The following is a 60,948-nucleotide window of genomic DNA, read 5'->3' as shown; positions in this document are numbered from 1 at the left end:
TATTTTTCTCTCAGAATGAAATAATGTTTATTTTGGCTGTAAGAACAGCATTCATTTTAGCCTAGAAGAAAACAATAACACAGTATCACATACTCCCCCTCATTCTCTGTGTATATTGAGGGCTTCAGAGATAACAGCTTCCAGATGTTCCACATTCTCATTCTTTCATTGCCTTGCTTTACTTCAAGCTGCCAAAGAAGTGAATTGTTGTCGTTAAGACAGTTTCTTTCTGTCAGTATGTTTAGCTAACTCACAGGACTGTAAGGAGGCAGAAACATTTTATCACACACATACACAACGCAAGAGTTTATAGGAAATGGTTAATTCACTTGCTCTTTTAATGAGTTTTAAACATCTCTTGGCATGCAGTCTGAGCATTTCTGACCAAAATATTAATTTCTTGTTTCTTCTGTAAGATAAAGGTATGTGTGGGCTGCTGCTGCAATTATTTAGTAGCCTACTGTTTATACACCATGTTTAATTCTAGAACAAACTTGATTTAACTTCTTCACTAACAAAAATAGCTTATTCATTCAATACTTTTAACTATTGAAATCTGATGGCTCAGTGAGCCTTCATGGGGAGCACTGACATTTCCTCTCTCAAGATCCATAAAGGTACTAAAAACATATTTAAATCAGTTCATGTGAGTACAGTGGTTCAATATTAATATTATAAAGCGACGAGAATATTTTTGGTGCGCCAAAATAACCCCCAAAATAACGACTTATTTAGTGATGGCCGATTTCAAAACAATGCTTCAGGAAACATCGAAGTATAATGAATGAGTGTATCGAATCTACTGTTCGGAATGCCCAAGTCACGTGATTTCAGCCGTTGGCAATTTGACGCAATCTGAATCATGATTCTACACACTGATTCATTTGGGCTCCGATGCTTCATGAAGCAGTGTTTTGAAATCGGCCATCACTAAATAAGTCGGGTTTTTTTTTGGCGCACCAAAACTATTCTTGTCGCTTTATAATATTAATATTGAGCCACTGTACTCACACGAACCAATTTAGATATGTTGTAGTACCTTTATGGATGTTGAGAGAGGAAATGTCATTGCTCCCTATGAAGGCCTCATTGAGCCATCGGATTTCAACAAAAATATCTTAATTTGTGTTCCAAGGATCAACGAAGGCTTTACGGGTGTGGAACGGCATGAGGGTAAGTAATAAATGACAGCATTTTCATTTTTGGGTAAACTAACCCTTTAAGGCCTTTAAAAACGCTTACCTTATGCTGTCTTCATGTGCTCTCGGAATACGAGTTTCCTAGGTAAAAATTGCGCATCAACGCTCTTCCATTTCGAAACTTGAATGCGATGAGCTCACAATCACGACTTAAGAAGTGGGAATTATCAAATTTCCTATAGCACGTGAAGGCAGCATTAACTCCTTCCATGAAGACGTCATAAGCTTCTCGGGAGTTCAAATTCAGGGGATTCTCAGATTCACACGGTGATTTCAGCGAAAATCACTTTGGTGTGGGTGTGGAAACCAAAAGCGTTCAACATAACAAATGTTATGTTCATACCAAGGTGTTATTATTTTTTGGACATCTTCCATTTTAGAGGCCTTTCATGGTGTGTAATTATTATTATTATTTTTTTTTTTTTCAGTATGCCTAAATAACCTCTTACATTAATGTTGTCAAACTACCCAACTATGATTTAGTCTCTTACTGACATCTATTGGTCAAATAAAGAATGACAACCATTCCAAGTCTTCAAATGTTTGACAGATTCTGTTTATACACATTCTAAATTCTATACTGTATGTTTTATTGTGAAACTTCATTCATTCATTAATTTATTCATTCACTACACGTACTAAACAGTGGCACATGTTGATAATTAAATATTAACAAATAAGTCAGAAAGTCCAGTTTTAAAGTTAGTTTCTACCTAAAAATGTATACCGTTTATATAACGCAAATCTTAAAATAGTTAAAGGTCAGTCATGTCTAGAGTGCAAGCCTCGATTTTGTATTTCCTTCAGTGTGATTCAGCAAGATTAGACAAGTCCAACAACACAGCCAAGGCACACCCATATGAACATAATGAACACCACCTGCAATGTGAACACTGACCTGCAATAATGCACCTAAAGTAACACCTGCAGGAATACACAGGAAGTCATGGATTTACAGAAATATGCCAATTCCATTTTAGTCTGAAATTAGAAAATAATATCAGACAGTGGCATTTATTTTAAGGAATGATCTAAAGTAGCCTACACTTTTCAAGCAAAACATTTCCCAAAATAAGTTTGTGTAAGACAGCAACACATACTGTTCAAAATTGAGTATATGGACACTTTCTGGTTGTCAAAGGTTAATATAACATTCTCATAATTAATGTAATGAACAACAGCTGGTGGGTCACCTGTGTGAACTTGAGGGGAAATTACTTCATACATTCACAAAAGAAAAAAAAAAAGATGAATTAGTATTTATTTGCACTTGGTTTGATGTTTTGTAACCAATGAAATAGCATTCAGAGATTTTACAAGATTATCATGGCACCACTTGCAATGGAACATACATGTTTTGGTACTTTTAAGTGCTTAGTATGAATATGTAAAACACTCAAAGCCATGCTATAGCCTATAGGCTATCAAAGTACCATGACATTATCATTTTGGTACCATATTACATTTCTTGTAAGGGAAGTCCTTCAAAAACGCTTACGTTACCTTAAACTCCACCCATGAAGACGTCATAACTCTTCTCAGGAGTTTCAGGGGTTTCTCAACTTCAGCTGAGGGTGAAATCACTTGGTGTGGGTGAGTGAAAAAACCAAAAGCGTTCAACATTCAGCGTTCGAGATCCCATTGGAAGGAGGGAGGCAATTCCAGATTCCGTGTTCAGTTTAAAGTACTAGTCTCGGGTTGAATCGCATTCGCACCATGGCTGCTGTGAAGGCGCTTCAACAGTGGTGCAAAATCCAATGTGAAGGATACCGGGACGTGTCGATCACCAACATGACTACATCTTTCCGGGACGGTTTGGCGTTCTGCGCTCTAATTCACAAACACAGACCGGAGTTGATGTAAGTAACATCCCCCACAGAACAAACGCGCGGGTTGGTGTTGCTTTGTGCTCAGAAAGAACAGCTTCTGAAATTTGGACGAGCATTTAAATGCTTAACCTTCAAATGTAGAGTTTGTTTACAGTCCTATCAGACATTAGAACATTTAGAATTGTGGTTCAAAACAGAACTTGGGTCGAGGGCATCACATTTTAGAACGTAGGATGACATCAGTAAAAGTTTCATTCCTTAATATATTTAAATATGTGAACTTTTAGAATTCAAGGTCAAGAAATGTATTGCTTAGGGAAAATTGGACTTCTTAGACCTTAAGTTAGAACTTTAGAACTTGGGAACATAACATGAGTACTATTAGTACCTTAAAATTTAAGATTATTAAATGTTTAGTCCTTCATGACTAAGAAATTAACTTTTTTTCATTTAGAACTTTTAGAACTTGAATTACATTAAATTAGAACTTAGTACAAACATTTTGAAAATGTATAATTTCAAGCTAGATGTTATGATGGGAATGTTGGAACTTTGAAAACCTATTTTAGATATTGGGAAACAGATTATGTGCTTAAAATGCTCAAACTTTGTGTTTATTCACTGTTTACATCTCGTAACATTCTAGTTGTTTAAAGTGGGTATCAGGCACTTGTGTGATGACACTGCACTGGTAGCCTAAATGCTTTATTTGTGTTTGTATTAGTGTCAGATTTACATTGTTAACATTTGGCATGGGAAAATCCCTTTTCTGTTCACTCACTCATGTTTACTTTGCTCTCTTGCAGAGACTTTGACTCTTTGAGCAAGGAAAATATTTACGAGAACAATCAACGGGTAAGATATTATTAATTTGCTTGATATCTTTATCACTTTTTTACCCCTGTAGTTTCCATTACCATACCTAGATTTTTTTGTATCTTTTAACCGTCTCCACAATAGTGAACACTTTTCCTCATATGACTAACAGCCCTTTAAAGTGATTATCAACTATATGAAAAAGATTAACATTTCTTAAAAAAAAGGGGGTTTTGTGCTATAGAAGAACCATTTTTGGTTCCCCAAATAATATTTCAGTTCACAGTTCTTAAAAGAACCATTTTTTTCTTAATTTGAAAACCATTTTTAATAATCTAAATAACCTTTTCCTCAAAGTTCCATGGATGTTAAAGGTTCTTCATTGAACAATTGATTCCAATAAAGAACCTTTATCTTTGTGTTTGAAGTGTCCTTGGATTGACTTTACATTTCTTTCAGTTTTAAAAAATAAGTAGTTTATACATTACAGTTTTAGGTTCTTTAAAGCATCCCCACAAAAAAAATATTTTTCTAAATCAAGAACTAGAGAATAAAAGTTATTTGTGAAATATAAATATGCTCTATTATGGCCTCTGCTGGTAAAAATCTTGCTTTGGTTCTTAATTTGTAAGAGAGCAGATCAACAACTTTAAGTTTTTTGGGAAATGCCTTCATTCCAAAAAGTTATGTTTCCTAGACCTCTCATGGAGCTATTTGACCCATGTGTGGTTGACCAGGGCTATGATGTGTCCGATTGAATGCATACTCCAGGCCTATTCTTGTGGTTTCTTCTGTTTTTGAGGCATTTGAATCACATGTTGTGCTGTCGTAGACCATTATAAATCATCATCTGCACACACTTCCATTCCTGTTTCCACGGAAAAAGGAATGCTGTCCAAAAGGGCATTGTTGTGAAAGAGAATACAAAAGCATAATGAAAGTACAAAAGAAATGCTAATGAATAGCTTTGTGTGCATGTAAGGACGACAGTCTCTTTCCAAACTGAACACGTGTGTGTGTGTGTGAGAGACTGAGAAAGTGAAAGTGTTAAGATAAGGTAATGCATGGTTTACAGGGTGGAGATTCGGGATAAGGTAAATAGAAACCTGGCGCTGACTAATAGTTCAACGTTTTGTCACATGCGCAATAGCGCCAAAGTAATGAAATGTTTTGTCCCCTCTAAGTGCTGTGCTATTTTATAAATAAGGAAAAAAAGGAGAAAATGTATGTATCAAATACACTGTGTGCAAAGTAAATGAGTCTAAACATTCTCAGTTGTTAGCCAACTGTAGCTTTGTTTTGGAAGTGTTAGTAATGATCTGTAGTGATTCCTAGTGTTTACATTTAGATTTGTGGTCTTTGAATCGCATTACCTGTTCTGTGAGTTCTTGAATGACATTTAGATTTAGATTACATTTAGATTTTATCAAGATATTTTTTTTCTCTCTTTTTCATTTCTCTCTGCTTGATCATGTCTGCTCTTGTTTATTTTTGTTTTGTTTTTGTTTTTTTCTCCCAAAGAAATCCAGGCCAAGTTCACATTTTTGTGTGTGCATAATGGCATGGTGGAATTATAGTTCTACCCCAGGATGGAAAATCACCACAAATTACAAACATTTTCCCAACTGTTCATTATTGTAACATTTGTTAACTATTCATAAGCTATGTGTTAAAAGTTGATCTAGTGACATTTGCACCATTGTGAATAGAATAACACTGACCAACTTCCTCAGTTTCAATAGCTAATGTCAATCATTATGTTCTTTGTAAGAGCTGATAGAAGCAGAAATATAGTTGTTTAATTTGTAAAAGAAACTTCAAGGCACAATATGTAAGATTTTTGGATTCAAATATCCAAAAACCACTAGAACAATGATTCTGACTTGTGTATTTACATTAACCCAGATCTTTCCAAGAATGTTTAAATCCAGAGAAATGAGCAATTTAAACTGGACATGGATGTGTCCGTCTGTCCGTGCGTCACCTATAAGTGACCTCACACCCGCTTTACCCTCTATTTTTTTTTTTTTTTTTTTGTAAAAACCGTGGAAACACCAAAAACGCTTTAATATATTATGTATTATTAGACAAGGGAACAACTGTCTGGATACATTTATAGACAAAACTCATAGCTCAACACGTTTACTCTTATTGTTTGAATCTCGTTTTCTTGACTATATTAATCGATCTAGCTTACTGCAGTGCGCAATAAGTATCTTTAACAATAAGTATTTCCACACACTCAAATGTATCTAATATGATCAAAAAGCACTGCGGAAGAAGTGCTTGACCGGAAGAAGCGAAAGCGGCAACTGTGGCATAATAAAAGTTCCACTGCTCTCGAGACGTGTGTTGCACTCGTCTCTCATTAGCAATCGCACCAGCGGCCTTGTTCAGCTCCAACATCGCTCCGTTTCATAATACAGTAGCGTTAATTATCTCATCCATGAATAGATGTCTGCCTGAATCCTGTCAAGATTCTTTTCCACTGGCTATGAGGTAGAAGACGACATCTACCATGACTCCGCACTCAATCTCGGTGTCATCAAGCTACTTCTTTGTTTTGAATAGGCGACCTCTAGCGTGAAAAGTTTCATATTGTGCCTTTAAATGTAATCTAGAACAGACAAGGATAATATTCATCAACAGACTGTATCCGTTATGTTCTTTCCCTTTTGCAGCTTGCAGATATCAAATCATTCCAAATTTTAAGATGTTTTTGCCGGTCTAGCACTTTATAAAAGGAGTATATTCATTTAAAAACGCTTTCAAAAGGAAATCCTCCAATTGTTCTGCCACAGAGATGTTTCCGTGATATTGTACATGCACACATACTGAAACATCCTTAATGGTGAGAGATAAATCTCTCTTGTGTAAATTGTTACCCCCTCTCATTCATTTTTTTTTTTTTTTTTTTAACCAGGCTTTTGAGGTGGCAGAGAAGGAGTTGGGTATACCTGCCCTGCTGGATGCCGAAGACATGGTGGCTCTAAAAGTGCCTGATCGGCTCAGCATTCTGACCTATGTGTCCCAGTACTACAATTATTTCCATGGACGTTCTCCTAGTAAGACATGCGCATACGCACACATAAATTTCAGTACTTTCGCTGCAAAGCTGTTACCCACCCAATTTACAGAAATTATAATTGTTTTCAGATGTACAGATATCCACAGAAGTTACTGTACATTGTTACTGCACCTCTCTTCCCAGTCTGTCAGTAATGCTCTGGGCTGCGTTTCTCAAAAGCATTGTGAGCCAAGTTGATTGTAAAGCGCTATGGTGGTAATATGTTTTCGGAAGCGTGGCCCAGTTTAGTTCCTGTCTTTATGAAGCCCCTCCTTCTGAAAAGTGCAATGTGCTCTGATTGGTCGGCTAGACCAATATGTGTTGTGATTGGACAACACCTTCAAGCGTGTTTGGGGAAATCTCACTCCATTTTCAATCACTTCGAATTTCAACACACTACTAGCCCAACTCAAAAAGGAAGACTACAAAAAGACTACAATCAAGACGTTTCAGGGAGTTCAGAAACAGTGCGCACTGATATAGAGAATAACTCTCTTTGGACTGCCTTTTGTTTTTTTTGCAGACATTTTTCATGCTCAAACAGTAACATTACACACTAAAGTTGAAAATGTAAAAGTAAAAAAAAAAAAAAAGCATAAGAGGTCCTCTTTAAAAACATGTTTACCATGTGGTCATTTTCAGCATTGCTAAAAAATTTCACTCTTTGGATGTGCAGTTGGGGGTATGGCGGGGATTAAAAGACCAGCCGAAGAGTCTAATGAAGCACCATCTGAGAAGAAAAACCAACCTGTCACAGCTAAAGTTTTTGCCTCACCTAAACCAGCCACAGAGAATAAGACACCTAAACCGGCAAATGAAAATAAGGTACAATATGTAACTCATCTGACATCTGTCAATTCATAGAGGAACTTTAAACTGTTTGACAGTTCTGTATTTTTGTGGAGTGTGTGTAACGGGACAGTGCCCTTGTCTTAGGTTACATTATTCTGAGATAACTGATGTCAATATTGCCATAATTATTGATTTCTTGATTTATTGATTGATATATATACATTATACTGAGGTGTTTGCACAGGGGCTAAATTATTTTTTTGTTTGTTTTTGTCATTTCCAGAGAGAAGTTTTGGCTGAACGTGCCAATAAATCAGGATCTCTGAGCAGCAGCTGTAGCATGTGTAACCAACACGTTCACCTTGTTCAGCGCCACCTAGTAGATGGGAAGCTGTACCACAGGAACTGCTTTAAGTAAGTCACTACTTTTTTTTTTTTTTTTTTTTTTTTTTTGAGCCATTGTTCCTTTTATTAACTTATTTTTAACTTTAAGGGTAAAAATAGCACATCTATGCAAATGCATCCACCTCACATGACTAGTGAATCATGCTTGAATTGACATCACAATGATTTCATGTGTGCAGTATAATGTGGGAAACATTTTTGTAATCGCTGCCTGTCCGTAATAGCTTGCTGTTCGTCAGCTAGCATAGTTCATTGTGATTTGTCACCTGATCATTTAGTACAATATGTCGTGGAAATTCTCAATACAAATCTGACTTCACCACTGACAATTCAAACAACCTCCAGTTGTCAATATAATATACATAATACTCAGTACCAATACAGTACTACAGTACCTTCGAGGTAATTCCCATCCCGAATATAATATAATACAATACAATACTACAGTACCACAGTACCTTCGAGGTAATTCCCATCCCGAATGTAATACAATACAATGCTACAGTACCACAGTACTACAGTACCTTCGAGGTAATTCCCGTCTCAAATATAATACAACATAATACTACTGTATCTCGGGGTAATTCCCTTCTCGAATACTTCTAATACATTTCCAATACTTCGAGGTAATTCCCTTCCCAAAGTAAGGTGACTGCGTCCCATCAAGAAGCTACTATCGCTACATCAATCACACATGAGCACATGAGTGAGTCTCAATGAATATAAAGATACATGCACATTTAAGTCTTACAGTTGAGTAAAAATCAATGTCTTCTTCACTGCGATTTGTTCTGGTGATTGGTTTGTAATGCTCTAAGCTAATCATATGACTGGTCTTTGACCTAAGTATCCTTAGTCTGCATTTTCTGTACATTTCATGTTGGCATAAAATATTTCCATCACAAATAGCAGTACAATGTTTTTGCCATGACTAAAAGGGAGTGAATATAGATATCTGTTGGACTAATATACTAGAAATCATTCACCTCCTGATACATGAGATGCACTCACAGAGGCAGAGAAGGTTCAAGGAAGGTGAAAAGCTGATAAAAATAGTTGCGTTTAAATTCGATTTTTAAAAATCAAAATAGAAGGGGCAGTTCTAATATGAATTCGGGAGACTGTTCCAGAGTTTGGGACTGGCAATTGCAAATGCACGGTTTCTTCCGTGTTTAAGTCTGTATTGTTTTGTTCATTTCAACCTCCCTTGTCAACAGATGCAGAGAGTGTTCCACTATTCTTCTCTCTGGCACCTACAAGGCTGGAAAAGAACCAGGCACTTTCATCTGCAAGACGCACACAAGCACAGAGAGGCCTCTAACCACACCAACCACACACATCACAGTGCCTCCACCGAAGACGCAGTCTACCTTTATAACCAAGACTGACCAGAATGCATCAGGTGGAGGTACTGGAAAAGCTGGCTTAACACCTAACGCATCTAAACCGGGTTGGCTGGCCAATAAAACTGACCGTACATCCACCCGTGGGTTAGATGTCACACCTACTCCAGCAGTTCAGCTCACGCCAGCACCAAAAACAACTCCAGCACCAGAGAAAACAACTCTGAAAACCTCTTTCAACCCCAGAACACCCACGGAGCCTCTAAAAGCTGTAAGCAACAGCACACAGAAGAGCCAAGAAGCCAGAAAGAGGTGAATGACTTTTGGTTCAGTATTCTGATATTCTCTTTGTAAAAAAATTTAGATTTTTGGATAAATAGTTTGTGACCAGTACTGACTGACAGTGTAAGAGTGTTTCTCTTGCATTTCGGATCAGTGTTGTTAATGTAAAATAAAACTATTAAAAATCACTTTCATTTGAAATAAATTTATAAATATTAGATTAAAAACGAATGAAAATAGAAATGTTGCCTTGTCAGTTAACTTAAATATGTTTGCTGAAGTATCAAAATGACTAAAACTAAAATAAAAATAAATAAAAGCTATAGAAAATAAAAAAATAGAAAATAAATAGAAAAAACTATAATAAAAACCACTAAATGCATAACAAAATGATGAAAATGTAAGCTAAACCTATTACCTATACCTTAATAGCAATAAATTACATAAAATATGGGTGGTTTAAGAATTTATCATATATGAGATTGAATTGTATTTAGGGATGCATGATATGTGACATCAGTGTCATGTCTACTAATATTACAACTTTTAATTTATTGCTATCGATCAGAATTAAACGTATATTGGCCAGTATTCTCATTTCCCTTTACTGTCATGCAACGCTCATTTTAAAGTTAATCTTTAGAAACTCTAATAATTTAACATTGTAAATCTCAAAATAAATATATTTTTTCATACTGTACATTATAAAATTCTGATGCCTAAACTCATTTAAGCATGTAGGGGGCATTTACACGACAACAGCAATTTGGGGCCTGAAAATGCAAACTTGTGAAAACGTGTTTCAAAGTGCAAGTTTTTTTTAAAACGATACCGTTATTGTCTCCATGTAAACTTAAAAAATTTACATTTGTGAAAACATTAGGCACATAGTGTTTCTTTACAAAGTGATGTCGCCATCTACTGGCCTGGCAAGTGTAATACAGCGTTTTTAATCATTTTAATAATTTTCGTTTAGTCATCTGTGAGAACGGGGATTGTTTTGACAACGTTGTAATCTGTACATGAAACCTTTCAAAAATGCAAAGGAAAACATTTCTGTTTTTAGTACATCGTTGTCCTGTAAACGTACCCTTAAAGGGATAGTTCACCCAAAAATTTAAATTCTGTCATTTACTTACCATCAGGTTGTTCCAAACCTATATGAGTTTATTTGCTCTGCTGAGAACAAAAGAAGATATTTTGAAGAATATTTTTGACCAAACAGTTGTGGGGCACCAATGTCTTCCATAGTATTTGGAATTTAATGGTGCCCCACAACTGTTTGGTTACCAACATTCTAAATATAATTTTTTAATATTAATAAATAGTTTTTGCAGAACAATATTTAATAAATAAATGTTGGGCATTTATCGGTTATAGACCATAACCTGACTAAATGTTCAACTAATTGTACTGACTAGAACCTTAATATTGGTTTTGTTTTCTTGGTTAGATTTTTTGAGTCCAGCAGCAGTCCCAGCAGTTCTGTGCCTGCCAGTAAGAGCACCTCATCGTACACCTCAACTACATCTGTGAGCCCAGCAAGTCTTAAAACTCCATCTGTGAGCCCAGCAAGTCTTAAAACTCCTACACCAGAGAGTACAACGCCTAAAATCACTGCAGGAGCAGGTAAAAACAGAGTTCTGCTACGGGTGGGAGACTGGGCAAAAACACAGGACACAGAAAAAGAGAAGGAGAATGAAAAAGAGAAAGCCAAGGCTATGATCGGAAAGATGGTGGCGGTGGAAAAAAATAACAACTCGTCTCCGAGTTCAGTTGGGCTGAAAGCAAGTGTCAGGTGAGCTACATTCACCTACATAGTTGATCCTTTATCACTTCATAAGGTGGAAGTATACAAGGCCATGATGAAACATTTTTTAAATCCATGTTGAAGTGTTTGTTGATGTGTTAGTGTACAAATACACATCTATTAACACATTCTCCTCTCACTTTGGTTTCCATAGTAACGTTTCCCCTGTGGAATCGGGTGCTAAAGGCACCTTTAGTAGGGTGCGTCTCAAAGCACTGGATACCGATGTGAAACCTACTGCCCACGCTGCTACAGCACCATTCTGGATCAAAGATACAACCTTATCCAGGCCTGTGAGCACGCTGTCATCCAACAGCAAGGGTGAGGAAGACGAACTCACCAATACACTGTCATTTCTAGATTGATAATTTTCAGAGCTTGTTCTTATTGGTTGTTTGCAGAGATGGTTTTGCTTGACGGATTTGATTTTTCTGTACCTTTTGATACGTTATTTAATATAGATGCTTAAAATACTGACTTTACAGTGACTTTAAACTAGGATATGTTCAAAATCAGTATCAAAAGCTTTTGTTGGTTTTTGATCAACACATTCCTGTGAAAGAAAAAAACAAAACAAAAAAAACTCAACCTCAAATGTAAACATGACATTTTATATTATTATAATTTAAAAAAACAAATATAAAAGTGTTTAAAATTATACTAATTAATTATATTAATATACAATTTCATGTCAGGTTTCCATTTGAGGTTTATACGATTTCGAGGTATAAAATAAACTATTGTTAAAAAGTTTGGGTCGGTAAAAATATGTATGTAAACTTTATAAGCTGTTTAGCTATAATTCAAATCTTTTGATGTAATTTCAGAAAATGATACAGCTCCATCTGGCTGGAGGTCCATGCTCAAGCCTGTGAAGTAAGTTTGCTCATTTCCATCGTCTCTCCAAATGAAACCAGCTTCTGATCTTTGTACTAATACTGCCTTGTTCTTTTGTGTACAGTGAATAGATGAATCATTTTATGTCATGTTCTTTCTCAGTAAAATTATCCTCTCTATATGATTTCCCTAACCAAATCATCCTGCTCTTCATTGATTAACTGCTTCATTCTCCAGAAGGTCTGTCCCTCCCACTTCTTCATGCTCTATTGTGATTGGTTCTCTTGATGGCCGTGTAAACCCGCTGCGCCCAATAAGACCAGCGGTGGGTCGTATCTGATAGTGCCCCGAGCGATAGAGCTCATTGCACAAGCACTTCCCCCATGAAGATCTTTCACCTGTAACTAGCTCTTTAAATTCCTGCCCCACCCTCCCAAACTTTCACCCGTCAGAGGTGAGAGAAGGGATGCTAAACGTTTAGTGGCTCAGAAACACAGCAGAAAAGTTCTATATCTTTTTCTTGTTTCCTATTCATTAGAACTGCCAGTCCTATAGAAAACACCGGCTCACCCTCCAAAAAGCCGGAAGCAGCTTCTTCTCCACGGACATCAGGTCTTGGAATCACCACGACATCCATTCCTGCTCCATCTACAACCAGCATCTCCATTAGCATCAGCTCCCCCAAAGCGCCCTCGCCTAGCCCGATGAAAAATGGGCCTAAACCTTGTGGTAAGACTTGAGGAAAATGTGAGGAAATGGACTTGTCAAATATTACTTTTATAATATAATATAATATAATATAATATAATATAATATAATATAATATAATATAATATAATATAATATAATATAATATAATATAATATAATATAATATAATATAATATAATATATAAAAAAAATATTATAGGTCACACAACAAATACTTAGCAATGTATAATAAAGCAATGAATTTTATAAAAGGGGTTAAGCATAAAATATGAATTTATAATATAATATAAAAAATAGGGTTGTGCTTAACAAAATAATTAATTATATAGATTTATGCTTATAAAATTATCATAACTACTATCATAAATTATCAAAACTATCATAGAATTTAATATTTGAAATTGGCCTTTTTAATATTCATTTTAAAGTTTTAAGTAATCTTGGTATGGGATTTTGTCGCTTTCATTATTATTATTATTTTTTTTTCTTTAATTTGTATTTCAGTTTTAGCCGTTTTAGTACTCCAAATTGTTTATTTCCATTAATTGCCAATGCAGCATTTCTAATTTTCCTTTAAGGATTTAAGCTTAAGTTTTTCATATAATATTTTAATTTTATTTAACACTCTAAAAAATGCTGGGTTAAAAACAACAAAGTTGGGTTGAAAATGGACAAACACAGCGGTAGGGTTAAATGTTTGCCCAACATGCTGGGCAGTTTTATTTAACCCAACTATTGTTTAAAATTACTATATGTCTGGCTTAAAATGAACCCAATAGGTTCGAAATTAAAGATCGACACATAATTACTAGAGGCAACAATAATATTCAAAAGGTGAACATTTATTAATAAGCAATTTAGCATGTTTAATTATTGTTCATTAAACTTATTAATTAATGTTCATTTATTAAACACATTTTATAAATGTTAATTTCCAACATACTTTGGGTTCATTTTAAGCAAGCAATACAGTAATTTTTAAACAATATTTGAGTTAAATAAAACTGCCCAGCAGGTTAGGCAAACATTTAACCTAACCCACTGGGTTTGTCCATTTCCAACTCAACTTGGGATATTTTTAACCCAGCAGTTCAGAGTGTACAATCACTGAAAACATTTTTTTATGATTTTAATTAACAAAAACAACACCGCTGAAAACCAGTACAATTTTGCTTCTCGGGTAAATGCATCTTGTTTGTGTGAAACAAGATCAAGATACTGATTTAAGGATATTTTTGCAGCGTATGATTACCATATATTCACACATCAGGATATACACACAGTCCTTCAGACTTATTTCAGAAAATATCAACTTGCTGTAATTAACTTTATATACATGTTACTGTGTCCAAAAACCAAGGTAATACCTTGATACTTTCTGTAAGGGTGCCAGGTACAGCCAAACTTTCATTAATATGTTAACGTTAATATTAATTGCGTTAACATGAATAAAGGATCACTGCTTGCACACACACACATTTATATAATATATATATATATATATATATATATTATATAAAAAATATTTTTTTTCTTCTTTCTTCTCTCAATTTCTCCGTTCATCTGTCTGTTTTCCTCTGTCTTTCTTCCAGACTCCAGCAGTGGCAGCAGTGTATCTCCTGTTAGTCCCTCAGGGACTGAAACTCACAAATTGCACAAGGTGTGTGTCAAAACAATAATTACATGTGTTATCTGGTCTTGTGCATTTCTGTCTGCACTGATGTGTGTGAGTGTTGAGGGATTATTTTGTCAAGGGGCCTATTTAGACTGTTTTGGAGAGTCAAAAGGACCTTTGGGGCACAGTTATCTTTGAATAGACTGCTAGAATCAAAATAGAGTGACTTCATAGTAAGCCCAGACTCTATTCAGTTCCTCAGATAGACCCACTGAGGATCTGTACAGAGTAATTTGTGCAAAAGTTCACATTTGACACATTCTGTGTTTGTTTGCTTTAGCCGGGCTACATTCCGAAAGAAGACATTCAGAAAGAACTGAAGGAAATTGAGATGAATATGAACGAGTTGCAGAAAAGAGGAGTAGAGCTGGAAAAACAACTCAGACAATGTGATGAGGGTCTGTACAAAAACACACACACTTTAAAAAACATCTCACTTTTTACAGTTAATCAAATAATATGAAGGAATACATAGAGACTCACATGACAAAGAATTATTTTACTGAGAAGTGGATCTATTGGATCTAAATCAGGCGTCTATCAGCGGATCCGTCTTTCAGCTTCTATCTGCTTTCAAACACTCTGTATAAGTGCTCAGTGAAGAGTGTCAAAGATGTCTATTTACAACATGTTTTTGAGCCATGGATCATTGTAGCCAATTATAGACACATCTGTTGAGTGCATGAACATAGTAGCCAATCAGAGGTGCTTAAGAATCCGCTCAAAATGCTTAGGGGAAATGCTGGTATCATCACATTTTTAATTTCAGTAGCGACTTGTTGCAATTGTCTTTCCTTCCCTAATGTGACAAACGGCTTCTTGAACAAGAAAAAAAAAAATGTACGTTATTACTTGAATTTGTTTGAGAATTGCTTGTCATTTGGAATGGACACTTTTCTCAGACTGATGCATTTCCACAGTTATCAACATCGTAAATCTAGTTTTTCATATTTAAAAAATGTAATATATAACACTAAATGTTATTACCTTGTCAGTAAATGAAGAAAAAAAACAAGTAAATGCTGCTGCGAGGGTGTTTCTAATACAACGGCTGAGGGAGTGATGGCAAATTTGACAGTTTTGTCTCTTCTGACCAACGTAATCAATCTCTCTGTACATTTTCTTTCTTTTGGAAAGTTGTGGAAAGTCGAAATCTTTTCTTTTGCTATTGGACTTCCTCTTCTGAGAATGTGAAAAGGGTCCATTGCTGTGATTTCATGTGAGTGACAGGTTGTCCCGCCCTCGTGTCCGTAAACACCTCATCAGAGAAGAGAAGAGATGATGTCGATGAAGAGATTTTGCCTAAAGATTACAATGATGGCAAATTATTTTTATTTTTTTAAAGTGCATGGACAAATTTATTATAATAATGCAATATTCAAAAAAAAAAAAGATTTGTCAATTTTGATTTCATGATGACTTTCATTAAACTTTCATTTCTTTTTTTTTTCTTTTTTTTTTTTTTAACTTCATAACAATGCCTATATGAAAGTGTTGATTCATCCTTACTCTGAAATAATGAACTCAGAAAAGAGGATCTATGTATTAGAATGTTTTGGTGCTCTAAGCATTATTTAAACATGCTTATTGAAACGTAAGCATTCATAGACTGATGTTGTCCTCTGGTGCTCCAGCAGGTGGAGACAAATATTACAAATGTATATTGTCAGCTCTTAACATTTTCCTCCGGTTTAATAGATAAGGCTTTGTCCCAGACTAAAATGCATGTTTGAACTATTTTAACTGAAGCATCTTGCACTGACATATCTTAAAATATGTCAGTGTTCTAGTTTTTTCTCAAGATGCACACCAGTAATGTATTTTTTTCTAGGGCACGTTTATAAAAGCTACTTAAATGACCTAATTGAACTAAGGCCTAATCCTGACTTAATCTAAGCCCTGTGAATGAAATGATGTTTAAAGGAGTCTTTAACTTTTTAATTTTTCATTTTTTCTTCAGAAGGACAAGAGGACACATTAATGAATGACTTAATGGTGGACTGGTTTACCCTCATCCGAAACAAACAGGCCTACATGAGACGCGAATCCGAGCTTGTGTACATGTATGTGCAAACTGTCGAAAGCTGATAGTGAATATCCTGTATTTCTGAGTGCTCTGTGTATTGAACAGTGTTATTGTCTGTTATGATAGTGCCAAGACGCAGGATCTAGAAGAAGAGCAACCCAGTGTTGAGGCCGAGCTCAGGAGACTAATGGAGAAACCAGGTTGGTACGACACTGAAAAAAGTCTAGCATCATCCATTTGATTTAATATTTTGTTTGTATAACGCTATGGCATTCATACTTTTTGGGGTCACTGCATCTCAGGATGCTGATGAAGCTTTGTGTAGACTATTGTAATAAATGCAAACAGCTTGATTTGGTCTTATTCAAGAGGTCTAATTTGTTTAAAGACTTAACTGCTTCATATCACATTCGATGTAAAATCTAATCTAGCTACACAATTATTTTTTTATCTTCTAGATAGTCTGAAGACCTTTCGTGATCGTAAACGAGAGGAGGAGCTGATGGCCAAACTTGTGGAGATAGTGAACGACCGGAACGCCATAGTAGAGGGGCTGGATGAAGACAGACTGAGGTGTGCAGGATGCAACATGTATCGTATATCATATCATATCTCTTTGTGCAAGTGAGATGAGTAAATGCATTCTCACATTTGGTCTAGAACTGCTATAACCATCATGTTTACACACAACACCTCTGCACTTACTCCTGATTTCTCTCAACATGGGCTGTCAGTCAATACATGGGAAAACAGAGTAACTTGCATTATTCATTTGAAAAAGTAATTTGTAGTTACTTGGGAAAAGTAATCTGATTATGTACTTGTAATGCATTACCCCAACACAGATCATATTATATAATATCATATATCATGCATCATATCATATATTATATTGCTTTATCTCACCTAATCTCATCTTAGTGCTTAATATCGCATAAATAAAGAAACGGAATACTTTGTTTAATTCAGTGATTTAAATGAATTTTCTTGCATATACATCCTTGTTTACATCAGCAGAAGAGCTGAAAATGATTACATTTTGATGAAAAAATTAAAAACATTTTGCTTTATAATACTACATACAATATTAATTTCTTTGTTTAAACTTAAATATTGTTTATATTTAACCAGACTGCTATTGAATATCTAAAACCTTTACATAATGTGACATTTGTGGCTCTTTTTACACCTGCATCCACAGAGAGGAAGAGGAGGATGAGCAGCTGAATAAGATGATGCAGGATCTTGGTAAGTATGATTATGTACAGTAGCATCAAACCCTGACAATAAAAATGTTTTACATATTTTTCCCCCTTTGGGCTTTGAAAAAATATAGAGAAATTGGAGCAAAGGAAGTAAATATTTAACCTTAAACAATAAATAATATTGTAAGGAAATGTAACAGAAATTGCCACAGATTTCCCCAGCAGTTTTTGTACAATAGATTAGATTACATTTCCCTAGCTAGAAACAGATTACTGTGTACCAGCTGGCTCTGATTATAAAGAGGCAGAAATGTGCAGCCAACTCTATTTATTATAGTCCATTCTGTTAAATGATTCAAAATGAACATCCCTTCCTGTTTGCAAATATTGAGAGGCTGGCAACAGAGAGACAATTGTTTATTGTCACCATTTGTTCAATGATGGCACAGAGGATTATTTTTGCTAATGTTTAGTGTCTGTTTCTAGTCAACATTATAATATAAACCTATATATTTAGTGTGTAATTGTAAATCCTTTTAGTAAATCCTACTGCACAAGAGATTTTACTCAAGGCAAGGGCAAAATTGTCATTTAAAGGCATTAGTGTCCGATGTGCTAAATGTGGAAAGCTTAAAGTTTTCAGAATTAAAAACATGCATTAATTTCACAATATTGTTGGCACTTTTAACCCAGCTTTTTTTTTTTTTTTTTTTTTTTTTTTTAAGCAAAAACTAAAGTTTGCTATTTGGAATAACTAGTACCTGTTCAACTCTCCGCCCACCAACTCAAATTGCTATGAATCTTGAGAGTAATTACTCAGTGCATGTTTATATATGCCATGTTTTGCTACCAATTTTGATTTAATGATCACTAATGGAAAACATGGGCCTTGGCTAATGATCTGTCTGCATTTTCAATGCTAAAATGAGTTATTATAAAATGTATAATTTACCAACCCAATTAAACCAATGCATAAATGTGGGCAAAAGTCATAACCATTTGCAATTCATGACATAAAAACGGTCTGAAAGCCCTGGAAGCGGTTACTGATGTTCTGTGGAATCAAATGAGACTGTGGTCACCATTAGTAAATGACCTCTTGAATTGAACTTTATGTACCTTACAGTTAAGTATGTGTTATGCTCTACCATTTGCAGATATAAAGAAAGAAAAAGTCAAGAAAAAATCTCCCATAACCCGGTGGTTTAGCATGAAAAGTAAACGGGCGTCTGCAGAGAACTGATCCTCATGGAGGGTGTGGCTGTGTGTGTTTTGTCTCAGACCGAATGTTTCTGCTGCAGTTTGAGGTCAGATCACAAAATGTAAATTGCAGATACACAGACTTTAACAAATGGTATTTTTGTGAAATCACATCATTATGTATTGTCACACTGTGTATTTTTTTTTTTTTTTTTCACGTACTTTTGCGCATTTTTCATCTCCTGTCTTTTGTGGGTGTGATTTGCGCATTCGTTAGCAAATGTTTTGCACTTGAATCCTTTGAATAATGTAGATTGTTTCTCTCAGTCAGTGTTTCATTAGGGAATTGGACAGTGTTGAGAGAAAGGAAGTCTTTACTTCTTATTGATTCATATTGGATTAAAGCTGAAATGGACAGGTTGAGGTCCGACTTTACTATATTCACACTCTGATGCTTTTTGTTGTTTTTTTGTTTGTTTTTAACATGTATTTTAGTTAAGAATATATTTCTTTCCAGTTTTAATCATTTTAATGGTCTCTTATCCTGACACACTTATACACTATCTCAGCAGCAGGGGGCAGACAGTGACTGATTTCAGCAAGAACATTGTTTGCCATTTAATTTCTCAACAGACTGAGAGCACTGATTTAATATGGTCCTTTTTAAGAAATTATTTAGGATTGTTCATTTAAGGGTCTGTAATGTTGCTACGGTACTAGGATTATGCTTTTAACCACTGTCCAGGCAGCTTTTTATTTTTTTCCGTAAATATGAATTGTCTGGGTCTGCGTATGGTCTGCTTTTCTCACTGTATTTGATCAAAGGTACATCTTAAAATGTGTAACAGACTGTTTGAGTATTTCTACCAAAAACCAAACCAAAATCATTTTTTACTCGGTACTCAACATTTATTTCCAAACCTTTATACTGTGCACAATAAATTTTAATAATCAACATGAATGGTTTTTCTTTAGTCCATCTGTAGTTATCAGAATCTAATTACACTTTTTCTCTTTTAGTTGCCCCTTCCATTATCAAAACAAATTTGTTTGCATACTTTTAACCAGGATTGCTGTATGAGCACTACAAATTTCCATTTTAAATGACTGCGTAGTGAATGAAAATAAATGAATAAATAAATTTAGGTATGGCCATTGTGATTTTACACCAGGAAACTGCAAATCTGAGCCTGTTGTTATTATTATAGCCTGTTACTATCTTAAAGCTGCAGTCCGTAAGTTTTGCCTCTTTATCGCCTTCTCTGTTTGAAACCTGCAATTGTAGTTATTTGAGGAATTATCCTCTTTATGTGGGTTGTACATTGGCTCGGCTCCTCAAGTGTGAATTAATCTAATGTTTTGAGTATGTGTGGCTGTCAGTCACCACACTGGTGGATACTGTACTTTGGAATCCGATTCTGAATCTTGGAAGTATGACTAAAATAAGAATTTTCATCCGAACAAGTATTATTGTTATACTTTATCAAATTGTTAATGTTAAAAAAACATCAGCATTGGTTGACTGTGTATTTAGTGTGTATTAGCATTACCTGTAGACTTCATTTTCTGTACAGTCTAATCTCTAATTGTCACACCATACAATCCGCCATTAAAATAAGTTTAATTTATCCAGCTAATATGAGAAAAGGCTATAAATGATCCGCCACCTTAACTGGGACTTCTCCTTTATGTAAACAGACGTGATGTAACGGCGCAAAGACGAATGGTGGAAAGCTCGGATTTCCCGCGGAAACCTACCAGTACCACCCAAATTAGAACACATTATTACAAGCTTACCGTTGTGTATCGGGCTAAGCTAAGGACCTAGTTTTGAACACTGGCTGCTCAAATTGATTTTGGATCATTTTTAACCAAGAGTTACAGACTGCAGCTTTAATATATTTTAAAATATTTATGTAATGGCAGAGCTGTAATTTTCAGCATCATTACTCCAGTCCTCAGTGTCACATGATCTTTCAGAAATCATTCTCATAGGCTGATTTGGTGCTCAAGAAATGTTGAGAACGGTTGTATTGCTTACTATTTTTGTGGATATTGTAATAGATTTTAATTCAGTATTCTTTGAATAAAATTTTAAAAAGAGACAAATATATTTGAAATATATATTTTTTTACCAATTACGAGTCCTTGCTGAATAAAAGTATTCATTTCTTTAATCCAAATTTTTGACACTGTGGACACTGGGGGAAAAAAAACACTGCTCCTTTAGGTAAAATAATGTGTAGCTGTTAGACTCCATGTCTCCTGTATGAAAGATCCAGAATAGAATGTCACTTAGATGCTTTAAACAAGTCAGAGTAAACACTCTTGAAAAACACCTAACAGTGCAGAATCCTATAATAAACTGAATGCTTGGTCTTATTTTGGGGAATCCCTATGAAACTGGCTAGGTACACTTTGTGTCTGTGTACACACTTACCTGACCAGAACTCATCTCAATAATGTATGTTAGCATTTGTCTTGCAGCATGTGTTTGTGGGCTTCTAATGCATACAAATTTATTCCAGTTCTGTCTCTGTTTGGTTTTGTCGTTCAATGAAGAAATCTGCTGCGACACAGATTATACAGCATGTGAGACCACAAGAATGGGAATGCTAACATATGCTAATGTATGTGTTGATACTCTGTTAGCGCTGATATGGCGAGTGGATTACCTGTGTTTCCATCTGATCCACTGAAAGTGTCTACAACCGAGGACACCCCATTGAGCTTTACATGTGGCACTGCTTTGATATGCATTTATGCTAAGTGTGTTTGTTTGGTGCCGCTTGAATTGAGTGATGAATATAGGTTTGTGGTCTTGCCTCATTTGTTTCACTGTTAAAAGAGAATTCAGCTAAAAAATTCCAAACCTTTTTAGTTTTTCCTTGGAACACAAAAAGAGAATTTAACAGAATTTTCATGTTGCTGTTTTTGCAACCTAGACTCCGTGAAAAAACATGCCTCTATGCCTACATTTTTTGCAACTCAAAAAATGTACCTATAGGCTACATATAATTCACTGAAGTTCCCTGCTGAAATGAACACTATGGCAGTACATGTCACACAAATTAATTACAGTGGCAAAATATTGATTAATAATCACAACACAATACTGTGTTGTGGCCTCAAAACACATTTACCACTTACATGTTGACTTTTGTATCACATAACCAGTTCTATATCTATGGCTTAGTCAACTTGCTTGGTATCTCACCTAGTACAGCATTGCACGTGGAGCTCTTAAACGGTTAGTTCACCGAAAAATGAAATTTCTGTCATTAATTACTCACCCTCTTGTAGTTCCAAACCCGTAAGACCTTCGTTCATCTTTGGAACACAAATGAAGATATTTTTGATGAAATCCGAGAGGTTTCTGATCCCAATAGAAAGCAATGGAATTACCACATTCAAGGTCCAGAAAGGTACTAAAGGCATCGTTAAAATAGTCCACGTGACTACAGTGGTTCAACCTTATACAAGTCTTTGAGCCGTTCACAACAATAAGCAGCTAAAATGACATGCTGCTTAAGCAAATGTGTTTTTATCTCACGTTTTTGTTAAAATTATTGGTTAGGTTTAGGGTCGACTTTAGCAAAGGTTCTATGTTATTTCAAATCCGATAGAGCATTAACCTTTTAGCACTAAACACCAGACATTTCTTTCCAGAACTGCCACAATACAACAACCAATATATTAAAACATTGCCAGATTCATATCCATTTTGTTTTCAGATAAAACTGAATTCACTTTTTTTTTTTTTTTTTTCACTGGACATTTCACTTTGAAATGTCCAGTACAGTAGAGTACGCAGCTCAAACCTGCTGCCAAGTAAATTAATGTAATAAGTAATTTGTGCTTATGGTTGAATTGGATCGTTGAGGGTCAGCAGCAAAGACAATGATTAATAAAGTGAGATTAAATACATAAAGTACATTTGAGGAATACTGAGTTTGTTTTTCTGCAAGTGAGATGAGTAAATGTATGCTCGCATTTAATCTAGAACTACAATAACCATCATGTTTACACAGCACACACAACACCTCTGTTATTCCCGATTTCACTCAACATGGGGACAGGAGAGCTGTCAGTCAATACATGGGAAAACAAAGCAACTTGCATTGTCTATTTGAAAAGGTAACATTTTGTGGTACATTTAAAAGTAATGCATTACTTTACTAGTTACGTGAAAAGAAAAAGTAAAGTAATCAGATAGATAACTCGTGTTATTTGTAATGCATGACCCCCAACACTAAGCAACGTAATATCATTTTGCACAAATGCAATTTATAACAAATATGTATATAACATTAATATAACCAATATGAGTCATACCACATTTGTAACTTTTGTGCTGTTTTTTTTTTTTTTTTTTTTTTTTCTTTACTTCAGGCACCTATACTTTACCTGGAAACAGAAAATTGTGATTTGTGAGAGAAATTTGCTATTTATTGAAGGCTATTTAAACAATATTATTGTGGCTTGTGATTTTAGAAACAATTTTATCTTGGAGGGTTTTTTTTTTGTTTTGTTTTTTGTGAAAGACATAATGGAGAATTTCTCTACAGGTGCTTAATCTCTGAATGTGTATAATTGTTTTCTTTCGGTTGGTTCACTGTGCTGAGTAGTGTAATTTATCGTCATAAATGCTCTGGGTTAAATGAATTTAAGCACACACACATACACATGTAAGGCAGAATATAAGCCCCTCATTGTGTGCTAGGAGATTTCTGGGAAAGACATTAGAGATGGAAAAGCCATCTACACTGACCTGGAGAGATTGTCCATGTCAGACTCAGCCAGCATGTGCAGAGACACACACACACACACACACACACACACACACACACACACACACACACACACACGGCTTCATGAGTGCACACATAAGTACACTCAAGTATTTGAGTCAGGTTTGAGCCCAAAACTATCAATTACACAAATGCACATGTTGTATTTGATGGCTCAATAAAACGGTAAACACCCATGAAGGGTCGTGAGCATAGAGAAAGTTTCCTATTTTATGTGAACATTAAATTTTTCAATTTGTGAAAAGACAAAGATTTTCAAGTCTGCAGAGACCGAAATAAGAGAAATGACTAGTTTTGAATATAGGGTTTCATGGCTTATATTGATTCCATATTTTATTATGTTCCATATTATTTATATTGATTATATTGAGCAGAGTGGCTAATGGGTGATAAACGCATACACAACAATGCTGAACTGTTCACACTCTGAATTCTAAATTAAAGTCATTAAACTTTTATATAAAAAAAAAAAACATTAAACTTAAAAAACAAAATTCTGACTGCACATTCTATATTAATGCTGAAACTTGCTGTTGCTTGGATAATGAACTATTTTCTGGACATCATTTTTATATTAAATACAATTATATAAATGTCATTCATACTGTAATAATTATAAATATATTTAACTCTGGTAAAATCACTGTAAAACATGACCTTTCGTAGCTTGTTGTTGTTTGCCATATTGAGAAAAATTGATAATTTGCTGCAAATATACAAATGTTTATTATTGTTCATTAATAAAGCTGTGAAGATTTTTAAAATATGAAAAAAGTACCTCTCTTTTAAGTCTCTACAAACTGTTTAGTAAAAGACTGTAACAGAAAATGATGACTGGCCTGAAGTCTCTCCATACTGAAAAATCATTACAGGAAACAAACACATCAAATACATTGTATTGCGTATTTTATCAGATTACACCTTTCTTTACCGTCATTGAATGTTTATCATGATAGAATGCTTATAGTTCTGTATGACGTGCACACTATTTGAATTCATTCTCTGGTTTGATTTACCTCAATGTAATTGCTTCTGACTTGGTATTCGAACTAGTTAGGGTTTGGCAAAAACTTTTAAAAATGTACTGTGTAGTGATGCTGATTTCATTATTGCACGTATTGTTATTTATTGGACAACCTAGATGCATGGACATTCTAATCTGTTTCATGTCTGTTTGTAGAGGTGGCGTCTTGCCAATGTGTTTTGAAAAAAATCATGTAAGAAAACGACTTAAGAAAAGAACAACCACTGTCTTGTCAGAGATGTGGCTTATGGAGCACAAGCCTTTACTTGTTGAACCATTTTCATTTCCAATTTTCCCTACTTATCTTTCCTGTCATCCTCGCCACTCTTAAGTGGTGAAAAGGCTAAAAATTAACAATAAAAACATTTTATGAAGTAAAATAGTGTGGTGCTTGTAAAAGTTGCCTGCATGATTCTAGGGAGTTCTGGGTGGTTTCTTTGGCATTACTAGGTGGTTGCCAGTAGGGCTGCACTATTAAAATAAAACCAAAATTGCAATATGGCTTAGTATGATTTAATTAAATTTATGCGCTGCGTATTTTAGAGTGAAGCACGGCAATGTGTTTTTCTTTCACATGACGGCTTATTATCAACCGCTGGTGTTTACAGTGTCTCAGAGCGGCTCGGTTCACAGTAAGTGCTGCTGCACACAAACTCCATCTCTGAATCTGAACACATGTATATTCTCATAGGAAGCGTATATAATCAAAAGAGTAAATTTTTCATCGCTAGAGTGGACTCTGGCAGAAATCATGTTCATGGATGAGATTATTATTAACGTTACTGTAGTATGAAGCAGAGCAGTGGAGTAAAGCAGCACTGTTGTTGAAAGTTATGTGCGTTCATTCGGTGGCTATTAGACTCTGGTTGCACACTGCAGTAAGCTAGATCGATATTAGGCATGGTAACATGGTACTCACTGTAAATGAAGAAAACGAGATTTAAACAATACCACTTACTGTGTTTAGCTATATAACATGATTAGTTTTCTGTCAATGAACGTATTCACCCAAACAGTTGTTCCCTTGTCTAATAAAACGCATAATATATTAACCCTTTAATGCATACATCGGGTCTTTAGTGACCCGGAACATCATTCACTACCCTCCTCCTCGTTCATTTTTTAAAGTTAGACATCAGCCTTCTTAGTATTCCTCAATCAATTTATTATAAGGAATATGACAAGAAAAAAAATCATAAAATGATAAAAGAATGCCTATTTTTGTATTCATTTTTTGTAAAAATTGTATAGGGTCGCTAACGACCTGAGATGTGTATGAGTGTAGGTATATTTTTTTTCTGCACAACAATAATTGAATCTTAGATGACGGAATAAGTGTAATTCACCTTTATTCCACAAGGTGGCAATGTCTAATACACAATGCTGAAGTGACGACTAATTCAGACAGAAAACAAAATAATAAAAAAAACATGAAATGGCTCAGCGAGCAAGTACTGAACGCAACCAAATATGACTGTAACTGTTACTGGATGAATCTGGTGATGCTGTTGGTGATCAAAATATTGATTTTGAAGATGCTGAAAATTATATAGTTTTGAGAATACGTTTGAGATCGCAAATGGGCTCAGATTCGTGACCTAAAACATAAAACTATCCCATTTTTTTTGCTAAATTTACTGGGAAATGAGCTCTGACGAGGACAGTGATGATGGTTAAATATATCTGCTCAAACTGAGCCCTTCCAAGCTCCAAAAGGTAACAAATATGCTTTATTTTATTCTTCTGTATTTGTTACTCTAATATCAGAGGAGTTTTATATTATCGCGACAGGTAGAGATCCTTCCGTGTGACCCGAATATGTAAGAATGATTGGCGAAACAGTCATGCATTTAAGGGTTAAAGCGTCTTTGGTGTTTCCATGGTTTCTACTAAATAAAACCGAAACCGAGGATAACGCGAGTATGATGTCATTGATAAGCGACGCACAGAAACGTCCCGAGTCCTGGTTAAAATAGCTTATTTCTCTGGATTTAAACATTCTTGGACGCATTGAGTATAATGTAAGTGCACAAGTCAACATTTGAAAATTAAGAAATTAAAGGATTATTTCACTTTCAAATTAAATTTAGCCCATGATTTACTCAAGACATCCTAGGTATATATGACTTTCTTGTTTCTGACAAAGACAATCTGAGAAATATTAATAAATATCCTGACGCATCCGAGCTTTATAATGGCAGTATGCGTTATCAAACGAGTATGGGCTGAAGAAAGTGTCTCCATCCACATCCATCCATCATAGATGTACTCCACATGGCTCCGGAGGGTTAATAAAGGCCTTTTAAAGTGAAGCGAAGCATTTGTGTAAGAAAAATATCCATATTTAACAAGTTATGAAGTAAAATATGTAGCTTCCGCCAGACCGCCTTCCGTATTCAAATTACAGGAAAAAAATGGAACTGGCGTCGCATCAGTTCCGTAAGTTGAATAGGACGTAGGTGTAACAGTGTAAGCTTTTTGAAGAATACGGAAGGCGGTCTCACCATCCGGAGCCGCGTGGAATATGTTTATGATGGACGGATGTGGATGGAGAAACTTTCTTCAGCTCATATTCATTTGGTAAATCATACTGCCATTATAAAGCTTGGATGCGTCAGGATATTTATTAATATTTCTCAGATTGTCTTTGTCAGAAACAAGAAAGTCATATACACCTAGGATGGCTTGAGAGTGAGTAAAGCTTGGGGTAATTTTCATTTGAAAGTGAACTAATCCTTTAATATTTCACAGTATTTAAGAAAAAAAAAAATAATAATAATAATTTTATTGTACACTGTAAATTGACAATACCAATGCTAATCTTAAATAAGTGAAATATTACAATAATATCTTATTTTTATTTAGTTTTTTTTAGTTTTTTTATTTAAAGGTATAGTAGGTGATCTGGGAAATGCTAGCATTGAAAGAATACGATCCCACCCTCCCTGCAAATTGCAGTCCAAAGCCACGCCTCCTCCAAAACACATGAATGCGCACACACTCGGCTGCTCTCGGCAAAGCATCACAAAAATTAATCCTTAAAAAAAAAAAAAGAAAAAAAAAGTTACATTACAGTATAAACAAATTATCTTGTAATAATTCTCTTATTCTCTTATAATCAATGAAGTTATCTACACTCAAGTACTTAAAGTGTGTGCTGTCACTGTTCTCATTGTTGATGGGGTGAATGGCTGTGTTGATTAAAGTTTTTTTTTTTCTTGGTGTGTGTGTGCGTCGCACAGCTTCACTTGCTCTCTGAGGCAGCTGACATCACTGTAGGTTATGTGAGAGAGTGAGACAAGTTAAATTCTCTCACCTTTTCTCTTGTTTTCTGTTTTTTTGCCCTTTTCCACTCTTATTAAATGTGTGTGATCTGTTGTGTAATTCAAAGCGGTTCTGCTTTTTCGATCAAAAAAGGTTGTGAATCACCCCCATTGACGCGAGTGTCAGAGAGCATGAACAATTTGTCATTGGTGTCTCTCTGTCACTCACACGTATATAGACTCTCCAAAGCGATAATTCAAAATCATGGTGAAGAAGGACCGGTTGCCAAGCCTAACATGGCGCTGGCATAATTATCGCTTTAAAGACGTGTGTTTGTGCACAAACTGACGTCAGTAGCAAGTGAAGGTTCTCTCTTGATATTTTTGTTTTGTGTGCGATTGAATGTTGTGGCTCATGTGCGGTTTCGGCCAGCACTTTGCAGTTTGTCTGTCTGAACGCAGGCGACTGTGACCCAACATGTGAAGCGGGGTCTGATTTTGGCCCTGTCCATCATCGTGACTATGATTCTTTGCTGACGTTTATTACTTTATGACTAACCATCTCCCAAAAACACACACTGGCGTCACCACACCAACAAGACCAGGCCCAAAATGTGACAACTTAGTCAAGAGTTATTCCATCCTGTATTATTCCAGTTTATGATGTATTGTCCCATAAGTCTGTTAAATATTGAAAAGAAATAAGAATACGTCAGGGTTTTTCCAGTAGGCATATTAATTTAGCAAAATGCAGCTGATTGTCCTGCTTTTGGGAGTTATAAGAAATTCACAGCAGAGTAAATAAATGGAAGAAAGTTAAAATTAGCCTAGTAGCTAGCTATACTAAAAGCTACTTAGAAAAAGTATACATTGAAGAGATAATTTACCCAAAAATGTGTATGAAATGTATATGCGGGACACAAAAGAATATATTTTGAAGAATGTTGGTAACCAAACAGTTTTGCTGACCATAGTATGGACAAACAACAAGAACAAAAAACATACAAACAAACTTAAAATATATTTCATGTCACATGTTTGGAATGACATGAGGGTGAGTAAATGATGACAGAACTTTAATTTTTGGTTGAACTATCCCTTTAAGGGCAATATAATTTGAGCTTTAAGTCTGTCAAAACATCAAACTTACTGATAAACTTACACCAGTTATAACTATAATTCATCCTTATTTATATAAGCGAGTTAAAAATTATGAACTATTTCAGTTATAAAGAAGACAAAATGCTAGGGAATAGAATCTGTGTATATTTTTTTGTATCCTGTTGAATTCAAGAACCATCTAAATGAACCGATTCACTGGTTTATCGGATCAGACATTTCAATGATAGTTCTACTAGCTGTAGGACCGTTTAGGACAAAACAATTCATTTGAATGAATCGGACTTTCCAGTGCTCGTGATTTGGCCCACTGTTGATCAGTTTGGAACTGAAGATTTTTTTACAGGAATCAGAAAATTCATGTACAAAATACACAGGTTTTCACAACAAAACCCGCCCAATTGCTCCTCAAAACTAGCCCAATGGCATTTCAGGGGGGTCCCACGGTAAAAATTGCATTCTAGGGCCTAAATATCATGTTATTTTGGGTCGATTCAACCCCTGGACATGAAAAACACCCCAACAGTGTAAAAGTAGCCCAATTCCATGGGAAAACTGCGGACTTAGCATAAACTTCAGCTACTCACATTGGTTCATGTGGCCCAGTGTTGGCGTTGAAATGACAGCTATGTTATGAAGTAACATATGCAATTCACTTGCTTGTTTATTAAAATGCACACAGAAAAAAAAAAAAATTGAAGACAAGCGTTTACAAGTACAAGACGCAGTGCTTCATGTTGATTAAGGGGCCGTTCATATATCACGTCTAAACGCGTGGAAAGCGCAGCCGTGCCACTTTCTCCATCTTTCCAAAGCGCTTGCGCTCCCGTGGCGTCTGTCGTTGCTATGCAACCATGAACTGCGCTCTAGGAAGTTTCAGCAAAGGATGAATTGATTTCCAGCCCTTGCATTAACTTTACTACTAGATATATTTATGGAGATGAGATATAAAAACCACCCCGTACAGCTATGATCAGCTGTTCAGCTGAGCTTTCGATGTTTTGTTACTGAAAGTCCGAAGCTGACCGGTTGGTTCTTGTCACATGACCTAAGGTGCACTTGCGGCATTCTGAAAAGTTGAGAATTTTTCATCTCGATGTGCCTGGAAAACACACCACATACGCGTCCCGACCGTGTCGCTTCCATTACGCTGCATTCACACGGGCGTCAGCATCAATGCTTGGAGGGCATGTCTGAAACTTGAGCTGACGTGACCGTCATAGTACAATAGCCAATCACATTACTTTCCAGTGTTGTATGAACGGAATGGGCTAGCGTCTGTGATCTGACTGGCTGACGCCTGCTTTGGCCCTAAAAAAAAATGGAGAAATCTTCAACTTCTGCCGTGACCAACGCAAGTGAAGCGACACGACGGACCCACAATTCTGTTCAGCAACGCATGACGTCACCCATTCAAAGTAAATGAGAAGCATTAACGCCGACGCCCTATGTGAATGCAGTGGTATGAGCATGCCTACATTTGAAATAACGAATTTGAGTGCGCAAAAGACACAATATGTGAACGCCGTGTTTTTAAAAGTCGAACTTGTCACAGCGTTTTTAAAACTGGGCATTTGCCGCACACAGTGTTGCCAAGTCCATGGTTTTCCCATGGAATTGGGTTGCTTTTACACTGTTGCCGCTGGTTGTTTGGAATGCGATTGGGCTGTGATTTGGCAGGTTTCGAATAACAACTGGGCTGGATTTACGCAAACCTGGCAACCCTGACTTGCACGTTATCATCACGCAGTGAAAAGTTCACTGAGCAAAGAGGACAACGCAGCGACAGACAAACAAGACAGAGCTAGTCAAATTGTGTCTCTCTTTTTTTTTTTAAGAAATTCAAAGGATAAATACCATTTTGTGGCTCTTTAATGTGTGGTGACAGATTGCTGTAGTGCCTCAGTTCAAGTGTGATCCGATCATCTCTTCCTACTATGAATGAACATCAGAAGGTATGTTGTTTCAACCACACATTTTTCAAGTTTACGTCCACCGACGTTAATAAACTATTAACTTTCCCGTCTGGTTTGTTCAGAGTAGTTTTGTATGGGAGGAGTCAAGACTCTGATACACAGTTTGAACCAATGTGAGTATTAGGGACATTTGATTACTTTATTCAATTTCTGTATCCGAAAACTACTGTTGGACCTACATGAAAAACCTTAAAAGCGCTGATTATTTCATTTATATCATTGTTCTATTTTATTTATTGGTGCTATTGCTTGTAGTTTAATTATTTGTTCTTTTTTATTTACTTTCCTTGTCTCTAATAATCGTTGACATTTATATTAGTAGTTTTAGCTGTGGTGTTGAAAACGGAATTGAGAATTGTTAAATTTCACTGATATCTAAAATATTGGGTGTCATATCCTTATTTATTACGATACGGTTATACAACCATTTTATTTATCACTTTTTTGTGGTGGGGCCAGTGAAAATTTAATCATTGAATCCATTAAATCGAATTGGAAATCGAGAATAGAATCGAGACTCGAAATCCAATCGAGATCTTGTGAATTGAATCGAATCGTGACATCTGAATCGATACCCAACCCTAGTGAGTAGCTGAATTTTATGCTTTAGAAAATGGCAGCAATGTAGTATAGGCTATTCACTTTAATATGCACGTGTTAGGGCAGAAATAGACAGACAGAAACATTTAAAAAAACATTTGAAGACAAGCTTTTAAAAGTACAAGACGCAGCATTTCATGTTGATCTTAAGTCACGATTTTAAAAGTGAAACTTGTCACAGCGTTTTGATAACGCGGCGCTCATGCGCAAAACACCGAAATGCAGAGACACAACTGCCAAACACGTCCATCTAAGGAATGTTTACTTAGAAAAAAATTAAAAGGCACCGCAATGTAATATGGAAAAAGATTATGAATTGATAGAATGATTGGTTCTAATTTACTACATCGTTGATATCTAATCAATAAAAGTAGTAGGCCAAAAGAATATTTACAGACATACACACATCGACTTGTGCCCATTCATTTCTCATATATCCCCATCTATCCTCTTCATTACACTATTTTCCCCATTACCTCCTCTCTCATTTCTACCCCTTTATTTTTTTCGTCTCATTACAAGTCCTCTCCTCTTTCTCCTTTTGCGTTCCATCGTCTTGTTTCTAAGCTAACCTGATTTCAGCCCATGTAGTCTGCACAGATAAAGACAGATCCTACTCTGTTTAGTGGATTAGATAGTTAATCACAGTATATTACAACCTCTCTGTTGGCTTGCCATTGAAGAAGAGACACCTCTCTCAGCCAAAGCACATTAGACGGCCTAATCAGATCTCCCCTCCCTCTATTACAAATTGAATGATATAATATTCCTCAGTTTTCAATATTAAAAAAGCCCCCGACCTTTTAGTTTTGCCTTTCCAACGGGCGTGTAGAACTTCATCATGCCCCTATGATAGAATTAGCTGATATCTGAGCTTCCCATTCCAGCATGTCTTCATGGCATGTAAGCTTCCTCTAAGGCTGGCTGATTGAATTTGAGGGAGGCTACACCAACCACTTAAGGATTTCTGCACGCTCCTGATTGATTATGCCCTTATCGTATCATCTTGCCTGGAGTCGTTTGATAGGTCTGCTCTCTATGTGTCTCGCACTCTCTCCCTCTCTTTGCAAGTAATTTCGCATCTTTTTAATGCCTTCCAGGCATGTTTCGAACCTATTTCTCATGGTCTGTGCGAGAGAGTCAGATAGCAATGGATAGCTTGTATCTTCTCATATACTGTAGAAGAGTTAACTTGTAACCAAGTTATGAATGGGCTATAGTTAGTTATGAAAGGATGATTAGAGATTGAATCATAAGATACTGCATATCTTTGGGGTGTACTATCTCTTGTAGTTTAGATCTGGCAATAAAATGTCCCAGTTTCTAACAACACCCAGATAGTCATGTTGATTATTAGAAAATGAGAAGGACTTCAGAGTTTTGTACATTGGTGAAGATAACATGGAAGTATTGAAGGGATAGTTCTCCAAAAAATGAAAATTGTCCCATGATTTACTCATCCTCAAGCCATCCTATGTGTATATTACTATCTTCTTTCAGACGAACGCAATCGGAGATATTTAAAAATATCCTGGCTCTTCCAAGCTTTATAATGGCAGTGAATGGGGGGCCAATCCATCCATCGTAAAAGTACTCCACACGTCTCCAGGGGTTAATAAAGGTGTTCTGAAGTGGAGCAATGGGTTTTTGTAAAAATTCAAATTTAAAACATTATTAACTATAATAACTAGCTTCCGGCATACGCCGACCATACGCATCAATTTGCAGTGGAAGAGTAACCTCTGACCCGACACATGAAGTAATGATGCAAAACAAAGTCACAAAGTCTAAAATGAGAAATTTTAAAGAGAAATGTCGGAGGATTTCAATAAAACAGCAGAGTAGCTTGAGTTTCTTCCACAGTCCTATTTATTTAGATCACGAGAGGCATCTAAACTTATGCGCTACTCCTACATCATACATCGCGTCACGGGTTACTCTTGTGGTGCCAAAGTGATTTTTTTTTTTTTTTTTTTTTTTTTTTTTACCAAAATTAAAGTTCTATCATGACAACTCTCTGAAGATTCTTAGCACGGTAATGGATATGACATTGTTAATGTATTTTGTCTTGGCAGAATATATCTGCTACGCTGCTGCTGTTGATTATTGCTGCTGTTGCAGAGTAAGTTCTGGAACTTGCTACTGCCAATACATATGCTGATATGAGTATGTAAGACATACATCCACAGATGGCAGTGAAAGTGGAGGGTTTCAGAGGAACTCTGAAAGCGTGCTGCAAACTGCTATAGTGAATGCTAAACAGCCAAATGTTGAGCAGCAAGCTCATTGGCTGCAGATGCAACACAAACCAATCAACTTGTGCCAAGTAGTTAATGCTAAGAATATCATCAGTTTGCGTTAAAGGTACAATAATGTAAAATTTTTGCAGTAAAATATCCAAAAACCACTAGGCTAGTGTTATATATTTTGTCCAGCTGATTACAAACTATCTCTAATGTTTTCAACTACTTGTAAATCATGAGAAAATTCCCATTCTAAACAGTGGCTGTGTCCGAAAACCTAGGTAGCTGTCTTGCTGCCTCGCTATCTTATAAGAGAATGACTTGTACGGCAGCGTTTGTGCATGAAGGTACCTCACGAAATTGATTTCGGACAGACTTCTGAGGCAGTGTAACAGTTTAATGATCTACAGCAATATAGCGCGAGCTTTGGTGAGAACTTAACAAATATTTAATTACTACAGTAGTAATTTCTCGATAGAAATGATATCAAAATTGAAATATGTTGATCAAAATCGTACATTTGTACAAAAACTGAGCAGCAAACGCAACTTTCGGACGCCATCTTTATTTTTCTAGCTCAACTGTCACAGAATGGAAAGCACAGGATTGTGGGATATCAAAGGCAGCTAAGGATACATTTATGCTTCCTTCAAAAATCGATCAGATGAAGGTATCTCATGAGAGAGGAAGTGAAGCTAACATTGGATTCGGACGTGCCTTGATGCCTTACTACCTTGAAATGTGTCCTCGTAAGGCAGCATTTTCCAGTTTTCGGACGCAGCCAGTGACACGGGGCAGTGCAGTCGCCTGTCAATGACGCAGTTACCTTTGTTACCGCCTTTACTGACGTGGAACCACATGACAACAGTGCCGTGGACAAATGCGGAAGTAGTGTCTAGCGTCCAGCAAACCAATAGCTTGCTTCAAGCAGTTCCTTATTTACTTCTTGCACGTTTTATGGTGGATTGTGTTTCTTATTTATGGAACATAATTTCTGTTTACCATCTGCCGCTGGTTCTGTCGACAAGGACAGCTCCCGTAAACTCATGACCGGAAAAGCGGAAGCGGCGCCGGCGACTGTGTCATAATAAAAGTCCCGCTGCTCGTGAGGCGTGTGTTGATCAATCGCTCCAACTCCTCGTTCAGCTCCCTCAACACTCGGTCCTGCTCTGCTTCATACTACAGTAACATTAATAATCGCATCCACGAACATGAGTTCTTCCAGACTCCAATCCATATTCTTTTGCACCGTCCGTTGAGATGGAGACCACATGTCCCAAGTTTCCGCTCTAAAACTTGGCGTCATCAAACTACGCCTTTGTTTTGAATAGGCTTCTAGCGACCTCTAGCGGAAAAAAATATCACAAATTGTACCTTTAAGGACCCATCAGCTTGCGCCATAGAGTTTCAAGAGGAAACTCTGCATTTTTTATGTAGTCAAAACTGAAAAATAAACTGGGTAATTAAATTTGTGTCACTGGATAATAGTTCTGCTGTAGTACAATAAAGTTCTTCAGCAACAAACTTCCTCTTGATATTTCAGTGGAACAAATTTTATGTATTGCTACTTTAGCATTCTTTTTGGTCACTGTGAAGTGCGTCCACACTGCTAACATGTTTACCTGTTGTAGCTTATCCACATGTGTGCACAAATTCAGTACTGACATATCATTGGAGAAGCGCTAATTAATCATCATTGGTTTGGTCAATGATTTTGTACATCCAAAACCATTTCAGTTAAACTGAAAATGAATTTTGGTACATCATTACCTGTTAATTTTTTGTGACATTGAGGAAAAATGCTTTATTAATTTTTTTTAAAAGTCAGATAACTGACAGAGCATAGAATGCACCCAAAAAAATCACATAGACTTCCAATGAAGGACGGAACCTTTTTACTTTTTGACTTGGGTTATTACATAACCCCCTAGAAACCAACATGCAAAACTCGCTGCCATGGTGCTAGGGTTATAGGATATAGTGGTTGTTAGCATTAAAAACATATTTTCTTCAGTAAAAAGTAAAAATCTAGTTCATCAAATTCAGGGAGCTTTACATTCATGCCAGCCTTGAGGACGTGTGTGTGTGTGTGTGTGTGTGTGTGTGTGTGTGTGTGTGTTTGGTTATGCTCTCATCAGTGACCGGTGTGTCTAATTTGGTGTGCATTTTGCATGTACCTGCATGTGCATGCATGTGTGCATTTCATGGGGTTGAGACAGACCCTCTCTCCTCGTCTCGGCCCGGGCGTTAATTAGTACACAGATAATCCAAAACCCACTCAGCATGTGAACAGACCGATTTGGAGCCTGCCACTACAAGCACACTAATACACACAGGTACACACCTTAAACACACACACATACTATACATGCAGACTTAAAAACACATTTCCAGTCTGACACTTTCTAATCTAATAACACTTTCCCTGGTTTGAGTACAGCATACTGGACTTATTGTGAAAAGATCACCACCTTTCTGTCTGGTCAGGTAATAGCTGAAAGTCAACATGAAAATGACATTCATATCCCATTTTACTTTTGTAATATGTATTTCAGTGAAACAGGACTGATGCCCACTTTTGAGGAGGGCTTTTAAGCAGGCTGTGGAGGATGAAGGTCAGCTCTTTTAATTGAATACAATTAAAAATAACTATTCTATGGAGCCCCTAAAGGGAAGAAAAATTGTCAATGCTTTTGTGTTGCTCTCTTGCAAATCTTTTTCGTTCCCCAAGAAACTTTGCGTTCACTTGCAAAATGTTTTGCAAAAGTTTCGCAAAGTTTCTCAGGGAAACAAACATTTTGCGAGTGAACGCAAAGTTTCTCGAGGGAACGCAAAACATTTGCGAGAGAGCGCAAAAGCATTGACATAATTTTTCCTCCCATCCCATATTTTTTCCCCCGTGTCCTTTTAGGGGCTCCGTATTTTTTAATATATGTAATTTTAGCAGAGTTGATCATTACTCCAGTCTTTAGTGTCACATGATCCTTCAGAAATCACTCTAATATGCTGATTTGCTGCTCATTAAATGTTTATCATCAATTTTAATACAGTTGTGCGACTGTTGTGAACAATTTAATGCATCCTTGCTAAATAAAAATATTAATTTCTTTATAAAAAGTCAATGGCCCTCAGCTTTTAATGAGTAAAATTAGTTTTGAATGCCTGAATAGCTATTTGGCTATTGGTCAACAGTATATTTGGCCTAGACATCAGCTGAAAAGAAAAGTTGTTTCAGAGAGCAAAGCAAGTCATTACATTTACATGACAACCTTTGTTGTGCATGAATGAATCCTGCATGATAAGACCAGGACTATGTATTGACAAAATAAATTGGGTCATTTTTTTCTTCATAATGACTTTAATAAGACGTGGCAGGATGGTGGAGAGTGAGCGGAGAGAGGTCAGAGCAGAATAAGAAAACAGTAGTGAATTATAGGACCTTTCAAACTCACCGGCCAAGTTACACACAGTGATTCGCATGCATAATGAATGAATGAGGCATAATTCATTCCACCGTTTGGACAGTGATTATTATAGCAGATAGACTAAAACTGCTTTAGCTAAAATAGCATCCTCTTCTAAATGGGTCTTTTAGTCCACTCTCACGGCTAGAGTTTTCATTAAATGGATCCAAAACATAGTGAGCAGATGTCTCTTATTCTTACCAAGGTTGCATTTATTTGATTGAAAATACAGTATTACAATTTTAAGTCCCCCTGTAGTCAATAATTTTATCCCTTAAATCTCATCTTTGATCGCCAAAATGACATTTAAACATTTTTTCCTGTGTGGAAAAAAAAAAAAAAATCATCATGCCTTAAAATAGCTTGAATATAACTCTACAACCTTGCTTCTATGAATATGAAAATTAGCCCCGCCTCCACTCAGTCGCACAAGCTCAGAGATCCACTCGGGCAACTTACTGAGGTAATCGCTGCAAATTTGTATAGTTTTTTTACAACATCGGACACATAACAATAATTAATGGTTAGCCTTTTGCTTGACTGTTATCAAACAGCTGCTAATGACGTGTTGCTAATGTCACACAAACCCTGTTCACCACCTCAGAGTCACTAGCTGCCTTCTGAAAATCAGTATCCCTAGAAACGCTTTGAACTACTCTGAACGTCAGTGGAAAAAGGCATAATTCATCGTAACATTGTAATATACACCCGCTACATTGCTATACAATATTGCTGAAAAAATACTGGGATAACCTGGATCCTCTTGAGACTCCTCTGCTTCGTGGCATAGTAATAATATGCTAAAGCCCGTCGGCACATTTGACATGATTGGTTACAAGGTTGTTTGCCAAGCCAGAAACACCAGCCATTTCAAACCACGTTTTCGATAGATCACTGCAGTATTACAGAGAAAATACTCAGCAATGGTGCTGACTTATGAATTTGCACATGTTTTTTTTTTTTTTTTTTTTAAAGCATTAAAAACACAACTTGGACATTAAACATTAATAACTTGATTTTCACCACAAGGGGACTTTAAAGGTGCCTTAGAATTAAAAATTGAATTTATATTGGCATAGTTAAATAACAAGAGTTCAGTACATGGAAATGACATACAGTGAGTCTCAAACACTGTTGTTTCCTCCTCCTTATATAAATCTCATTTGTTTAAAAGACCTCCGAAGAACAGGCGAATCTCAACATAACACCGACTGTTACGTAACAGTCGGGTTCATTAATATGTACGCCCCCAATATTTACATATGCCAGCCCATGTTCAAAGCATTAGACAAGGGCAGGACGTCTGGATGTGCACAGCTGAATAATCAGACTAGGTAAGCAAGCAAGGACAATAGCAAAAAATGGCAGATGGAGCAATAATAACTGACATGATCCATGATAACATGATATTTTTAGTGATATTTGTAAACTGTCTTTCTAACTGTTTCGTTAGCATGTTGCTAATGTACTGTTAAATGTGGTTAAAGTTACCGTTGTTTCTTACTGTATTCACGGAGACAAGAGCCGTTGCTATTTTCATTATTAAACACTTGCAGTCTGTATAATTCATAAACAGCTTTCTTTATAAATCTCTCCAACAGTGTAACATTAGACGTTAGCCACGGAGCACAGCCTCAACTTCATTCAGAATCGAATGTAAACATCCAAATAAATACTATACTCACATAATCCGACGCATGCATGCAGTATGCATGACGAACACTTTGTGAAGATCCATTTTGAGGGTTATATTAGCTTTGTGAACTTTGCTTATGCACTGTTTAAGGCAAGCGCGAGCTCCGTGGGCGGAGAGCGGTTAAATTATGAATAGGCAGTTAAAAAAATGAATAAAAAAAAATCTATGGGGTAATTTTGAGCTGAAACTTCAGACATATTCAGGGGACACCTTAGACTTATATTACATCTTGTAAAAATTTTCAGCATCATTACTCCAGTCTTCAGTGTCACATGATCCTTCAGAAATCATTCTAATATGCTGATTTGCTGCTCTTATTATCAATGTTGAAAGCAGTTGTGCTGCCTAATATTTTTAGTATTCATTTTTTTTCTTCTTACTGATCTCAAACTTGGCAGTGTATTTTTAGACATAGTTTCAAGCAGCATTGATCTATCTTTTCTGCATAAGACAGTCCCCGAACGCATTGTGAAAAAAGCTCAACATTTATCCAAGATGGCAGAACGGATTTAAAAAATATTTCATTTAATCCTCAAATTATCAACTAAAAGTTCAATTAAAACTGAATTTTTAATGTAATTGTGTGTACATAGTATTTTGTTAGCAACATGCTAATGCAAAACACTTTTGAAATCAATTGACCCTTTGCAAAGACCCGCCCCCTTTAGTTACTGTTGCAATGGTCCGACAAGCCATGGTGCTCTCACGCCACACATCGTGTTCTCACCAAGCGGCAACCTCCCCCTTTTCTCGTGAAGCCAATACGGAAGTAACTTAAACTACGATTCATCGACTGGCCGCTAGGGACAGGCTCCAAAAGAGAGCAGAATCTCATTGAGTCCCATGTTAAATTGGCCAAGTTTATAGCAGAAAAATAACATGTTTACAAGTTGGTTCAAATTGTGGTTTTGGTCTGTACTGCTATTTTTGCCCTTCATGACAACTCTGAGGGGGGTGAATTTTTTTTATAACTTATCCGTTTAAATTATATTAAGCCTTAAAGTTCTGCATAATTAAGGGCGTGGTCACTTGAGTGACAGGTAGAGTGCGCTGCTGTCTGTGAGACGTCATGTTACCTCAGCTGCCGCTGAATTTGGCATCTCAACCGTTTTTGTGCTTTTTTTTTTCTCGATTATTTTATACAATTATAAAATATGGCTTGCTGCATAATATTCGAGACTGATGTGTGTCTGTGTGCATGCATGGGGAAGAGACACAGAACACACGTTGTTGGATCGTGGCATTGGCTGAAAGTTTTGATTGCGATATTTACTACAATGACAATACCAGGAGGATATACAACTCTGACAGCACTGCTTGGATATTATAACTAAAACTGCTGCACTATTTTGAAAAAAATATACTTTGGACACAGGCTCATTTGTTTGTTAAATACGATCGTATAACGTTACAGTTTTACAACATAAAGGCTGCTCCGATTGCATCCTTTCTTCAAGAACGATGACAGATCATTCAGAAGAAAGGTGAAATGTTTTTTTTTGTTTGTTTGTTTGTTTTGCAATGGACATTTATATTTTACCCAAGTGCCACAGATTGGATTCATCTCGCGATCTCTATTATAAAGGTATGAAGTCCCATTTGATGTTCAATGTTGTTATTTGCACACCCAACACAAATTACTGGTGTTGGAGCATCTATATCTTAAAAAAAAACCGTAGATTGACAGTAAACCTTTAGAACTTTCTGATGATAAAACTTAACTTTATTAATAATTTAGATAGTATCTAGATAGATAGCTCCTTTTGCTTGCTAACATGGTCACGTCGAGCTAGGCGGGCGTGGTTTCAGCAACCAATCACATCAGCTCAAACCACCTCCCCGCCTCTTTGGCCATTTTCAGTTATCCGGGAGTGACGTGCGGTGACGCACAGCTAAGATGGCCGCGGCCTCATTTACGCTTCAAAACTGCTGTTCAGAACTCTATGGGTGACATCACGGACGCTACGTCCATATTTTTTTACAGTCTATGGTTCTCGCGCAGTGAAAAATATATCGTGGAGCAAAGAGGACACTGACAACACACCAGCAGACAAAACTTTTGGTATGAAACACAGTCTCAGCTTTCAAATTTATTTTTTTATTTTTTTATTTTTTAAGAAATACAAACAGTAAATACCGTTTTGTGGCTCTTTAATGTGTCGTGACAGATCGCTGTAGCACCTCAGTTCAAGCGGCACATGAACCGATCATCTCTTCCTACTATAGCACGAAATAAACATGAATTAACATCAGAAGGTTTCAACCGTGGAAAGTCGTGAATACACCATTTTTTAAAGTTCAAGTCCGCTGACGTTAAACTACTAACTCTCCTGTCTAGTTTGTTTGTCGGACAAAATGGCGGATTCTGCATTATGAGCGGTCAGATCGCCTGTCAATCAAACTCCAGGTGAAGGGTGAATTGTGTTTCTGTAAGGATTCTACCTAGCAAGGAAGCTGCCTATGAAGACAAACAATTTGACCCCGTTGCACTATGGGATACAGTATTGCACGCAGTGTTGTTTTGTACATTTAGACAGTATACTGAAAAATGGCATTACTGTGCACATACATACTGAATACTAATTAATCGTATGTTGTATGCCAGTCTACTCAAAAGCTCTATCAATTAGACTGGTGAGTTAAAGATATAAGGAATGTTATTAAAGCCTTGCTGAAAATGCAATCTTAGCAAAATGCCCTCTCATAGTTTACATAACCAGACCATGGGGTCAAAAGTTGCCCTTTGAAAGGTTACAAAAATAACAATAGCCTATTGATGCATGCATAGTAAGCTCCTTATCTGTGCACATCTTTATCGCCGCCACAGATCTAATGACAAAAACAATTACCCACCCAGCCGCTATTCGCAACCAAATTATGTCACACACGCACACACCCAGTCTCTGACACACATTTTCTGACACTCATGATGTATACACACACACACACACACACACACACACACACACACACACACACACACACACACACACACACACACGAGTCACGGTGCCATCCCGGCCTTAATGAAGTCCTCTGAGTTTAATTAAGTAGCTAAATTATCAGCAGTAATGTTAGCATTAATTATGCCAAATTACAGCACCAGAGAGGCGGAGGGTGAGAGAAAACAGGGGAGGAAAATGTCAATTCAGCTCAGCTCACCTGCAGGGTGAACATGAGATGGATGGAGGGAAGAGAGGGGAGGTGAGTGTGAGGAAAGGAAATGTTGTTGTAGTAACATCATTTTAAATACAGCGACGGATATTGAAGAAATATCATAGCTGGATCATCTTTTCTCAAATATTCAGGTTTATTTCTATAGCGTTTTTCATGTTTCAAAGCAGCTTTACAGAACATGCTTGTTTCAGTGTTACACTTTAGGAATTATTCTGTTATCAGCCAGAGATGAGTGTAACAAAGCAATGTCCATATGGCAGTAATATACAGCTATAATACTTAGCTTAACTAAATAAATGTAGTTAACTAACACCATGAACATGTCAGGCAGCCGTTACATACTCAAAATGATTACAATATAAGGATAATATTTGAAAGTTTTGCGTGTCGATCCAAAGTTGCCGTCATCTGAAATCTTCACAATTATTTGTATTGCCTGAAAGCATCGAAATACTTCACGGTTGTGCATTTTTTCCCCCTCATTATACACTCACCTTCAGCATAGCCTATATTTACCATGGTATTACCATGTTTTTTTTTTGGGACTGGACATTATGGTTACACATAGGGTTGTCAAAAGTGTACCGACCTTGGTACCAGATCTGTACTGAAATTTTAAAGGTGCCTTAGATTCAAAAATTGAATTACCACAGCATAGTTGAATAACAAGAGTTCAGTACATGGAAATGAAATGCAGTGAGTCTCAAACACCATTGTTTCCTCCTCCTTATATAAATCTCATTTGTTTAAAAGACCTCTGAAGAACAGGCGAATCTCAACATAGCACAGAGTGTTACGTAACAGTCGGGGTGTACGCCCCCAATATTTGCATGTGTCAGCCCATGTTCCCAACATTATGAAAGGCATTAGACAAGGGCAGAATGTCTGGATCTGTGCAGAGCTGAACCATCAGACTAGGTACGCAAGCAAGAACAATAGCAAAAAATGGCAGATGGAGCAATAATAACTGACATGATCCATGATATCGTGATATTTTTAGTGATATTTGTAAACTGTCTTTCTAAATGTTCCGTTAGCATGTTGCTAATGTACTGTTAAATGTGGTTAAAGTTACCATCGTTTCTTACTGTATTCACGGAGACAAGAGCCGCCACTATTTTCATTTTTAAACAGTTGCAGTCTGTATAATGCATAAACACAACTTCATTCTTTATAAATCTCTCCAACAGTGTAGCATTAGCCGTTAGCCACGGAGCACCGCCTCAAATTCATTCAGAATCAATGTAAACATCCAAATAAACACTGTATTTGAGCGATTAGACATGCTGCATGACGAACACTTTGTAAAGATCCATTTTGAGGGTTATATTAGCTTTGTGAACTTTTTTTTTTATGTTTAAGGCAAGCGCGAGCTCTTGGGGCGTGGAGCATGAGATTTAAAGGGCCACACACCCTGAATCGGCTCATTTCTAATTATGCACCAAAATAGGCAGTTAAAAAAATGAATTAAAAAAAATCTATGGGGTATTTTGAGCTGAAACTTCAAAGACACATTCAGGGGACACCTTAGACTTAGATTACATCATTTTAAAAAAAGTTCTAGGGCACCTTTTAAAAATGTGGTGATACCAGCATTTCCCCCTTTTGAGTGCTGTTGATTGGATTCTTAAACGCCTCTGATTGGCTATTGTTCACGCACTCAACAGATGTCTGTGATTGGCTACAATGATCAACGCTTCAAAAACATGTTGTAAATAGACATCTTTGATGAGTGCTTACACAGATACACACGGGAGCACTTGAAAGCAGGCGTATATCAGCAGATCCCTAAACGGATTCGCTGATAGACGGATCCGCTGATGGACACATGCTTTTAAATGCTTGTTTGAGAATTCGCTCAACAGAGCTCAAAATGCCAGGGAAAATGCTGGAATCGTCACATTTTTTTAAATTTCAGTACCAAAGTCAGTACTTTGACAGCCTTAGTTACACATAAAAAAACGTAACCTATCATGGTTTTTGGACATTTACCATGATACTATTTTGGTATTTTCTACATGTACATGTAGAAATACCTTACAAAAACCATGATACATGATACTGTGGCAGTAGCATTATTAGTAGCATATTGGGTGATAATACCTTAATATGGAACTGATTACCATAAATGCCATGTTATTTACATGATTTCCCAACTATATTGCGGTACTTCCACAGTAAGGCAAGGCAGTTTTATTTGTATAGCACATTTAGATGTAAATTCTAAAACCCTTACAAAATCGCATAGTGATCATTGTAATGCTATGGTACGTTTTAATACCATGGTATATGAATATAATTCAATACCATAGCATATATTACCACTTGATACTGTTATTGCAACATGGTCCTGCCATAGTAAATCATAATTTTACGTAAGTGTTTTTATAAGGGTATGCATACTTATGAATATACTTCGCTACTAAAAATCTAAACAGCTTTATGTAAATATAACAAATGATTCTCTAAATAAATTATTAACACAGGCTTTGTGTGAACAGACTGTGTGTGTGTGTGTGTGTGTTTGTGTGTGTTTCTGCCCGCCCTGTCTATGAATGTCACTGTTCTTTATCTCATAAATGCTCCCTCTGCGGACAGCCTCAAATGCTGCGTTATTAAATTATGAATATTAATAAAAATCAGACATGAAAAAGGTAATAATTCTGCTGGCGCACAGAAATAATGAACCTAATTTTGATAAATGGGGTGATAGCACAGCAGCTGAATATGGAGGCGAATTTATCTTAATTAATATCGCAGACCTGAACACTGTACTAGGTAAATGGGACCGCTGGGGCTGGGAGCAGTCGATGGAGCACACACACACTCGTCTGTCAACATACATTTTTCATTCTTGCCCTGCACAGTACATAGAAACGATAAGGGTGCTAAACTTAAAAGACTGGTTTGCATATATTTGTTGGTACTGTATGTGTCTGGCAATATGAATGCAATGCTTGTGTTTTAAAAGGATAGTTTACCCAAAAATGAAAAGTTTGTTATTGTTTACTCAGCCTTATGTTGTTCAAACCTGTATGGCTTTCTTTGTTCAAATTTAGGCTTGCTGTCAGGGTTAGGTGCTTCTACATCAGTGTTATTAATCTAATATTTTCCTCTGTTTTTTGAGAAAAGTTATTGGTAGGGTTAGGTTTAGGGGTAGGGATATGGTTAGGACTACATTTTCCAACAGGAATGTTGTTCCAGGATCAATTAAATATGTTGATCCAGGAACAAGGCTTGCTTGGGAAAATCACAGTGACTGTATGTTAACCATGTTAAATCAATGGTATCACAGCACTGGGTGTGTATTTAAACTCTCTCTCTCTTTCTCTTTAAAGCACTTGCCTCAAGCAGCCTCAATTTAACACAACTTAAAAGAGAAAATAGTGCAACAGAAAAAAATGTAAATGACATGGATTTGCCCTGTGGTCAATATTACGAAGAACAACAAAGAGGTTAGGAAAAAAAGATAAATGAGGCTAAAGTGAAATGGCTACAAAGTATCCATTTATTAGAAAGTGGGACAAATGTAGTCAGAATAAATTAATTAATCAGATGCTTTTAATTGATTCGTTTGGAGTCCTGGCGCGCTGTGTGATTATGCTCAAGTGTTTAATTACGAATATAGATGAGATGATGCTGTTTAATTAGTCTGGCCGGCGAATGAGCTTTCACACTCTTCATCGTAATTAGCATTTTGAGTATGCATGTGCACATGCGTGTACGCGTTTGCACTGCTACAAGTCTGTGGGTTGCATGTATATCAGTTCGTTTATTTCAGTGTGCTTTTTTTGTGTTTGTAGCCTGATAAAGGAAGTGGTTGTGTTGTTTTTTTTTTTACATGAAACCTGGAGGTGGGGGGGCCTTACCTCGGGTCTCACTTTAACTTTTCACTTCATACAGTATAGTAAATGTATTATTCATATACAACAATACACAAAAAAAAAACAAAAAAACTTGCAATATTCAACAGCTGATCATGTTACCATAACTGTACTTTTGTTTTAAGAGAAATAAAGTAAAAAACAACACTGTACCACACGCTACCACTACCAGTACCATTTTTGGTAAATACCCTGGTATATACATTTTTGTACCATATTATCCTGCATTTCAAAGTACCATGGTATAACCACAGTACTTTTTGTAAGATTCAAAAAATTACATGTTTTTTGGAATTAATACCATTGTATTCTTAGAAGCATTTAGAGTATATGTAAAAATACAATGGTACATGAATTTCAGTATCATTAACATAGCATAGTAGGCCTACTTCCACAATACTTTTTAATAACAGAATTTACATATACAGTAGTATTTTTTTCAAAACTTTGGGTTCAGTATGATTTCAATAAAATAAATTAATAGTTACAGTATATTCTGCAATGATGCATTAAAGGTGCTAAAGAGGATCTTTTCGTCGACTGAGAAACCAAAGCGCATACATAAGAACAGCCCCCCTCCTTCACAGCTCATTTCAAGGGAACGCCTCCCAAAACTCGTGCACGAGTATTGGAACACGAGTGTTTACCACCGGCATTTGCTCTGTCGTGTTAGTGGATTCATTATGTCGGACTCACCGCAGGTAACTCATAATCTGCAGTTGTTACTCCTGTCTCCTGACAAAAACATTGTATGCGGCGCCTGTAGAGTGTGGAAAGTTACTGGAGCGCGCAGCTGCGCTTGTCCCTCACAAGGAACGTCATGGCAGTGATTGGCAAGCCAGAGGGCCAATCGTTTACATGATGATCGTATAAACGATTGGCTGATGTTTTTAAGGCCCTACCTCATGCACAGATGATGTATATTAATATTATTACTTTCAGTGCACCTAATAAATAGTCTTTTATCAGTTAGTAAAGACAGTTTCAAGTAATATTGCAAAAATGTATAAAACAAAACATCCTCTTTAGCACCTTTAAATGGACAGTAAAGACTTTTTGACTACATTTGAAAATTCAGCTTTGCCATCACAGGAATAAAATACATTTATATATGAAATTAGAAACAGATATTTTAAATCATAATTAACAATATTTCAAAATATCACTGTTTTACTGTGTTTTGGATCAAATAAAAGTAGCCTTGGTGAACATAAGAGACTTCTTTCAAAAACAAAGAATACTGTGGTATTATAAACATGGTATTTATTTTTCAAAAACCATGGTATTACTATATTAGCCAATGTCTTAAAAAATGTGGTAATATTGTACTTCATAATTCTTGTAATTTCTTTAAAGGATTAGTTCACTTCAGAATTAAAATTTCCTAATAATTCCATGTCATCCAAAATGTCTTTAGTCGAAAAGAAATTAAGGTTTTTGAGGAAAACATTCCAGGATTTTTCTCCATATAGTGGACTTCAACAGTTACCAATGGGTTGAAGGTCCAAACTGCAGTTTCAGTGCAGCTTCAAAGAGCTCTACATGATCCCAGCCGAGGAATAAATGTCTTATCTAGTGAAACGATCTGTCATTTTCTGAAAAAAAAAAAAATTATATATATATATATATTTTTTAACCACAGATGCTCGTCTTGCACTAGCTCTGATATCCGCCGCGCATGACGTAATCACATTGGAAAGGTCACATGTGACGTAAGCGGAAGTACCGCGGTAGGGTGAAAAATTTCATTTTGTAATTTTCTTGTGCAACTTTAAAATAGCCCAACATCGTTGTTTTACCTTTAATTTGTAAAGGCTGTTTGACTAAGTCTTTGCATGTTCGCTTTGAAAACACTTGCTCGGTACTTCCGCCTACATTACGTGTGACCTTTCCAACGTGATTGTAATCGTGGGGCATCGCAGAGCTAGTGCAAGACGAGCATTTGTCATTAAAAAGTGTATATATATTTTATTTTTTATTTTTTTTAGAAAATTACCTATTGTTTTGCTGGATAAGATACTTATTCCTCATTTGGGATTGTGTAGAGCCCTCTGAAACTGCAGTTTTGACCTTCAGCCTGTTGGTAACTGTTGAAGTCCACTATATGGAGAAAATCCTGGAATGTTTTCCTCAAAAACCTTAATTTCTTTTTGACTGAAGAAAGAAAGACATAAACATGATGGTATGGGGGTGAGTAAATTATCAGGAAATTTTAATTCTGAAGTGAACTAATACTTCAAATAATTTTATTGTAAAAACATCATTATTTATATATTATATATATAATATATAATATAATATATATATAATATATATATATATACATACATATATATATATATATAACATATATATAATAAAGGCTATAGGCTAGATATATATATGTATATATGTATATGTATATATGTATGTATATATATTATATATATATTATATTATATTATATATATATTATATTATATTATATTATATATATATATATATATATATATATATATATATGTATATATATATATTATATTATATGTATATTATATATATATATATATATATATATATATATATATATATATATATATATATATAATATGTATATATATATATATATATATATATATATTACGTATATATATATTATATATGATCTTCAACAACTTCAGAACATTCAGGCGTGTCTACCTCTACTTTGCTGTCTGTCACAGCCTGCAGTGGAATCGAGCCCCGCAGTGAGGGGCCTCTAAGCCAATCATCCGAAGTGCTTTCTATTCCATGCCTTTCAATGCAGAGAAACCATTTCACACCATTCAAACATCCTTTGAGTGAGGCCTGCTTGAAAAACATCCTGAGCATGTTCTGAGAGTATCAGTTCTGTTTGTGTGTGTGTGTGTGTGTGTGTGTTCGTCGCATGTGCATTGTAATCTGGTGTGTCTGGTTCTCTTGTGATCCTAAAATGCGACACTGTCTTGTTGGTCGATTTTATTTACAATTATACGAGGTGTTGTGTATTCATTCAGAATTTCTCATGGAACTCAAAGCAATGGAAAAATGACTTTTATTCATTGTCAGTTTGGCAAACACAATGCATTTCATGCTTTCCGCAAAACGCATTTTCTGTGTTTACAAGCAGATCAGGTTCGGACATCCTCGATTTGATGAGTGCTACACCAGAGCCGCGGTACTTCTTTTCAAATGTTGTACAGCAACATTAGGTGGAGCAAATTATATCCATATGGGAGATTTTCAGGCCCTGGAAGGCATTTCAAGTATCTGAAAGTTTTTCTGGAGTTTTCGGAAACACTGTGTTTGTATCTTTGGTAAACGGATTAGAGTTTGGGCCAGGGGGATTACAGGATGACAAAAGAGTGCTTGAAGACGAGAAGAATGAGAAGAAAAGCCATCATCAGACTGATTTAATTTAAGTCCCCTTTTAAAGAGATTCAGAAACAATGCTCCCAGTATAGCAATTGTATGCTAATGATGAGCTGCTTGGCTGTGGCGCGCCGCTCGTGTGTGTGTGTGTGTGTGTGCGCGCGCAAGACACTCTTGTCGAACATGAAACATCTTGTTGAATAACCTCAGTGTTGTGATAACCTCATTATATCCGTTTAATACATCCTCTGAAAGCATTCTGGTTTCAAAAGCGTCAGAATTAGGGTGACTAATATCACTCTTGTTGCACAGAAACAAAGTGTAATTGTTTGGAAATCCTCGCTTCGGCTCGGAAATGGAGGGCTGCGTCAATCGCCGTTCTTTCTTTTGCACCTTGAAAGGTTCTTTTATAGGTTCCACAAGGGAATGTTTCTTCAGAAGATTATCATGATTTATTCTTTCCTGGCCAAAAAGCAGGATGAAGTAATTAACAAGCAATAAGAGACAAACTCCTGGCCAGGGAAAAGTGTAAGCCTGCTATTGTACGTATGGTATTTTACAGCGATTTTCTGTATGAATATTGCAAGATGTTAAATTTGTCCATTTTCTTCACATTGTTCCTCCAAACTTTCCAATTTTGTAGCATCTGTTCAAAAAGCTTTTTGTATTTAAACTAATTTTCATGTGGTTCAGCTTAACTACAAGCCTTTCACAGCATTAGCGTTTGCTGTGTTGAATGATGGTTGTAAGGATGAAGAGCCACAGAACAACTTTCATACAAACTACACAACTTATACAACTACTAGACAGTTTGTAGCCTACTTGTATGAAAAAAGTAGCAGATTAATGTTACATTTCACAAGACAAAGAACTTTTTTGTTTAACTTATTTTATGTTTGTATTTAACTTTGCTAGCTGTTTATTAGGGGTGCGAATAATCACTGAACTCTCGATTCTTTTACGATTATCATGTCAACAATTCGATTCGATTCCACGATGCATCCTCAATTTTCAATATTACTGCATATGGCTACATTTTAGTCAATGCATACAAGCAGTCAGATATATGAACTCCCTTTTTATTTTATCTACTCCAAGAAAGTAGCTACACTTCTGAATGCATCAATCAAAAGTTAAGTCTGAACACAGCATAAGACAGGAGTATTTGAACTAAAAAACACTTAGTAAATACTAAAAGTACATAAAACGTGGGCCTAGTGTACTTAAGTTACAATAACGCACGTTTGCGCACAGGCTACACACGTTCACACGTACGGGCTCTCTCTTTCACACGCACACGCTTGCATGCTATAAATGTTAAAATGGTGCATTTTTTTATTACTTTTTGTGTTTCGCCTCTCTCTGCCATTTTACTCTAGCGCGAGAAGCGCATATGCAAAGAATGACGTCAGAGAAACGTTTACGGTGCAGAATCATCCACGTCCGCATGTCGATGCATCGTAGAAATGATTAATTGCATGCCAGCTCCTCTTTTCCCAGCTTTCATAACTTTAATAAGTTGGTTATACTTCTTAAAAAGATTAATAAGTATAACACATTATATATACAGTAGCTTAAAGAATAATTATTAGTTATTTACTGTCCGGTTTAGCGAATAAGTTCAAAGGTGTGTTTGAGTTTTTGTGTAAAAATAAATAAATAAATGGTACATGTCCAAAAAAACATTATAGATCTATAAAGGTTGATTTAAAAAAAAAAAATAATAAAATAACTTTTTTTGTTATTAGTTGAAATTAGTTGAAATTATGGTGTTTGTTTCTTGAACTCTGCCACACTTTGTTCTTATACAGTAATGACTTTACTACTCAATGACAGGCAGGTATGTATTTGTGTGTGTGTTTGTTGGTTAAATGTTTGCTAGCAGGTGATCCTGTAGTTAGCAGATGGTGTTTGCAACTAATACTAGCTCCCAGCAGAGAGAGACACCAGGAACACACACACATATACACACAATTAGTCTGTGACTTTGTCCCTTTGTGAATTGAGAAGGTAAAAGTGATGTGCAAAATAAGTGGCTGGCAGATTTTATGAATACATTGGAAAAGCAATGAAGTCAATTCAACACTTTGGAATAACAGAAACCATAAAAAAGAGTGTTTCTTCAGTATGTGGTATCTGGCTGTATCCCAAAGCAATCTCGGCAAAGAGACATTTCTTCTTCTTGCCTCCTTTGCACGTCCCACCATTTTATGTATTTTTTTTATTTTTTTTATTTGTTAGCTGCATACCAATTTTCATTCTTTTTGTTTTAAATATTATGCAAGAACAGAGTGCCACAGGAATAAGTCCTAAAACCTGGAAACAATTTAGCATTTTTTTTTTTTTAAGTATAGAAGTTTATTATGAAAAATGTATAAAAATGCTATTTGTAAATTTTATATATTTTCCAAAACATGTTTTACTCTAAAACTGAGAAAATCAAAGCCATGAATCTAAACAAGATGTGTTCCAAATTTGAGGTTTAATTAAGATTTTATTTGGGTGCAGTTCCAAACGTTTCCACTAGATGAAATTCGCTTTCCATTCATTTCCAGTCATTTTTGACCACGAGCAGTACAAGTTTTGTTTTCAGGACCATTTAACCTTTTTCAATCAAATCCATGATTTTCGTGTGTGTGCATGTGTGTGTTCACAGTGCAAGTGAACACACCAAAACCTTTAAAAAACCAAACTAACATTTTTCAGTCAAAAATGACTGAACAACACCAGAGGGTTAAGCTACTATATTAATCAACTATGCTGACCATGCTAACCAGCCAAACCTTATCCCTTTGGAACACTGTAAAAAATAGTAATAATAATAATTCTGTAAAATACAGTAAAACATACTTGCAGAACTACCTGTAAATTTTACAATTTAAAACTGTAATTTACAACAACAAAAATTTAAGCTGATAAATACAACAGCCCTTTTCTTCATCAAATGTGAATGTCAGTTTATGGCTTTTCACTGTAAATTATAAGGTGATTTTTTTCTTTTTACATCCAAAAATTATGCATTAACCAGTATTTTACTGTCAAATTAAATGTAAAGATTTATAATATTTTTTTCCATATTTAACTTTTCCCAATTTACTGTTAACCAGTTTTTACTGTACCAGGTTTTTACTGTAGCATATATAAAATTTGGTGTACTGTCTTACTATACGTCAAAAAGTTTGACCATTCGTTATCACCACCAAAGTAGGCACATCATTCAAATAGTAGAAGTATATGTGATGCAGTGATTGAGGGGCCGTTTTTTTTGCATTTTGGTCATTCATTTTCATGACATCAACTTTTGAAAACTACAAAAACACAAATTTGTGAAACTGCTTACATCATGCGCATGCGTTATTACATATTTTAGTCTGTAGGCGCATAGTGTTTCTTTACAAAGTGACATCGCTAACTACTGGCCTGGCAGCATAACAGCGATTTTGGTCATTTTCACAGATTCTTGTGAACGTGGATCGTGGACTTTTCAGTTTTTAATACATCGTTGTCGTGTAAACATACCCTGAGACTTCTCAAATTCATTGAAACCGTCTATGCTATCGCTCTCACTCCCTCTCTCTCTCTTTCTCTCTCTGTAATTAAGCTTTTAATTGCAAAGTGTCTCTTGATTAGCTTTGGGGGATGGAGACAGCCTGGGCTTTGTGTACATTTTAGATCCATTTACAGCAGATGACACACACACACACACACACACACACTCAAGAATCGTTTTGAGAAGTTGAAGCTAATTCTCTCTGTCTGAACCCATTACAGCATTAATTTAATTTAGAGTGAGCTGCCATTAGCTCATTAACACGTCTAATTAATTCATTGACAGCACTATTAAGATGTCTCTTTTGAAATTGGCATCTGGTGTGTGCGTCTGTGTACTGCGTCTGTGTACTGCATGTGTGTGTGCGTCTAAATTTGTGTCTGACGCTTGGCAGAAGAGGTTAAAATGACAGATCAGGTGACAAAATATGGAGAGTGAGGAAGAGGGATTGAAAAATGTCATTGATGAATCTAATTGTCTGTCATTAATATGAAGCAGAAACACTTACCAATAATAATGATATTTCATGTTCATTTATTTATTTATTAGGTAATTGGATTTTTCATACTATATACATCTCACTTGTTTTACATGTGGACATTTGCTTCACTACACACACTGAGAGCCGTGTTTAACTGGATTAACTTCCTGTACTGGCAGGAAGCTCATACACTCGGGGAACAGGTGTCACTCACAGAGAAGCATCTGTAGGAAGCATGTGTGTGTATCTGCCTCTCTCCGGCTGTGTGTTGTGCTCCATCGCTGTGGGTATCCGCCATAGTGATAGCAGGAGCGATGTCACCATGGCGATATCAGTGCACATCACTATATCTACTCATGTCCCTTTTCAGTGTGACTGTGATACCGTTCTGCCCCATGTGTGCGAGTGCCAAAATCTTGCTGGGTGCAGCAGTGTTTTCAGCTATTGATACTGTGTGGAGGAAACATTTTATTGGTCCAAGTCAGAGGAGACTCAGAGTTATGAGATGTTTCATTTGAGTGTCAACTTTGTTTCTGTGTAAAAAAAAAAAAAAAAAAAAAAAAAAAAAAAGGCGTTTCATCAAAGAATCCTGAAACAATGTATCGCTGTGTCCACAAAAATATTAAGTAGTATTAAAGGGGACCAATAATTCCCCTTTTATAAGATGTAATATAAGTCTCTGGTGTCCCCAGAATGTGTCTGTGAAGTTTCAGCTCAAAATATCCCACAGATCATTTATTATAGCTTGTGAAATTTGCCCCTATTAGAATGTGAGCAAAAACACACCGTTTTTGTGTGTCCCTTTAAATGCAAATGAGCTGCTGCTCCCTGCCCCCTTTCCAGAAGAGGGCGGAGCTTTAACAGCTCACACTTCGGTTGCTCAACAACAACAAAGCTGGAGAATCTCACGCAGCCAAAATGATGATTGTCAGTAACGGTGTTCAACCTCATTGTTTAAACCGGAGTCGGACACTGATGGAGAGACTCATGAAGAAGTTACAACTTTTAGAATGCAACTGGATGTTTCGGAATGGTTAGTGGATAAATTTATGTAGTTGCTGTGGAGTTGATTCAACTCATCGACTAGCATGTGCCGTCGTGTTAATCTTTTGTGCAAATCCAGCGTTGAATTGACCCTCGTTTGTGATGCATTCTGGCTAAAATGAAGGCATGGCAATAACACTCTACTACAACAACTCTTCCTCTTCACTAAAGCAGCCCAACATGGCCTCACCCCCTTTGTTGTGTGTTCCCGGTGGCAGGGTTTATGTAAATTTTGGGGTTTGTGATGTCACTAACCCGGGAAGAAGCTTGTTGTAGTCCCTACCAGCTGTTTGTTGTACTTCTTAAAAAGCGATTTCTGTAAAAGAAAATATCTCCCTTTGCATTGAACTTTGAGTTTTGTAAATTTGCAGATGTTGTTTATGCTCAAACAGCAACATTACACACTAACTAAAGTTAAAAAAGTGAAATCATAATCAAGAACCCCCTTAAACACAGCTGTTTTCAACATTGATCCTAATAAATGTTTGTTGAGCATCAAATCAGCATATTAGAATGATTTCTGAAGGATCATGTGACACTGAAGACTGGAGCAATGATGCTGAAAATTTAGAATACATTTTAAAAATATATTTAAATGGGAATTTAAAACCGTTTATTGTTAAATTGAGTAATTTGAAATTGTAATAATATTTCACAATTTTAATGTTTTAATGCATTTTTGACCATAGAAATGCAAACTTGGTAAGCGTAAGAGACAAAAATGAGAAGCATTTAAAAATTTAACTGACCCCAAACCTTTGAACGATGGATGGATGGATGGATGGATGGATGGATGGATGGATGGATGGATGGATGGATAAAAGGTTTTTTTTTTTTTTTTGTAACTGCAATAGGTCCAACTGGACATTTCATGTAATTGTACAGTAAAATACTGGTAAATGAACAATTTTTGGAAGAAAGAACAAATTGTATAATTTTCAGAAATCAAACTTGTCTAGCTAGAAACATTTGGATTTTTGTGGTTGCTTAGAGTATGTTTTGACTCCTAAACAACTGTTTCTCTGCATTTAACGTCATTGCTGGCTAAGATAAACATCTACTTTTTTTCTTTTCTGTGCTGTTACTATAATTCATAGATATTTTGTAATTATCTGATTTATTTATGCATATTTTGGTAAATATCATCTGTTGATTGCTTTGTGTGATAACAGCATAATTTGACTCTGTGCCATCTATCATATAATTTGATATTAGCACGTAGATACATGACATCATCTTGATAAAAGATTTGATTAATGTCTTTTGCGCTTCTTGGATGTGTTTTCACATTCACCTCATCTCATTCTCAGCTCTCACTCTTACCAGCTTTAGCGGTTTGCTTTTTCCTGCAACACCGTGCGTTTCTCAAACATCTGCCAATCGTGAAAAACAGAGCTTTGACTAATAGGTGCCAATTTGTTTTTAAACATGCAATAAAATAACTGCTAATCAACTTTCCAAATGTTTTATCAAACATTTGGGCCGAGATGTGTAAATTATGTAAACTGGGTGTGTTGAACACAGAATAAAATGTGCAAATTGACAAAATACCACCCAAGCTTGTGTCTCGGTGTGTGTTTAGACTTAACACAATAAGTTTTCAGCACTCTTTTTTTCAAATGTTTGACTTTCTTCCATGTTCCATATGAACGCAACACTGCCACTTAAATATTTGCAATATTTATATTTTCATAGAACACAGAAGAATGCATTAGAAATACTTTTAAAATGGATTATTTTATTTATATATATATATATATAATATGTATATATATAATATGTATATGTTACCCTTTTGTATACGTACATGCATTCGATAGCACAATAATAGATCAAAATGGAAAAACACGAATTCAGAAAACAGTAGAAATTAGTAGGAATGTTTATATCTTGTGTAAAAAAATAAATAAAATGGTACAGTATTTAAATATGGTAACCATGCCGTTTATTAAAATACAATGATGCAAAATTATTCTAACAAAAAGTATCAAAAGCTCTATTTACATGCAGCATCATGTCTTCTTTGAAGTACATTACCATCTAAATACCATGGTACATAAATATGGTAATAATTCCATACCATATATATCAGCGCACCATTGTATTACCATATACCATACGTACTAGCATTGTACACATGTTTAAAGCTCATTTGACATTAAAATCTGACATTAAAATCCATTGTTCCCGGTCTAATTTTATCTGCTTTATTAGGATGAAATATAATTTATAGTGCGGCATCAGCTTGTGTGAAAAGCACACCCTTGATCTGTGGTTTCGGTGGTGTCATGCCAGATACCAGACCAAAGAAGAACAAATAATGAATAAAGAAGGTGCGAACATTGGTGCATATGTATATATGTGTATGTTCGGACTGTTCTGCCTGTTTAGCACTTCATTAAACATCTCCTTGAGAGAGACATGAAGACTCCGGGGAACATCTCTCTCTCTCTTTCACTCACTTCTCTCTCACTGCTGCAGCTGTAGTAATTAACCCCTCTCCCTCTTGGGTCTCATTAGTGGAAAGAAGCGCCTGTTAAAGCTGCATATGGCAGCAATTAAATCAGACATACCCTGAATCAACATCTCTGTCTGTCTCTCTGCCTTATACCAGCAAATGTCGTGACGGGTTTGGAAATTCCCACTTTGATGCCCATTGATCTGATTTCTGTTCCATATTTTTTTTCCCCTTCTGTTTTATTAGAGGCCAGTCATGATTATGTCCCTTAAGCATCAATAACGAGGAGATGAATATTTAGCCTCACATGTCAGAAGCCAAGACATGCGATATCTGGTTACAGAATGTTTAACTCCAATTATAATTCCAAATTTCTGATGGGTTATACAGCAAAGTACTTTGTGGCCTTTTATCATTGTCAGGTCCTTAGTTGTTATTAGATAAAACATACTTCAGTTACCTTACAAGGGGTCAGATTTATTCCCAAAATTCAGCTCTGAGAGGGTTTCAAATCTTAGTAATGAAACAGGAATAAAAATGATGTCTTTACATTTCAAGTATTTGGTCACATAAGTTATGCTTAAAGGGTTAGTTCACCCAAAAATCTAAATTCTGTCATCATTTACTCACCCTCATGTCGTTCCGAACCTGTAAAACTTTTGTTAATCTTCGGAACACAAATGAGGATCTTTTTAATCAAATCTGAGCAGTTTCTGTCCCTCCAGCTACGCAACTGAAACGTTGACGCTTCAATAAGTTCATAAAGAGATTTTTATAACTAATCCATATGAATTGAGTGGTCTAGTCCACGATTGCTTAATATGATGAACGTATTTAATTAAGTTTGCTATGGTTAGGCCTGTCATTACATTACTCCAGCATTTTCGAACCTCGAAAACGGACACTTTCGAAAATGCTGCAGACTAGGGCTGGGCGATATATCGAATGCTTTTGTCACGTGCATTTCGTCAGTAAAGCCCTGATTACCGCTAAATCGCCATCACCTGCTCTCAAATGGAGCGGCATTTAATAGACAGAACCGTAGTTCACTGACAAGCCACGCAATATCTCCCAGCCCTACTGCAGACCCCATTTTAGTTTGAAAACACTGGGGTTGCATTTCGGACCAAAACTGAGACTTTTGAAAATGATGGCGTGGCTGTCTATTTTCGCTCTGCGTATCCTTGACGACCATGTAAACAATAACATGGAGACTGAACTGCAATCTTTGCTGGCTTTGTTGTCATTTTTAGCAGCCATTGTGCAGTTAAACTCTGCATTGTTTTAATATTGCAGTTACTTGCATGCGCAAGAGGCAACTGTTTACACTTGTACGTGCATGCCAAGTGTGCATGAATGGTCATGTGACATGTGTTTTTGGTTGTGTAGTGTAGACGGAGATAGTTTCTGAAATACTGTGGAAATGCCAGCGTAGACGAGGATCGTTTTCATTTTAAAATGCCGTTTTAAAACTAAAACGCACTAGTGTAAACGGGGCCTCAAACGTGTAACATGAGAATGAACCTCATTGGTTCTTGCATGGCAAGCGAACATGCTTGAGCCATTGTTTATCACAACCGATGTATGTGTTGATGAATGTTTATGTGAATAAAAGCCTAAATTCAGCATATAAACCGAATGTGTCTCTTCAGAAAATTTGGACTAAACTGCTCAATTTATATTAATTAGTATTATGATCTATTTATATCTATTATAAGAGTCAAAGTGTCAGTTGTGTAGCTCTCAGATTTAATCTAAAAGATCCTCATTTGTGTTCTGAAGATGAACAAGTCTTACGGGTGTGGAACAACATGAGGGTGAGTAATTAATGACATTATTTTCATTTTTGGGTGAACTAACACTTTAAAATATAATATAGAAGTAGAAGACAAATAGTCATTGTTGACCATGAGTCAAATGGAGATATTTAAGTCCAGGTGAAGTCCAGTCATTTCAATCCACACAATCAGGAATTTCCACATGCAGATTTTGAAACGGGTTAAATTGGGTCACACTAATTTGCTGCGTTGACCAACAAAAAGCTGAAAGTGACTTCTGTGTGAGCACTGAGTGCTTTAGTCATTGCTACGCTATTGACCTTTTTTGCCCTTAAAGTTTTGCTAATGTGACCGCATCACTAGCAACAATCATATACATAACGGAGTCTATCAAGAGAAGTCAAGTCTTGGAGTGGTTACAAATACTCAATGGGGAGCAAGCGATGCGCAAAGAAAACACTGGGAATTTGAATCATTTCCTTTCCCAGGTATTAAGCAATTAAATGTGGTTTAAAATACAGCTCTGATCCACAGAGAGGATTTTAAGTCCAAAACGGCGCTCTGAGACTCAGAAAACCCTTTAGACTAATGAGCTTGTTTGCACATGTGTATTTGGGTGCCTGGATACAAACAGCAACAAATCTAACAAACTCTGCTCATCACAGCATCCAGAGGTACCTGTAAATGTTTTTATGATCAGAATTTCTCCAAGGAAATGGTCTCTGCACTCTTTGATGGCTCTTCTTGATTTTTTGTTTTTTTTTGTTGTTTTTTTTGGAAATAATAAAACTAAATAACATGCATATGCACATCCAATGAAAGCAACATCAAACAAACTTTTGAATGATTATTTTGTAAGTAATGTCTAAAATGAAGGCTGTTCTAAGCTGTTTATAACTAACTTAAAATCAACAAAGTTTATAAAGTAATTGGTTTGAAATGAATGCATCAACATAAATACATATGCTTAATTTACTTTATTACAGTACTTAATAGTTTAATCCTCTCTGTTTGTCTTCCCAGTTTATGACATGATATTGTGAAAGCATTGATTGCGTTTCTACTTAATCAAGCTAACTTTGTGTAATTTGTCATGTGACAAATAATAATAGCAATATGTATAAGTTACAGTGGATAAACTGTCTCCTATTTAATCCAGAAAACTGTGTAAGCTGTCATGTGACCATATATACAGTAATACCATTCAAAAGCCGTGTCACATGATCCTTCAGAAATCATTCTAATATGCTGATTTGTTGTGCAAGAAACATTTCTTATTATCATCTTATGTATTATCATTTTTTTTTTTTTTTTTGCTGCTTATTTGTGGAAACTGTGATGCATTTTTCCAGGATTCTTTGATAAATATTTGAAATAGAAATCTTCTGTAACAAAAAAAATCTTTTGAGTGGTATTTAGAAATGGCCCAATGATTATGCCTGTCATTGAGATCCACATGAGAGGAGTGAAAAACATTTTTGCTTAATGTAAATTTATGCCCATGCAAATTTATCCAGATATATCCAAATATAAATCATACATATTGGTGAATTGAAAATATATAAAACCATGCATATTGTTTAACTTAAAGAAGCCGCAAATTATTAAATAAAGCCATACTGAATAATATGTTAGTTTGTTTGACTATGAAATATTCTGATTTTTAAACCTTTTTCTTTCTGATTTGAATAATTTATGTGAATAATGTTCAGCAAAACAAGACTTTGAATTGGATAAATGTGAATTTTATTCCATTTATGTTCATATTTCTATTAGCTTGTATGTATGTGACCAGCAAAGCACTGTCGTTTTTGT

General features: G+C 35.9%; 1 protein-coding gene across 1 annotated transcript; it reads left to right on the top strand.

Annotated features, from left to right (window-relative positions):
- The first annotated feature begins 2,705 nt into the window (after nucleotides 1-2,705).
- On the top strand, nucleotides 2,706-25,321 carry micall2b (mical-like 2b). The gene is made up of 17 exons (XM_067404273.1): nucleotides 2,706-3,058; nucleotides 3,835-3,883; nucleotides 6,768-6,909; nucleotides 7,588-7,736; nucleotides 7,987-8,117; nucleotides 9,326-9,763; nucleotides 11,187-11,531; nucleotides 11,698-11,864; nucleotides 12,371-12,419; nucleotides 12,919-13,109; nucleotides 14,683-14,750; nucleotides 15,046-15,163; nucleotides 16,726-16,828; nucleotides 16,918-16,991; nucleotides 17,250-17,364; nucleotides 17,993-18,039; nucleotides 19,154-25,321. The coding sequence occupies exons 1-17, from the start codon at nucleotides 2,916-2,918 to the stop codon at nucleotides 19,237-19,239; spliced, it is 2,415 nt and encodes an 804-aa protein (XP_067260374.1). The 5' UTR covers nucleotides 2,706-2,915; the 3' UTR covers nucleotides 19,240-25,321.
- Nucleotides 25,322-60,948: the final 35,627 nt, after the last annotated feature.

Source organism: Chanodichthys erythropterus, chromosome 12 (genome assembly GCF_024489055.1).
Source record: "Chanodichthys erythropterus isolate Z2021 chromosome 12, ASM2448905v1, whole genome shotgun sequence".
NCBI lineage: Eukaryota > Metazoa > Chordata > Actinopteri > Cypriniformes > Xenocyprididae > Chanodichthys > Chanodichthys erythropterus.
Note: the sequence above shows the minus strand (reverse complement) of the source record. Positions and strands in the feature narration are given on the sequence as shown.

Bases quoted from the DNA above. Each gene is read 5' to 3' on its own strand.
- micall2b (XM_067404273.1), top strand. From the start codon at position 2,916: ATGGCTGCTGTGAAGGCGCTTCAACAGTGGTGCAAAATCCAATGTGAA. The intron at 12,420-12,918 runs GTAAGTTTGCTC...CCTATTCATTAG, and splicing joins TCCATGCTCAAGCCTGTGAA to AACTGCCAGTCCTATAGAAA. The intron at 15,164-16,725 runs GTCTGTACAAAA...TTTTTTCTTCAG, and splicing joins ACTCAGACAATGTGATGAGG to AAGGACAAGAGGACACATTA.